We start from the raw sequence: 65,548 nt of genomic DNA on the forward strand, positions 1-65,548 counted from the left end.
GATTAACATGTTTGCAGTTCCCTCAAACAATCTGAATGAAACCTAGTTTACTTACTTTTAAAAATTACAGAGTGCCATCAGTTAGGGAGATCACTAATGAATCAGCTAACCACTACCTACAATGCTTTAGAGCATGTACCTCATGCAATATTAGGATAAATAAACACAAACAAAATTGATAAATACATAAACGAAGAAATCTAGAAGCAGTAGAAAGTATAAGTGGTAAAAGGAGGAAAAAATAAGACGAGGAGGAAGTAGTAGTAGTAGAGGGGGAGGAGGAGAAGGAAGGAGGAGGAGGAGGAGGGGGGAAGGGTAGTAGTAGTAGTAGTAGTAGTAGTAGTAGTAGTGGAAGTAGGATTATTATTATTATTAGTAGTAGTAGTAGTAGTAGTAGTAGTAGTAGTAGTAGTAGTAGTCGTAGTAGGATCGAGTAGTAGAAGCAGGAGTAGTAGGAGTAGTCGTATTAGTATATAGTAACAACAGCAGAAGTAGCAGTAGTAGTAGTAGTAGTAGTAGTAGTAGTAGTAGTAGTAGTAGTAGTTAAGTAGTAGTAGTAGCAGTAGAAGTAGTAGTAGAAGTACTAGTAGCAGCCGTTGTAGTAGTAGAATTATATCAGCAGTGACAGTATTACTACAATAGCTAATAAGAGGAGGTACTGGTTTTCTTTTAGCTTCAGGTAACGTGTTCATTGGTTACAAATCTCATGCACAAACCGTTATTGAAATGGGGGCGCTCTTTCACAAACAAAAATGGTTGAATACTTCAAATACTGAGATTTAAAAATTCATTCAACACATTTTGGTTCGGTCGTTTTGGTATAAGGAACAATGTAGAAAAACACGTTTTAGGAGAAGCTAAATGCTGGATTGTCATTCTTGTGAAGCCCCCCCCCCCCTCCTTATTACGTGTCCTTCTTTGCTATTTTGTGGGTATGCTAATGTGTTCGATTTGGTAGTAATATTTTTGCTAGTGTCCCTATAAAAGGACATCTAATTCTTGCTTCGTTGTAGCGCCCTCATAGACCTGTCATATGCATATAATTTTTGAGTATTTTATAACAAACAAAAAAGAAAGAACTGTTTGTGATTTTTGAGTACTTGTGAGAGAAATATGTGAAAGGAGGGAGGGAGAGAGGGAAGGAGGGAGATAAAGGAAGAGAGAGAAAAGAGAGAGAGAGAGAGAGAGAGAGAGAGAGAGGTGCTCTCTATTAATTTATTGTCCCAAGTGAAAGAGCGCCATCAAAACTGTTCGTGGGGGAAAAAATCACAGAAATTACCCTTTACTCAAGGAAGGATAAATCTGGTTGCATTACTTGTGAAGGAAATTGTTCATAACTTTGTCTCTCTACTTTTGACAAATTATCACCTTCCTTTTCTTTATTCAAATGTCTGTATTTTTATTATGCTTCTCTTTTCGCTGTATCTGTTTTTATTTCCTGATTTCCACACCAATCAAATCATTGTTAAAAATTGCAATAAAATAAAATATAAACAAGTTAGGTATTAAGTTTCCCCATGGGTACTTTATGAGTTGAATTAGATCATTATTACAGTTACTATTACCAAAACAAAATTAAATCAACATCAGTCACAGAAGTGATGTACCATTTATGCTCTCGAAGTAAAAATATAAAATTTCTTTATCGAAATCGAATTCATTTGATGACAATTAGTTCTTTATGTATAGTTCCAAGTTGTATTAAGCGTTTTACCAATATAGTCTGTTACAAACCCTATACAACCTATGCTATCTTGAATCTGAAGACCGGGGTAATAATATATCTGTAAAGCGCTTAGACACATCATAGATTGATGTATTGAGCGCTATATAAAAGCGGAATATTATTATCCTTGTTATAAGACATTATACTTATACTCGTTGAAAATGTCAATTATAGATATTATTACCAACCACCCCCCCCCCCCTCCTTTCGCTTCTCTTAGTCTGGAGTCATCAATAAACTTTCAAAGTGAGTTATTGGTTGAATACATTCCTGACTGTCTCAAGAATAAATTGTTCTAATTTCTTCAAAAAATGTATGACTTTGGACAAAATGCCATAAGAGTATGGAACTGACCTTAAGTCCTGACATTCGGAAAAGATGATGATGACCTTTACTGAAATTCTGCAAAGTCATGTATACAGGCAGTGTTCTTAATTCTCGACGATTATGGAAATTAGGTTTTACAAGACATTATTCAAAGTGGGAAAAACAACAAATTGGTAAGAATGGGTTTAAGACTCCTACTAAGCCTGAAGGGACTGACTCTTCGTCCTATCTTCAGTAAGTCATATCTCTTTCCAACGGCCTTTTCTCTTGGGAGATCTTCCTCAAGTTTTAGGACAACCTCCAAGTTGTTCAACTTGTCATTTAATTAGCGTTCAACACGAGGATGCACTTTCAGAGGTCAAGTTCTGGTCTCCAAAGGGGGGAAGTCTTGAGGTTTTTAATTACATGATTTTCTGTTCCTCGCCGCCAGCCATTATTTTCCTAACGTCTGCGAGCTGATACTGCATAGCTACCCAATTCTGTTTAACTCTCTTTCTTTTAAGCTTGCCTTCTTTCGCCGCCATCCTCGTGATTCATCATAGAACGCGCTGGCTGCTTGGCTACAGTCCAGGGCAGTGCCGAGACACGGAGAAAAATCAAATCAGGAGATAAAAATGAGACGAATATGATATCTGTATCCTAGAAAAGACATGAAATTAAAATAAAGTCTAGGATAAGACTTGTGGATAGTTGCCATTAGTTTATTTGTTTATTTTGAGGTGTAGTTGAGATTTTATTTTGACGCCAAAATTTGACATGATGCCATTATGAGCTTGATACTTTAACTTCCTTGACGGCTAAATTTGGATAGCCCTATATAAGTAAGGCTAGCATTATTATGTCGCAGTGTGTTCAGTGTTTTTTCATGTATGAAGCATACACAGAAATAATAAGGTCTGGACCTAATTTAGAAGATGGCCTATGGAAGATGAGATAGTATAAAGTTCAAACAATAATTTTTTCTTACAATTTCATTTTGCCACGTGATTGTCTTTTTCTTGACTCTTGAAATAATCATATGTCTCATTTCAAATTATTATATTTATTCTTTTCTTTATAATTTGTCTGTCTACTTCACTTTTCTTCATCTAAGCATCTCTCCTCCCCTTCCTCCCAAAATCCCTTCTCTCATTCCCACCCCTCCCCCTCTCTCTCAATCATTATCTCTCTCTCTCTCTTTTTTTCTCTCTCTCTCTCTTCATTTTGGCCTCATTGTCTCATTTTTTTACCCAGAGTTTACTTTTCTTGTCAGAATCTCTCTCATTAAAATTCATGTTGTCCGCATCTTTGTAAATCTAATCATTCTACTTTTATTCATAAAACTTTCTTCCCTTTGCGCTTCCCACTCCTCTTCCTGCCCTCTCTCTCTCTCTCTCTCTCTCTCTCTCTCTCTTTCTTCATCTCTTTCTTTCTCTTTAACTCTCTCCCTCGTTTACAACTTAAATTATTTAAAAGCCTACTACAATTCCTTTCAAGTCTTTCTCGTTCAGCTATGTTAAAAAAAAGAGAAATACAAAATCGATTTGTTAGTATTCAATCGCATATTTAATGCTTCACAAACCGGCAAGTGGTTCTTTTTTCTCATACAAATATTTACAATATTTTCAGCACTTATTCTCATTATGGTTTATAAACTTGCACACAGTACGTTTTTCTAATATTTTATTGTTTGTTTCACATTTTCTTTTATCGGTATGCATCCTTTATCATTATGATGCGAAAACAACGTGTAAAAGCAATATGACAAATATAAAAAGAACTCTTTACGAAAATATATATTCAACTTTCACTCATCAGCCTTGTGTAAACTATATACACCATAATACAATACAAAATAATCACAAATCGAATACATTTTACATTACATAAGACGAATTCGGTATAATAATTCGATAAGTATTTCATCTTTTGGCTTGTCTAACAGTCACTAAATGGGGATTTTTTTTTAATACTGTTAAATGAATTTCATTAAAAAAAAATTGAAAATGACAAATCCACCTCATATCAACAATGGCTTACACGTTTCAAATAAATAAAATGTTATGGTGGAGTAAGTTTGAATTTGACATATATGGGGACGATATGCTATATATATTTAGCCCAGAAAAGTGTGTTTATTTTTCATCACAAGGTGTCTATTTAGTTAATAGGGAAAGGTACACACATTAATATCTTGCAGCATAATTAAAACTGGATCACATGACACATTAATTGATAAACATTGATAAATCTTACCTCTGAAAGCTATAGCATTAATTTCATATCTGACTATCTATATTTTAATGGGCCAGTGCTATTAAGGCTATATTCAAGAATTCTAATAGTCAAAAAGTTGTCGTTTTATATCATTAGTTTAGCATTTCAGATGTGTAATTTGGTACAAAAGACTAGGTGGCTATGTAATGTATGTGACTCCTATGTAGACGCGCATTTAGGCTGGATACCGTTATTAAGGAAACTGAATTAAAAATGTATCTTTATTCATATCGTAACAAAAGAGAGTTATTGTGTTTGAAATCAAATAAGATGCATTCAAATATATATGTAGCCATTATGAATGATTTCAATAATATTAAAAACAGCATATTATGACGCATTCAGATAATCATGATCCAGACAAAATGTCATACAACTTCCTCAGCGTTTCCATTTTCTTTTGATAACACTTCATAATGATTAGAATAACCGGTAGTCACATGTTTTGTACCAACCATTGTATTTGTTGTTAATTATGTATGGACCGTTTCATCTCTGAAATAATTGTATAATATTTGGCAATTCATTTAAATTTCTTTCTAAATAGCTCCATTATCAGCACCAGAAAAGGAAATATTTCTGATTTGGGTTTACAAAATAACAAAGTGATAATACTGCTCTGTATATTCATTAACATTAGCACACATTTCAATGAAAGTTGTAAGAATAAAATACCACGACAAAACGATTCTTACACACCGTGTAAGAAGCTATATAGGATAACATTGGCACCTATATCATTTCTTAAACAAATTTATATAATCTCTCTAAGATGATGAGAGTGTTTGTTGTCACAAAGATGTTGTATACGAAGATATTTCATTCCAAAATTAAAATATATCATCACCACTCAAAGGGAAATATATAACACTATTTACCAACATGGCAAAGTGATAATAAGCACCTACACTATGTATTCATCATGCCGTTACTCGGAACAATCACGGAATAACAGCGTCTCTAAAGACTAATTTTAGTATCATAACCCGAAACAGTTACCATTTTTTCTGATTCTGATTGGAAACGTGATTGAATTGTCAATTAAAATGTATTCGTATTCGTCATACTAAGGATTCTCCCAAGTTTACTCTTTTTATCATTAGTACTGTAGTACCACATAAAATCACGTATACTTGAACCGTTCCCTTTCCACGTTGCTCTGCAGTAATCACTTTATACACATATAAACATAAACAAGGAAGCAATTCAAGTATGCAAACAAATTCATCATAAATAATAACTATCTTAGATACATTGTCATGCAATTATATACTATTAGCTTCATAAGTGAATCCACAGCAGAGAGAGTGATATTGAGAGAGCGATGCGGGTAATAATTATGGCGTCTTCCATTTGTGCATGCTTTTCTTCGATTTGCTTGAACAGAATGTCACGTGACATGGATTTCCAGCCAATCAGCTGTTGATATACGTCTGCGCTCTACGTGCCTTTGCCAAACGACATGAACAGAGTCCAACTCATTGCGTACACGCTGCAAAATGACCATTCATTTAAGTGATCTTAAATAACAAAGTGTAGAAGGTTTCATTCATAATCACGTATTTCAGGCTATTGATGGACAGGAAACATTTATATTGATTATTTGATAATTTATATCAAAACAATAGCCTGCCCATCGAGATTCGAAATATCTTCGAATGTTCACGAGTCCTTTGATGTGAAGTGCCATTTCATGTAGAAGTCAAGATTTCATACTGCACCTCAGTTCAGTCATTACCAAGTTCTTCATCACGCCTGGTACTCCTGCATGGAAACCAGACATGGTTCCCTTGACTACAAGCATCTGTGCACGGTCCGAAACGACGTGCACTCTTCACATTTTACTTTACAGCACCAATGAAACGTGCAACTGCATCTCTCTTTGACCTTGATTTCAGTTGTCGTAGACCCTCTCGAGCAGCACATAAGATCGCACCCATCCACGCCCAGTGACGTGGCGTTGCATTCCCGCCCTCTCGTTCCGGGCGTGCCGAACTTATCATTCCGCTCGCAAAAATCAGGCGAGTTTTCGAAATACACCAGATCTCGTGAGGCTGGCTGCTTGTGAGATGGGTTGTAAGGCACGAAGCTTGATTCGGTTTCGCGGTCGCTCGGACTGCCGTCATTTCTCATGGTGACGCGGGAGGCGCCGTCGAAACGCTCTTTGATGAGCTCACCCACCGTTCTGAAGGTTGGTAGTCTCATCCAACATGTCTCTATGGTACAACTCCCCGACATCCCGTGGCATTTACATTCTCGACGCATCTCACTGGATACAGTCTACGGTTAGGAGAGAAAGGGAAAGGAGAAAGAGAAAATACACTATTAATATGGAGTCTTGAACTTCGAATTTCAAAGAAAATGTATTCATTACAAAGACAAATGTAATCATCTTCATTTATATGTGTACATTCATAATATGAAAAAGCATCTGACTGACTGGCTAATCATTAATGTAATATTTGTCTATACATTAAGTATTAGCGATCTTAATGTCTTCATAATGTTTATAAGTATGCTTAAAGGAGTTTTCATTAAGTATCCATTCCTTCTATTCCCTGAACTACCTACTAACAAACAAGGGTGCAATCGGGGTGCATATTCTCATCCACCTACGAGTATTTGGCAGAGGGTGCTGATATATTAGCAGAATTGCATCCTGATTTCTTAGTGTGATAGTAAATTTCTTTTCCCCCAAATACATTTATTTTACTTCCCATTCTACCCCTTGAGGGTTTTTTCTCTAAAAACCTGCCTTTACTTGTATACACCCCAAATAATTTAGTGTTGGGCAAAGAACGATGAAAAAGAAAACCATTCGAACTTTCTTGAACAAACAGTAATATTAAGTTGTAGAGTTGGTAATGATTGTAAGATTATGACATTTCTTAGAACGACATTTACCAGAAAATCAACTCAATAATGAAGATGGGAAATCTGATAGTGAAGAACTATAAAGAAGCAAATCACAGGATGCGGTTCCAATCATTTCGACTAAAGCGCCATTCAAGAAGCTGAGGCGGCATGCTCACAGACTTCAGAGGGATTTTACGATCTCTTGAAGGAGAAACGGGTGAAAAGAAGCACCGTTTTAAGAGCGTTTTCATTTCAAAAGCGGTCCCATTTGCTTTAGTCACTTCGCCTATTTCTCTTCTCAATAGCCGCTTAGTAAACACCGTCAATTTGGAATACGGGTTCGCTTTTGTGTAAAGTTCCGCGCGGTTTTTTCTCATTTTGCCAAATTGCCTCTTATTTCATGAGAATAGTTTCAAGATCCATTTTAATTTCCTTTTTTCGCTGGTAGACATCCCAGTAAGACGAACGAGGTAGTAAAATAAGAAAAGATGGTAGATGCACTTTGAACATAAATCCAAGAAGGTACATAAGATACGACCTCCCATGTTTTCAAATCATTAAAACTTTACCATGTTGACATAATGATATTTGTCTGAAATTATAGTCATGAAAGTCAAAATTGAACCCATCAGGCTTTTTGTCCTCAGGCAGTCTCGTAAATCTCAATTATTAGCTGCCTCAAATTTCCAAGTTTCATGACAAAAAAACAAAACTTGGCTTCAAAATAGTCAATAATGATCATAAAGCAACAACTTGATATTTTTCTACATTATTGTGTACAATTTTTGTATATTCATCAACCTGCTGTCTTTACTTTTTTAGACACGTATGGTCTTGAAAAGTTTGGGGTTGTATCATAATTTTCTCTTTCAAAATCGTCAAGTTTATTTATACAACAGACTGAAAGTTTTGTTTTAAGTATTCTTACTTTTCTGCCTGCTTCGTTATTATGTAGGTTCATAGCATGTCTGAGATCTCGTCCTTTCTCGCCCGAGTCTACGAACTTCTTGCCGAATCGGTGGCCGAAGTCAGCGTTGTCACTGCAGCCGCCCCACTCCCAATCGTTTCCGCTGTCACCACGGAACTTGTAATCACACGTGCAAGACTCGATCGTTCCTTCGCTACACGACCTCGCTACGGAGTGTGTCACTGCTGCGCTGGTTATTGAGTAGATGAATGATGTTTCTCGACAACCTGATCAGAAAAAGACAGAGAAACAAGGGGAAAGAATGTTAAATTTATTATTATACATTGTGGTTCAGCTCTCTTTGCTATGGTGCTGGTTTGATAAATCCATATCGATCTTCTTTTTTTAAATTCTCAACCTACAACGCAAACTTAGTCAGCGTTTTTAACAGTTTATAAAGGGAAAAAATACAAGAAACTGACGATGCCATTTGACATTTACTTGTATAAATGTGACCAAATTACAGTTGTGTATCCTTTGCGTGATAACAATAAGCAAGATAACAAATTTCGGATAGATTACAGCAGTCGAACATGATTATTCTCATTAGTTCAATACGGTATTTCGAAACAAGAGCTTTGACATTAACATTAAATACTAGGAGCTTAATTCGTAAATTGTTGGCATGTTTCTTTGTTTTTTAGCTAGGTAGATTCAACAAAATGATAATGAAGATCAGAGACATGAGCAACATTAAACCAAACTAAAGGTGTTGTTTGATAATTATCATCATAAATAATATTGAACCTTGGAAATATCGAACAGTAGGCGAATTATTCTATACTAATGACGAGGCATTTTCATGATTGCATTCGTCATAGTGAAAGTAAGGCGTGGTGCAGAATTAAGATGGCACCATCTTGATGAGCAGGGGTGTTTTTCTACTTCGTTCCTCCAAGTTTACAGGAAGATACTGGTTCCGGGTCAAGTTGGGGTGAGTCATTGAAAGACTTGCCTTTCAACATGACAGTTTAACAATCGTTATCCAAGATTATAACCTCTAAAAGCGGGTTAAGAGATTCCCTCTCCGTTAGTCATTCTTGATGACATTGGGCAGACATAGGTTACAGGTATCAATAACAGCTTAACGGAGATTAGGGTTATTAAGCGCTGAATAAGGCATCAAGAGCAATCGAATTCGTTGCGGCTTGCGGGATACTTGGAACACGCGGGCGATAGTAATTCTTTGGCGATCAATTGTGTTAGTTCGTTCTATTCAATCAGTCAATTGTATTTAAAGCGGGTAATATAAATAGTCAAAAGCGATACTGAAGTGTCAAAAATGCGAACGATTATAAAAGAATTTGATCTAATCAATAGACACGTCGGTTCTTTGAACAGTTGGGCCGATTTTCACACGTACGTGTTTTTGAACGTCGATTGTATTATTGTTACAACGCGTCCAGGCATGCGTGGGGCTATATGCATCGGCTGCGGTGTTGTTAGACCGGACAAGAGATCTCAATAAACTCTACCTTTCTCTTAAACAAAGAGATTTAGCCGCCGATCAATGACTTTGATAGGATTTTAAGAAAAAAGAGGGCAACATCTTTTGAGATGCTCGTAAACTTTGAGCAGGTTGACCGTTCTGCATGAGTCAAGGAGGACAAGGTACACCAAAATGGTCAACAACATCAGATGTATAAGACTCTTAAACCGCTCATTCCAATGTCGTGAGCAGGGGCGTAGACAACGGGGGGGATGAGGGGGATGCATCCCCCCCCCACCTCACAAGGTGGGGGGGATGGCATGTACAATCATCCCCCCCAGGTTTTGGGGAATGATATTTGCTTACTTATTAAGTCATAATGATGATTATAATAGTAATAATAATAATGATAACAATTATAATATTAATATTAATAATAATTATGATGATGATAATAATAATCCTCATCATTATTGTGTTTATTGTTATTAGCCGCATTCACACGGTGAAAGCCAATTCAGACGGTAAAAAAAAGAAAATCTTACAAGTATTTTGTGGTTATCTTGTGGTTTGGAAACCACAAGATTAAACTGGCGCGGATCTACGGGGTGGGGGGGGTTTAGGGGGTTTAAACCCCCCCCCCTTGGGCGGCCCAAAAAAACAAATTTAAAAAAAAGGGAAAAAAAAAAAAAAGAAAGAAAAAAGAAAAAAAAAAAGAACGCACGCTGGAGAGAAACCCTTTCAAGTGCAAATATTGTGAGAAGATATTCAACTCATCTGGTAACTTAACCAAACACATGATAACTCTGGATATAACTGGGTATTTAACTGTTACTTGATTTAAAAAGACGTTATCATGCACTGCTTTTTATGGTCTCCATTGTGTTAATAGATGCCAGGAAAACATCACTTACGGGGTTCAAATAAACACCCCAAAAAAAATCGGCTCGCCGCTTCGCGGCTCGTGGACGATGCTCCGCATCGTCATTATTTTGGTCAACCCCCCCCCCCTTAGCAAAAAGCTAGATCCGCCCCTGAGTCATCCCCCCCAGGTGTACGAACCTGTCTACGCCACTGGTCGTGAGACCTACAATTCTGAACATGATTAATCATTAATTACCTATATTTTGTCATAATAGTTATGCTTCGAATACTTCGCTTGGTATCGGTTCATTATCATGATAACTCGTGAAAGTGGCAACTCAAAAGTTAAATGGTTCAATTAAGAAAAAAAATTCTGGTCAGAATTTGTAATGACACAAAAGAATAGCACATTTAGATCGGGGCTATCATTTTGAAGAACATAGATTTGGAATGTGATAAGATAACGGAACACCTCAGGAGAGCTTTTTAGGGGAAACATGAAGTTATTTTGGAAAAAGGGGGAAATAGGGTCGGAAGTTCGAGATTAAGAGTGAGGAGAATAAAGCAGTCAAGAAGGAGGTGAAAGAGTAGAACATATAAGAATATGTGAATTGCTGTTTGTTGGTGATGCATGGGAAGTTAAACTTGAACTTGAACTCGAATACTTGTAAATTTGGCTGCTTTTCTATTAGCACTCTTTTTCAACTTCTCCAATCTATATTTATGACTGTTCCCTCCCTCCCCACTTCACCCTCTTTTACCCATCACCCCTCCCCCTCTCTCTCCCCTCTCTCTCTCTCTCTCTTTCTCTCTCATTCCCTGTTCTACCCCTTCTTACTCTTTTTTCTTCAAGAACACTTCATCTCTCTCGAGACATCAACCCGTCCTTCCGTTTCCCCCTCCTCATCTTTTGACACTGAAGCTCGCCGCCAAATAGTAAACAAACTTTTCGACTGAAGTTTTCTCCCTCTCGCTCCGCTTTGTCTACGGTGTCCTCGAAGACGGATTAAGGGGATACCATGCTCTATTTATTTCCCCAAGCCCTATGCGCGTTGATGTATTCCTTCTAAGCGTTCGTTGCTATGGATGAAAGGAGAAATGAGGTCCATTGAAGGTGTTCCTAGGTTTTTTGAAACGCTTATCTTTGGCATTTCATTTTCATAAATGTATGTGCATTTAACTTTGAGTTATGCATTTTAAAATCAGGCCGATACGGGTAAGTTTATACTAGGAATGAGTTTTAAAAAGTAATCAGTCGTTCACTGATTTTCTAAACTTTCTTAATTACTAATACGTGCATTAATGTCATTAGATCGTCTAATTCATTTGGTTTTGTATACACGTAGCTTAATTTACTCGAATATATATGTAGTTAGATTTCGCACAATGATAATCAGACTCCCATTCTCTTGAAATTTTGCTGATGTTTCGCTATTCCGCCATATTTTATAAAGCAATCTATCTGAATGTCGATTATTAATTGGTGTTGACAGTGACGAAACTACTTCCTATTTCGAATTCTCGCTGTTCCTGTGTTTCACGGTCTTACCTCGATGACTCGTTCAAACGCTCTTCAGCAGCTCAAATTGACCAAATAATTGGGGAAGGGGTGAATTCCCTTTGCCCCGGGGTTCAACAAAAGTTATCCGCACACAAGAGAGAAAACACATGAAAATATTTCAAAATTCAGTATTTGTCAATGTGGATATATCTTTCCGATTTTTAATCGGATATTTTCGACGGTGTTAACTTCAAAGAAGCAAAGCGGGAGGACTGTCGGCACTTAAAAAGGAGACGAGTGGTTTGAGCACTGGACTAGTGATGCCAAGGTCATTGGGTCAAGTCGTTGCGAGACAATTGGTCTTTTTTTTTTTTTTTACTAATTAGTATTAATTGGTCTTATTAGGTTAATAATCGTAATAACGGATAGCTTAGTATTATGCGAGTTGAACCATTATGGAAATTTAAAAAGAGAGAAAAAAGGCAGATACAGCGAACCAAGGGTACCTCACCCTCCGCTACCTCCCTTTCTTCACCCCCCCCCCCCCTCTCTCTCTCTCTATTGCGCTTTCTCTTTTACATACACTCTCTAAGCAGATGTCTAGAATAGAAATTCCAAAACCTAACTTGGGATACGTTTTTCGACAGCTGCGACTGACAGGATACATCATAACACCTTCGCAAGTTTCGTCCATATCAAAACATTTTTGCATGAGTCATGCTCACGAAAACCTATCCTAGCTAAAGTGTCACATTATCTCTTTCCAATTGCGAGATGGTTTCTCAAATGCATCTAGTCTTAACGGGGACCAACGCGTAGTAGGTCTTGAAGATTCGTTCAGATTAAGCTGGATAACACGAAGAATTTCGATATAGTTTTTTGATCGGTGACGGCCAAGGCGTATGTTGCCGATATGTTGACGAAGGGTGACGAAGATAAGTCGGTACTGTTTGGAGACGTTTGACCATGAACTGAACGCACCCTACTCTTTCAGGGTTTTATCATGGACAATCCAGCACTCTCGTCTATGGATGTCAAGTGTAAATTTGAAGCAAAGGAGAGAAGAAGGGAGGGAAACATTGAACCCTCAAAGGCGTGAAAATAATATTTCGTCGAAGCGTTGAGCTAATTGTTTTCCGGTGGTAACTAAGATCACCGAAAATCCTATCAAATATATTCACGACCCCCTATCGATCGGCAGCGACCGTTCCTCTACCAAAGAAGCAAGATTCCCCTAGATTTGTTACCTTCCACCTTTTTATCCTTCTTATTCTTCTATTTCTTCTTGATTTGGAATCCCGGCGGGAGACCATAGCAGACGACAAGGCGCCAGAGCGGACTGCTTTTCCGTTTTATACCGGGTTACGGCGCGAGCACTGTGCTTTTTCATTGGTGATGGCGATGACTGAAGAGTGTAGCTTAGGTGGAGAAGGAATCGAGCCCGACAAGCCATCCTTAAACCCCACTTTATGGAACAAGAGGGTCGAGTGAAGGGTGTCAGAAGGGGTTAAGCGGGCAAGGATTGTTCCTCTAAATTTTCAACCCAAACGTCTTCCACTCAGAGACATATGTGACGCGTTAACGTACTCTATGACATCTTTCGTCATCCTATTATAGTATTCGTATTCCTTCTCTTGAACGAGAAATCTAGACATATGACTCTTCCGTTTTTCCCTACTTTGATATAGATTCTTCCACAGAGAATTATTCATCGTTTTGAGAGGCTGTACTATCTACATTTTGAAGCTTTGAAATATAAAGACATTCCATGATAATGACATGCCTGTAATAAATATACATTTTTCCTTTCAACTCTAGAATTTGTTTCATCTCATGATTATGTAATCAATCAGCGATGAGTTGATGTGAATCATTTGCATCGATTAAAAGTGGCCCATTTCTCATTCAAGTATCATGCGAGAAGTATACGCTGACTTTCTCTTTACGAGATGTATCATATTTCTACATAGCTATTACAATTTCAGTTATTATATAAGAGAGATCTCTAAACTAGTAGTTTTTTCTTCTTCAAGTAATGTGTTATCAATCCGTTTCTTTTTTCTGAAACTAGACATATAAAACACTGCTCAAAAAAGATGATAGGAATAGTAAGTTACAATAACAATACTGTAATCATAATTGTATGGATATTTGCAATATACTCAAATCGGACTGATTTCTCACAAATTGGTAAACATTCATAAAGAGGTGGATTAAAATCATTGTCCAAGAAAAGAAATTTGATAAAACCCCGTTCACATAGGATAGAAATAATAGTGAAATTTGCAGTTTTTAGATGTGAAAGGGTTGCTCCATTGTAATATGAGGTCAAATGATGGATATATTTCAGTCAAAAACCGCCCTTAACCACAGCGTCGATGAGCAAAGGGGTGTAGAGGGGATAAGGTTCTGTGGTTGCCATGTCATAGCATGTAGTGAAAACGCTAGCCTCCCAAAGGATCTCAAGTTTTTGAGAAATACTTCAACATTTCCCTGCGTCATCCTCCCCCAACTCCAAAATATTGACATCGACCGCGCGGGCAACGATAAACTCCTTGGCCGGGATTCATACAACATGAGATCGCAAAGACTTTCGATAAACCAACCTACGGCCATTCCTATAGCATTGTTCTTCACCTATTTGAACGTGTGAACATGACAATGACATGTTACATATGATAAACATAGTTTGATGTTGTAACTGGTAAGGCGCCGTTTGAACAGGTATTAATTAATATTTCTATAGGCAATATATAAAATGGTGTTAGCATTTTCCTTTCTTTGATTTGTAAAAGTTTTTGTGATCGTATTAAAAGCGTCCAACCTTAAGTCTAAGCTTAAGTGTGGAGATTAGGTCTAAATAGACAGACAAAACTCATACCATTATGAATAAATGTATCGTTTCAATTTTATGACAGCATTTATCTCGTTCTTTCATATTTTTTTTCTTCACATAACACATGTAGCAGTAATCAAATGCCAAGAAAAAGGAGATAACACTTGGCGCTCCGTAGTGCACTGTTGAACGACGTTATTCCACTCTCATTAATATGAGCCTTTATAAAACTTGATCTTTAACAGTGATTGAGTGTGAATATTTAGCTTATTTCTTAATTCATACATGTGAAGTCATATTCAGGTATTCCTAAGCCAATGAAAAAACTTACATTTTGAAGAAAAACTTGATTACATTTGCTTTAAAAATATTATGACACGTTTATAAATAAAGTTGAATTAAAAAAATTATCATCTTATGAAATTATCTGTGAAAATAATCATATGGGTGCCGAAAATCAATTCATGGAAATTGTTGATATGGCATGCAGGTCAGCTGAACTTTAAGATTTGATCTTTAAGAGGTGTGAGTAAATGAGAATAGTGTGACATCGCACTTCAGCAATGACATTACCTGAACTACGACTATAGGTGTCCCAAGGTGCGTTATTACTGACACAATGTAAAACGCCCATAATGATGCAGGGCTGTACCCCCGAAACCTCCCCATACCACAAAGGAATTTCAAGTTCCTTCCCCCTTTTCTTTGTTTCAATCATCATAATGAGTCGACTTTAAAGTGACGGTCTCGTAAACAGCCATCCTGCCAAAATCTGCTAGCTCGTAAGAACCGTGTAACGGTCTCTCTCAGCGCTATGCTATGCCTGTCTTCTCTTGCGACTCAATTACCGCAACTCAGGCCGCGGTTCTCCGGGGAAGTTGCCCCGTCACATTCCACCGTCACTAGGGGTGGTCGCCGGCATCTTTCCATCCTTTGCCAACTTTTTTTTCTTCTCCTGCATCCTTTTCTTCAATATTTCCCTCCCCGTTTCCCACACTCTTTCTCTCTCTTTCTTCCATTCTCTTTATATCCTTTCCGCGCACTCACAGAAATACTGAATGATGGAGCGACAAAGGATCGCGTAAAAAATGAAAGGGGTAAAAAACTCGGGGAGGAAAGAGGGTCGGTGATTGAGCGTAACAGGTGAATGAGAGCTTGCTACAGTGTACAAATTGCTTTCCACTTCCTACGATGTCAGAATGAAATTGAAACTTTTTAAAGGGCCAACCATTCTCCGCCCATCTCAAGACGTGAAGAGAGTAATCTGCTTTGAATGTTGGAGCAACTATTTTCGGGTCCGAAGATGACGAAGCAAGAAATTGGCGTGTTTCAAAATTTCTTGCCGAACATGCCAAAGGGCATTGTGACAGGGTAAAAAAAGTAATGGTTTAAATATGGTATCTTAATGGCTTAATGGGATTTAAGACTTCTTTTCTTTGATATGAATGAAAATTTTGATTAAATAAATATGATCTTTCTCTTTTCCTCACCCTCCAACACATAAATGTAAATATTAGGTCGCATTAGAGTGTCTATATTTTCCTCCATGTAACCTCGTATATATTCTGGATGATATTTGATTTGCATTTTTACCCATTCTCCAATACCTGCACAATTACAAGATCCTGATTTCTGTTTTTCAGTTGACTCCTCGCCATTTTAAACATTATGTTACAAATGACGTTAGGACGCTGTTGCAAAGATGTGCGTTGAGCTGGTGGTCTAATGGTAGACAAGAGAAATATCTGACACCTCAAGTCAGGGTGATAATGGAAGAACAAGTTTCTGTTTCATTTAGAAACCGATCAGCTAATCATTCAATAACATCGCAGTTTGTGATGATAAGTGGAACCTCAAAAGGGGGTGATCTTTTCTACTTGTCGATATGGTCGACACTTGTATAGCCATTAATAAAATCACCAGACCATCGTTACTGACCAATTCATACATATATACTTATGCGAATCACTAAACATGTAATGACGGACACTGATTGGTCTACTATATGTATCACGTGATCGCAATAAGTAGATGGGCGCCACGTAATGTTTCAGCACGACAATTAAGCTTAAGAAGAAGCGTAAAGTAAGATACAATTATTGTTGACATTTACAACATTACAAGTCGTTAATTCGTTACTTCTCAGACTATCTGTGACGTGACCCAAAAGTAACGATGCTCGGGTGGACCAAATGATCTGATTTCTCCCGACTATCTTCTGAAATATTCAATCGAGACATCCCGGTGATAAAAGCTAACATCAAACGGGAGCTTCTTTCATCGCTCTATATTAGAACGTTGACATCTGACTGAAACAGACTTATCAAGCCCGTGCAAGTTAGTGTTGACATAACTTGTAACGAAGAGAAGGTGAATATTGAGAGCCCAGTTTCAGATTCAAAAGAGACAAACTTTACTGTCAGGTTTGATAAGAGACCAAAAATGCGTGTCCATCTGTGTAGTCAAGATGAAATACTTCAGACACACTAACAGATGATCGGGTATAGGAGTGGAAGACAGGATGATAGTAGATGCGTTACTACTGAGCATCAGTAATTCAATTCATCATAATAGTTTCAGATGAAAAACATTTTATATTACATAACCAAGAAAACTCAATTTGGGAACATGTCAGATCCAATGAATGAAATGAAATGAACAAAACAATTATCCTTTTTATTTTCATTTTGTTACAAGTAGACTTCCTGAGTGTCGTATTCGGAAGGGAAGTCATCTTATTTGTTTAGGTAGATGCTACGAAGTTTCGAAACATGTCTTGACAATTTCGTCATGATTATGTTGAGATGTTTTCGTCTTTTGCGACGTGGTAGGTCTATTGTTTTCAAGACGAGAACATTCAATGAATAGGGTGACATAATGTGAATAAAGACGATGAAGACGGGATGACAAGGATGCAAAGATATGTTAATAATTCCATTGTATTGCTAGAGCTAATGGTGGTGACGATGGTAGTTGCTAAGATCGTTTCGTCATAAAATAACAACATCCTAAATGGAACAGTAAAAATTCAAAGGAACTGTCATTAAGGAACATCTTTAGTACATTTTGTTCTTTGCTCCTCTCACTGTAAGCTTTAATTCGTTTCAATAAGTAATAACCTTCAAAGAAATGAGAAAGAATTAGTTTTCTGCTTTAAACGCAATCTGGCGCTATAAATTTAAATCAATTTTTTAAGAAAGAGATGATAGGTCTTGACATTTTGGAAAACTGACACACAATAGCTTTCGAGCAGAACAAGGTCAATTTCATCAACTGTTGATTCAACTGTTACATCACAGATATATTGAAGCTGACATAATGATTTTCTCTTCAAGGTTCTACCATGGGGTGTCTGAGTACACCTCAGGGCGTGGCTTTGCCCCCTTCTTGGTTCACCTTATTGGGTCAGGGGTATGATAACTAGGCATTTTACGTGATAAGAGGCACGTAATATATATCATCGACAAACACTGCAATGTGAATTCATAAATTCTTGATGTGTATTATTGAGTTTGAGTTCGAATCACTTGTGTCAGATGTTGTGTGTAGGTTAAAACCCACAGTACGTCACTCATAATCTGGACTGGTGTCGGATGAGCGTTGTACTTTCTAGGTCACGTGACACAGAGAGATCTTCATCGAAATGATCACTGATAAAACAAAAAACATGACAAATAGTTTCTTGCGTTTATACCACATTGATCTCTAGGTACATGAATATTTATTCTTTCTCATTTTCTCAACTTTTTAACTATTTGTTGTTTGATTTCGTTCACATTTTATATATGTATCACAATTCGTTGGAAAAAGTGCCCATTTAATCCCGATTTATTAAGCGTCGCACCCTGCGAATTTCGTTCCTCCTGTTTTACCGCGTCTCTCGATCTTTCCTCTGTCTCAAGTCATAACATACGGAACATGTCTCGCTCTAACTAAACTTGTCTTCCTCGCGACAGAAATCAAAGTCATTGCCGCTGGCTGACTTAATAAATTCACGACATGAACTCTCTCAGAAAATTAGATTTGGGCAGGGGTTTTTAATGTCATTTTCAGCGAAAGGTTCGGCAGATTTCGCCGGGGAGTGCCCGGCGCGAGCTCGCGCTGGGTTGATGGGTTTTTCTCATCAGCCCCGCTGCGGTGGGCTGGTGAGGACAGCAACAGATGAAGTTTGCAGGCAAGGACGAAAAAAAGAAAATGGAAAGGTTGACACAGTAACAAGTTTGGAGGGGAATGTCTTGGTGAGGTTTTTTTCCTTCTTCCCGAGGCTTGTTTGTCTACTCTGGGGCTCGGATGAACGCGTGTTGGTAACATGCCCACGGTGGTATAGTGAAAGTTCAACGTTAATTGGACGACTACTGATTGTTTTGCACTGAAGATTTCCATACATTCTTTGCGGTATTGAATGTTCTCCCCGTCTCATTAGCAATTTTAGGCTCCCTTGGTATGGTGCCACGGGAGGGGTGAAGGCGGGGCAAGGAAGTGGGTATGATGTGGAGAGGCATCCATTTAAAAATAACATTTACACCCGAATAAGATTTTAATAGGAAGGGGATTAAGCTTCATCGTCACTGTTTGACATGTAATGAATATAAAACAAAATAGAAAGTAGAAATAATTTTAAAACCACATGCTGATTAAGATGAAAGAAAAGATGCAACACATCTCCGGTACATTGTTAGGTACAATAAAAATAGGGATGAGCTCATTACCGTATCTGTTTTGGTGCCTTTGTTTTAGCTTTATGAAAGAGTGTGGCATATTTAATTTAATTCAACGGATAACAGATGTAAGGAATTTCACATTCCATTTCCTTTTGAAACACATTATTTTTTGTTGTTTAAGTTTAATGTTGTTTAAGGGACAAGGGCTTAATATTGCATTTTCTTCGTACAACCTGTTATTTGGTAATGAACAAATGTTTTTTCTTCTTCGAATGACCATTTGGAGGCATCTATTTACACGATTATAAATAAAACAGTAATGACTTATCGAAAGAAAACAAATCTTGTGTTAACGACAGACAACTAGCAATATAGGTTCTCTGACGACTGGCTAGATGATAGAGGAGAGTCTACCGACTGATGTCAAGAAACTACTTCTCTCTCAGGACGAAACACGACCCCTGATTCTCTGTTCACATCAAAAAATGAACACATGTCATATATCCTTTTGAAAAACAAGCAGAGAAGTCTAGTTTAGAGTGTCATGAACTCCAAAGGCAGAACCAGAAGAAAAGATTGAAAGGGGTGGAAATGATTCTACATATCCACTATAATACGCGAGAATAACCTTAAAAATCTCAAAGCCCCCCTTCCCTTCCCCATTAGACACATTTTCTTGCTATGCCTATATTGTTTTTGACGACACAGATGGTCTACGCTGGTTTATATTTCCATCACAGCCTAAGAGCCAGGATTGTGAATTCTGAAAATGCAATGAAACATTTCATAAAAGCAAGAAATTGCCATGAATGTTTGATTTTGTTTAAAGTCATCTTGCAAGGAGGTGGAATTCATAGTTTGCATATTATCTTTCTTAATCATTTCGTGAATTTACGTTTTGATTTACAACTTCACAAATTTTGTTTATAAAATCAATTATCTATCATTCCGTTCCAAAATGATTTCGTTATCTTTCTCAAGAGCATCATTGAAATCATATTATTCTCCAATCGCAATCGCGCTATTAAGTGAACAGGCGCCATAAAAAGAAAATGCTTAGAGTATGCGAGAGTGAGATGGTATGGTATGTTAAAATAGAACAGCTGGCGAGCGCCAGTGCTATCTGAGGTTCCGCAAACGACAAGATGTAAAGAAAGGATTAAAAGAAATACCACCTATTTTTATTGTGACTCACAAGACCCCTTCCAATTCTTAAGAAGTAACATTAGGCAAGCGATGTCAGAAAATGCTGCATGTGTCATGTTATGTTGTAATCCTTTCATATCTCTTGCTTAGTATTATTGCATTTCCCGGACGTTGCAAAACAACAACGCTCTGAACCAACATGATGACGACACAATTATTAATTCGTTGAAGTAACTACAGGAGGTATATTCAGGGGTGATAGTGAGCACTAAAAAAAAATAGGTTTTTTGTTTTCCCCTCAACAACATCCCCCCCCCCCTTGAGTAAAAAAAACAAGAAGAGGATTCGCGGGTAAAAAATGGTATTTAACAACATTCCCCCCTTTTGAGTAAGAAAATTGGGAAAAAATAGGGGGAAATAAGGGGCAAAATAGGGAAGAATAGAGAAAATAAGGGAGAAATCGGGAAAATCAGGTTAAAATAGGGAAGAAAACAAAAATCTGGTAAAAAAAAAAAAAATCTGGATTTTTTTTTTTTTTTAAATCGGGAAGAGAAAAAAAAAATCGGGAATAAAAAATAATTTTTCGGGAAACCGATTTAAATCGGGTTTTTATCAGGCCTGTATATTGCATTTTAAACTGCCCTTTTGGTTTAGAAATTTTAGAAATGTTCAGCCTATATGTTTTGATAGTATAAAAAGTCTATACTATAGCATCTTGAAAGTGAAATGCTGGAACATCCTCTTACGCGAGGGGGGGGGGGGCAGTTGCCCTAGTATTTGCGGAGTTCCAATCGAATATTCTACCATGATTAATGAGTTTTCCCGTCACGATCCCAAAGAGCCCTAATGATGAGAGGTTTTTTGTTACTTCAATTTTATAGGCACGGGGGCATCACGATTTAATTTGACTACCCTCCCAGGGATGATTCCACCCTGTGTTAACTGATGTTTGGATACGACATTAAAATGCCCCTGTTTTGAATCTCGAAGCCCCGATATCCCATTCATACATCAGTCACACCACCCAACCAACTCTATAAACCAACAGACCCTTCAACTTATTTTGTTCCGTTGTCGTTCTGGTGTCGGTCTCGTCCTCGTGACAAAATTTAATACTAAGGCATCAAGAAATATTTACTTACCACTATTCAAAATCTTTCCAAACAGACTCTCTGGACCTCTATCTTTGTTAAAGGTTGGACAGTTCCACCTCCTCTCTTTAAACTGGTATCGACACTCTGATACAGCCATCTTGACTGCTCTGTTAATAGCGGCTAAGGTCCCTCGATTCTGTGAGACCAATCTTCTTTGACGTTTGTTTAAAATCTTCAATTTGGGATCTATGATGTTGATGATACCTTGTGTGTCTGTCACACTGTTCGTCATACTTGGTGATAGCACCATGCTCCTATCAAAAGAAAAATATAAAACGAAAGATATTGAAAACATGGAATATTGACTTTAGCCATTGGTTGAGGTTTTTAAACAAAGGTCTTGCATGATATCGATGGATATTGATTAAAGATTGTGATGTTTATATCAGGTGTGACACAATAAACTTTATGATGAATAATTGTGAATTAAAAGTACAGTAGATGATTAAAACGTCAAAGTGAAAATATATCAGAACATCTACATTTAAAATTTCATAGAAAATGCTGAGGGACAATTGACATTTTAATTCCATAGATACATCAACATGATTACATTCTATAACTGTACCTCAGCGTTGTTTTAAAGCATTTGTCTTTCTCAATAAACATTTTGTTCCAACGGTGGACTGTATGCAACTAAAACAAGTTGGAGTTTAAAAAGAAAAGTAAGTAAAAAAGAAAGAAAAAGAAAGAATAAAATAAATAAATAAAATAAAATAAATGAATAAATACATAAGTTCCTCTTCGGTTTACAACTAAACATGAAATAAGCGTTTACAAGTATAACGGATTGTTTAATCGATAAATATCACATGGGGAAAAATACTTCCCAAATCATAAAAAATGACAAAGAATTTGCAAATCGTGGTTATGGATATATCGGACGAGACGAGATTTCTTTTTTTAATAATGTTTTCTATTCTGTGACGGTTGAAGTAGGTCGACCTTCGTACGGTGAAAAGGATACGTGATCGAGCTTTGCCAAGTGAATTCCTCCTACACTTTCAAGGAAACACTGGCTGAGTAATATGGCAGGCAGGTACGAAGAACCAACAGTTAACATTCAAATGACAGCAACAGCAACACATGCAAACCCAGAATGCCAAATACTCCAAACGTCAATAATCTACCTCGATCCTAAGCGTGCCTCTACGATTACAGAGAGATTATTGGTTAATCCCTTAAGCTTAATGGCTGGTAATAAAGAGGGTACTCCAGTGGCTTATTGGAGTGTATGACGGGTGCAACAAGTTTATGAAGTTAAGATAAGGTTTGTCGTTGTCATGGAAGCGAGATGCTTTGGATTTTCAAAAGAGGACCACGTGTATATCACACATAGACAGAAATTCACGATCTTATCATTCTCCCTTTTCAATAACTTTGATCTCATTTCGATAAAGGGATATTTGCACCCTGTGTTATCTTAGGAGCGGATTAAGTCCCCAAGAAAAGGAACACAAAATGCATTTTAAAATAACGTCTACCCTATTTTGTCGTCCCACCTGAAACCTTAATGAAGAGGGTTTATTTTCCTCCATTCTCTTTGTTCCAAACTTACAAAGGTAAAGAAGAGATGTATAAAAATGACCAGTTTTCTTGGTTAATGTTTTGAACAAGTAACTTGGACTTGAAGATATTTTCATTTTTCTTTTTAAATGTTATTGTCTAATTCCCTTAGTACCTCGTGTCTTTCTATGATTCCATACCGCTAACCTTCCTCAAGTTTGTCCTCTATCGCAAAGGTCAAAACCGACATTTTCGAGGATTTTCCAACAAATCTTTCCGGTTTTTACAAATCACCGTTTTGACACAAAACAAACCTCAAACTATTTTGCTCTTTGAAGACAACAAAACAAAGAGGAACCATCGAGATATTTAGAGAAAGAATGAGAGAAAAGGAGGATATTTTAGATAACTTAAATCTTTCGACAAAAATAATCCGTGGGTTTAAGCTGGAAACAAATGGCAGTGTTTAGTAGAAAGTAAGTTGGAGTGTCACATGCAAGGAACCGCGTCATTTTTCTTTCTGATCTCTTTGGATTCAATGGATTTGTGAGGAGAGTGAGACGTTGAGACGGGATCATACAAATGAACTTTACTACGAGGTGATCGACTTGTAAGAAATTTCTTGAGGTCTGAGGGAAATATGGATCCATACACTCTGACTTACAGATATATTTATACATTTTTTATTATTGCAGTTTATTTATTAGACACAATCTTTGTTCATATTTTCCATTTACTTCCATTGCAAATAGTCTTCCCCTTTTTCTATTAAAAAAAGATTTAGATTTCGTTTCTTTGACTAAAAAAATTACATACTTGTATTCCATAATTTTCATATTTCTGTAGCTTATTGTAGGATGGTAAAAACATCAAAATTACAAACAGAATGTAAAAAAGTTCCCATTTCATTCTTTACTATACTATTCATGTATACTCTTTCATTATGTCTATTACATTCTGTACAATGGAAGTACATCGTTGGCATAAAAAAATATCTCTAGATTTCATCTAAATATGATGAATACATTGTCCTTCCATGAGTCGTGTCGTTATAGACTAATTTACGATATGTGAACATTAATTTTACATCACCTCACTTTTCTTCTCATGTTTTGATGCCAATTGAATTTTCTACGAAATACTCAAATGCAGGCGGAAAACAGCAATTGGTAATTTCATTAATAGACGATTATATAAGACAGTAAAAGTCAAAATTGTAAGTAAAATGCATGCATGTAAAATTCTTCAATATCTTTTTAATAATTCATGATTGTGTACCATTATGGGTTGCTATCCAAAGTATTATTTTCATGGTTTTGATTCTTCTGGCCTTGACATGAATAGAGAAGTTCGTTTTCGTGCTGTGTTTTCATGTTTTCAACTATCACAGACTGACTGAGACAATAGTCTTGATTTTGATGGAAGACTTCCATTTCGTCTAGCCCATGGGACCATCATATCGACGAGCAAAAATGTTAGAGGAAGGAAAGATATGACATATCGGAAGTTCTCTAGTTTTACAGAAGGACTTGATACCCAAAAGCTAAAGGAAAAGAGGGGAGGGGAGGGGAGGGGTGGAAGATCACGACAGAAGTTTTCTCTCATTTTCTGGTGGCCCATAGGGAGGACGTCTTAGTAGGCGGTATGCCACTTAGAAACATCACAGATCTATTTACAGGCTAAACTTTTTTGTAGTGGAGGACAAATATGGATATTGAAATATTTAAGAACATTTAGTATCTATAGTGATTTTGCAGTATTTTCCTCCAAATGTTCTATAATCATAGAGCAATGTTAGATTATAAATAGATGTGCATGTTTACAATAATGCAGGAAAATTCTTCTATATGAATATATCTTATTAAACATCTCAATAAAAACAAACTGTCGAGTAGAATTCTGCTTACATAGGCCTATGTTAAAAATAATTAGTTCATTAGATTATAGCAAGCAGTGTTTTACTTATGGTAAAAACTTTTAAAATGTCTACTGTCAGTTAACAGGGGGTGATAGACTTAGCAAGTTGCCTAGCTACGGGGGTTCAAAGGGCACATGCCCCAATCGAAAGTCCCCCCCCCCCCCCAAAAAAAAAAAAAAAAAAAAAAAAAAAATGGTTACTTGGAATAAAAAAAGGGTGAAAAGGGCAATACAGAAGATGACAGACAGGACCTCTCCTAATCGGTAGACTTGTAAATTCACATTTAATTCACCGAGTAAGAACGGTACCCCCCCCCCTCAATGGCTGGACCCGCGCTACACCACTTGACCTATCATTCTAGGTTGCACGTTATGTCAAGGTGTAATCCAGTTGCTCGAACCAAGGGCATGTAAGGTCACGACAGTTCTTTCGTCACCTAACAAGAATCGGGTGTCCATCTCACCGGACACGTGCTGATAAGATAATAGAATAAGTATTTTCTAACACAGGAAGGTTTCACGTGTTCTCTGTCCTAATAACGAGGTCAGCCTCCAAATCGGATGAATGTTGGTTTTGTCAATTTAGCTTAATTAGATCGGTACAAGACAACACCGTCTCAAATTGGCAACGGCGCGTCCGATGCTTATTGGTGATTAAGCTCACGCATTCTTGAGACGATCTTGTAACCTGCGCGCGCGACGATCCGACTGCGTGTTTGAATGGAGACAGTTCAACCTTGAGTTGAACTTCGTGATGAGGACAACGCGTGCGTGCTCAAGAATAAAAGAACGTTTAGATGGAAGTGAGAGTACAGAAAAAGTGCATATTGCATAGGAAGCGCGTCATTATTTACGTTGCCGTCTTGGGATGATCCTCAAGCAGCTGGGCTGCTCGGACCGAGACAAGAACTTAAAAATTGGTCTAATTATTTCACCCAGCCTCGCGGAAATATGCAATGACCGTCCCCCTTCCGCCATAAATTTCTCATCCTTCTTCGCTTCCACCTACACGACATAGCAACGCGCTACTGGTCATGAAAGCCAAGCCTTCTCTTAGCCCTCTAGCAATATTTCACTACCCCATGCCTGTAGCAGGCCTACAGACGTACAGGTCTGATAAGCCTGTATTATAAAGTAGAAACTCTTTGCTGGTCATTGGTATAGACTTTTAGGAGCCTACCGATCAACAGCTAAGTTTCAACAACTCTTTTTTTTTCTTTTCAGAATAACAATATGACTGAAGATAGGGTAATGAGTACAATCCTTTTTGTCCCTCCGTAGGTTTGAATAGCGCAGGTAATAAAACAACGACATGACGCTTCGTGTGCGACGGACAATACGCAATACACACCAGGCGTCATGTTTTAACGTAGGACTGTGTTAGCGACTGGCGCACCCTTTGACTAGACATTATGGCCCGAATTCACAAAGGAGGTATGTCGACAAACCTAGGTTTGTGTGCGTCATATGACGCGTTTTTACAAACGCGTCGAAAACGCGTCGAAACGCGTCATTATGACGCACATAAACCTAGGTTTGTCGACAAACCTCCTTTGTGAATTCGGGCCTATGAGAGTGACATTGTACAAAAAGTGAAAATAAAATAAACGTTGGAAACAGTGCGTTGAATTAATAGCACATGAAATAAAATCCCCCATAGCCTTGATCAGCGGAGGTAATAGCGCAATCGGAATGACGCCTCGTATGCAACGGGTATAACAAGTTATTTTACGTCACACGATGGCGAGGAAAGCGTGATTAATCATTGATAATCACTAATCAATGGCTTCATTCAATAACATGGAAAAGGAAGAATAGCCATGAATACTAGTCGCGCGCTTAAAGCCCATGATGTATAGAACTCACAGATATGGCGGCTAAAATGATTATAGGAGGGCCAATAGGGTTAGATAACAGGTGCCAATTTAAGACAGAGGAAGGACGGGGGTAGTCTGTTTGCCTTAGACGATTATGTCTCCATCCATCACAGTTGCATACGATCGTCTCTACATCACCATTCTGACATTTTCTAGACCTAGAATGAAATTAGGCTTCTCAAGAAGCAGCCATGATTCTATTGTATCTGACAACCCAATTCGTGATTAGAAGTTGAGAAATCTACCCCATTTTGATTGTTAAACTGCACGCACGGTCTTGTGAGTTTTATTCGATTTGTGTTTGGGACTGGTGAGTAGTGCCAAGACGAGTCTTGCCAATCATCCAATCTTTGAAGAGTGGGATGAATTTCGGGCTAAATAGGGAACAATTGAATTTGAATCATATCCCCTCAAAGTATAACATTGTAAGGAATACTCAGAATAAAAGGCGTTTCATGAGATGCAAACAGGTTCACAAATTAATGACGTTACCACGATTCTTCTTATAAACGTACCCGTCCTCCTACAAACAAATCTCTTCTTGAATAATTGGATTGATTAGATTGCACCTTTCTATGCAATTTTCTTATTAAATGTAAACTGGCAACGCCATAGATCTCAATAATTTACCACATCTTTCATCAGAAATGCACTGAAAAGAACATTACAGTGTTTTATAGCATGATGATGAAACAATCATGTTTCAATCAGTAATGTAGATACAATGGCATGCACTGCTGATTCTACAACTTTTATATTTTGAATTTTTGTTTTATACACAATTGTTTATAATCGAAAGCAATAACCAATCAACAAACAAAGCCTCATTTTTAGGGTAATATACAAACGAATTTAAAATAAATGCATTGTTATTTAATTCTAATATCAAAAAAACCTGTTCATAACATTTTCCTCTCTATTAGTGGTGATTTCCTCATTCCATTGGATGTTATTTCATTGCATTTCTAATGTTATAATATGCATGCATGTATACAACAGAATATTAAAATCAGGTTATTATTTACATGCTAGAAAACAAGATAGGCCTAGTTGATATATATCAATTGTTTATTGAATTATCTTTTTACTGAGGAAATATTTAGTGTTCAAATTAAAAAAAAAAAAAATTCGTGTCACACAAAATAGCATATATTTGCTGATCCATTAACATCGGTGAAAACAAAAACAACTTAAACAGAAGAAGTCTATTTGAATGCTGTGGGTTCGGTTGGTTGGTGGATGTAGTCCTGCACGTAGACTATTTTGTATGTAGTCGTGACTTTGTATCCAGACGACCGTGAATGACAGCGAGGCTGAATCAAGCGGGAACAAATTGAAACAATTTCAACTCCAAGAAGTACACGAGAACCCAAGCTCTGTGACAACAATACCTACATCAATATTTAACAGTATCATTTTGTCCCCTTCAAGATAGAATTCTCTTAGGAAAAGACAAGCAAGTATCAATCAGACATGGATAGAATCCCTACTGCGTGTTAAATAGGCAACGCCACAATGGGGTCAGGCTGCCACAAACGTCGCGCTACGGGGCGAGCCCCTCGCGCCGTTCAGATAATAGGCCGACAGCTAGGGGGGCACTTACGCGCTCTCTGCGCTCAAACCCTTGATCGTAGCCGCGTGTTTATCGCCGTGAGCAGCGGGTAAGCGGGCGGTCTCAAGCCCAACTCCGCCGGATCATTTAGGAACAATTTAACCGCTGACAGAAGCCTGCTTAGTACTGGGATAAGAAGAGAAATATTCTGACTGTAATCGAGATAGAGGTGGTGTGGTGAGAGATCAAAGGACGGGGTTCTGAAGGGGAAAAGGAAAGAAAACTCTGTGCAAAAAAACTTAAAGATCAACTGACACAATATTAAATATCTTTGTTAGAATTATGTTGAATTATGTTGAGTTTTTAATCATGGTCCGAGACAATGTTTCAAAAATTCATCTAAGCACTTTGCAACGATGACATTTAATTTTATCAATGGACATTAAATGCCTGACTGTATATAGCAGGACATTTTGCAAGAGTTGTCATAATGTTGTTCCCTAAAGTATTTATGACGAAAATTCAGATTAAAAAAAGTGAATTTTAACAAACTAAACTTCAGTAACATAAGATATAGAGAAAAATTTCATTACATCAAATCTATTAATATCAAGATGAAAGCTGCAATACATTAAATAAAATAATACGAAGTCAATGCTTCAGGCCAATCTGTTTTTTCCATTAGCTATTTTGATGATTGTTTTGTCGGTTTTGCTCAAATAAAACAGAAATTGAATAGGCCTAATTCTTTTTTTCAAACACTCTTTCGCGCTAGAATCTTATTTCTCCAAAACAAAAAGTGTCAATTGATAGGCAACGGGATTGAAGGTTTGATATTTCATGTACATGAATACAAGAAGGAAAATAGACAATGAGCATCAACCACATTCTGTAAGCACAGAATGAATTTATGTATTTGTCAAGACAATGAAGGGAGTATTAAAGGACTCAGAAAAGGCACTATTATTTATAAAGTATTGAGTAAGCAACAAACAATTATAAAAAAGAACCTAGGTAAGAACAAAACACTAAGGACAAACAAATTGACCGGTATTCTCTTAGCCAGGTTGAACTCAACCTAGGTTTTGACCAAATTTAAACATGTTAAACCGGACTTAGTGTAGTTTTGTAACCCTAGATCACTTTTATTATGTGGGTCAGTTAGACTAGCTATATGAATACGGGCAATTATTATCCATATTGACATGGTGCATGCATCTTCGTATCACAGTACGCATGACACGAGAGCGTGATACACTAGCATGATAATGGTTAGGTCTATATCTTCACCTGATACATTGTGTGTATATTCCATAGAGCTTTGATATACCCTAGACTGTGCGTGCATGTATGTGGGTGCGTGTGTGTGTTTCCATAGTAATTACCAGAAAATTCAGAGGCTAATCAAATGTGACTTAACTTAATTATATTCCTGATCCGTTTAATCTTTTTATATTTGCTGCTAAGAAGTGAAAAAGACAGATGCGTTTAGGAGCAGTGTGCGTTAAATTATAGTGTGCGTGAGGGTTCGTGGTGGTGTGTGTGTATGTGTGTGTGCGTTTGTTTAGGAAGTCGATTATTTACAGCGCTTGCCTACCTACAATCTACATAATCTGGTTGAAATAATCGACAAGTGTGACTTTATTGACCAATTACATCACGATGAGTGTACGGTCACCTGTCGATGTGGTTTCAGAATAGGTGCTTACTTCAACTCATTGAAGGAGCGGTGTAGCCAATAATCCGCTCATTCCATTTTACGACTTTTCCAATAATGAAACGCCAGAATTCCGTCGCCATAGTTGTCTATGGCGAGCAGAACCCAAGGACGAAAAGACCTGTCATATCTAGATGTTACACGAATTTGACGGATGGTTGGTAAATTTGTAAGCCAGTGTTTGGCCTGATAATTTACCCAGATTTCCATCTGTGATCTCTTGTAGGCCTATTCTCAGAAAATTCTTTCCCCCGTCCATTCAGTTGCTAACACGTTATCACTTTTGCTTCTATATGGATATTCATGATATCAACGTCATATTTGCACCTCTCATGGTACTATGTAACACTTCACTTTATATATTCTCCTCTTCATGGAGTTTGAAACTACTGTTGATATTACTCATACTACTACATCTGCAACTACGTCTATTTCTAATACTACTATACTACAACAACTTCTTGTACTGCTGCTCTTGCTACTAAATACTACTACTACCACTACTACATCTCTACTGACACTACTGCTGCTACTACTACTACTACTACTACTACTACTACTACTAAATAATGGTAGTACCCTGTTACCCTGTCTTGTTAGGCCTATATTCATTTTTAAATTGAATAGATACTGTCTTTCCCCCTGCTCTTGTAACCTAATAACTTTGTAAATACTATCACAAAAACTGTTACTTGTGTGTAAGACAAGTTGGTGTAAGACGATCAGTTATAGCACTGACCTATTCAATTACCCACAATGCAGTTGTTTCTGACGTACACAAACATGCTTAACATGGTTTAAGAAATTATCACCTTTGCTGATGACATCATACATTGATAACACTATCAATTCAGCCAGACATTATCACCTTTCAGCTAGCCTAACTGTGAACTATCAAAGTTTTTATGATCGACATCTTAAAGGTGCCATTATGACCCCTAATTGGACGGGACATTTGGGGAAAGGTCACCGAGATCAGTACCAACAATTTGTAGCAATTTGCTTTAAGGTCAGAAAGCGTTTTATATATTACCACGTTCCGTTTAGCTTCTCATAATTATGTACAGAGGTTTCTTGGTGTTATATACTAGAGAACTTTTGCTTTCTTCTGGGTGCTCTTTTAAGTCTTATTTACCTTATTTACAGATGGGAGAGTGAGAGAGTGAGGGGTACGAATGGGGTAGCAGCGAAGTGAAAGGGAGGGGGGGGGGTTGATGATGAACATATTGTGGTATCCACACGCTGTATAGTGTCACGTCTTGGATCTGGTGAGCTTTTATGACCCAGTTGTCGTGTGTAGTAAATTATGCGAAAAGAGGACAATTCGATTAAAAATCAATTCTATACATTAAGGCAAAGTGCATGAGTCAACAGTTTTGCGTGGTTTTCCTATCATCGGTAATTGTGCTGCGCACACCTGAGTTTCTAAATACTGCTCTACCACGAAACCTTGCTATAATATTTTATGAAAATAACAAACACCTTTACTCTTGGATGGGACTACGTAGCCGTCCTCGTGTAATTGATCGTGAACCTGTATTATCATAACCCGTCTCATAATTAGGTCATCATCGTACTAAAATTAATCCTGACTTTCATTATAAGTTAATCATACTGACTGTCGATCAAATTTTCACCTTCTTGTCCCGTATAGGAGGTTCTTTTGCCCTACACATGGTCGTGTCTCTATCATATGCCTTATCGGAGATTCTCTAGGATATTAATATCATGTACGGGTGAGTTTAATCCAATTTTGCAAAATGAGATTAGGATCATATTGCGAATGTTGCGTGCACTCTGCTACAATGAATCGTATTAGGACGTGCCTACTCGATCACATCGTCTTGTTTTCCTATTTCCTCTCTTCTACCCATTGGAGAAGAGGATTCGAGACAATGTTTAAATAAAAGAAACAGAGTGAAGAGCGAGAACATGGTAGATAAAAAGTATGGATATAATAAGAATATGATCTCGAATTGATCTTTAAAGTGAAAACAAAATGTAGAGTAACATTAGAAGGATCATGGTGGTGATCTAGTAAAGTTTGGTAGTGATGGGAGTGGCGGTAATTATGGTGATAGTAGACTGGATAATAATTGGAATAATGATGATAACAAAAGAATGACACTGATGAAAAATGTAATCCAAATGATATGAAGTAATTAATAAAACAGAATAAATGGTGGTATTAACATTGATGAGGGATGTATGAACAATAGAAATGAAAAATATTAAATGATAATGTAGAAGTCATTGATGATAAAGATTATGATAACTGCGATGATGGTGGTGACGGGAAGGAACTGAACAGCAATTAAAATTGAAAGAGTATAATGTTATTGATAGTGATGCGATGATTATGATGATAATAGTAAATGATTCTTGAGATAATGATGATCGCGATGATGATGATAATCAGGAAGATATTAAAAGGAAACGACCATACAAATTATGATACCAGTATCATGCAAATTCACTCAAAATTATAAATAGAAATTCATGTCTCAGGCCCTACATGCTACGATATATCGCCGATTCTTGTACTAAGGGGCGTTAAAATGGATTACCATCATTAGAAATTACAATATAATGACATGACTTTCTTAGTCGACGCGTAACGTGTCTTCTCAATGAAGATTATTGAATGAGATGTAGTACATGTGAATAATTTAATTTCGTTTCCTTTTCCCATTAAATTTATGAAAAAATTACGAGGCAGTCCTGGTGGTAATTTGGGATGGAAGAAAGTGATTCCACAGACACGCACCTTACAAACAGGACAAAGGTGAGGGGAGGGAGGGCACATCCTCTATCTCTACCCACTCCTTTTCACTGTGGTTATGATGATAGTATCGTGGATGCATAAGGTAATAATTTTCATAAACCTATGGAGATATATATTCATCTATTCATGTTGACTGCAACTATCTGTCAATATCCGCCTTTAAATGTTCTTTGAAAATATAACTATTTTTTAAAAATAAAGAAACAGTGCTATAAAATATGTTTCAATATACATAAAAGATTAGTCAATCGTACGGGACAAAGAGGAAAATATGCTAGACATTTCTCCTTTTCAATATATTCTATATGTTCGTCCTCAAGTAAATTGCAATCAACCTGAATAATGGACGTCGAGTTTTCCTTGTAAGGTACTCTAATATGAACGGGAAGAATATTATCACTTTATTATGGGGGAAGTTTCGGATAAAGCTGGCAAATAGCATGCTTTATGAACAATGGTCGCATAATGTGCTTGTCGTATCATTTTAGATATCCTAGTTTGACGTAACATGTATGTCACAGGTATACAAGATTGGCATGGATCGGTTTCAAGGTAAATACGTCGCGTTCACATTGCAACTTTATACCATCATAATAGTTTTAAATTATAGTAATTTAATAATCCGTTTTCGAATTGCACATCACACATCCCAGTATAACATCTCTATGCGCTTACAAAGTATTTTGGACATTGTACTTCGGCCTTGGCTCCAGCAACCGTAGCTTTCGGTAGATCCGAGAAATAAATCATGTCGTGTACACTACCAACTACTCCTGTGTGGAGTATGGCAAATATAGATTAATGTATTGCCAAAGGACGTTACCGCTGTAGCAGGGATTCAAACCACATAACACGGTATTAATACTTCGGAGATTTATCCACTAGACTCCTATATGAACACAACCTCGTTCTCAAATTTTTGAATACACACCCGTTGTGGGTGTGTGTTCATACGCACTGTTTTGCGTTTATTTTCCTCTGATGGCAAAATGTGAATAGAAAAATGCGCTTGGATTGAGGTCATGCACTTGCTATACGCGGATAAACTTAATTAGATATTAAACATGATTCATAGATAATGCATTTACCATGGAAATATGCCATGGCTGTACTTGAATGTGTACCATTTAGTGCTTATGAGAGCTACCTGTATACTGCAGCTATCTACTGGACTATTGCATATGATTTGCAGGTATATTATAAAGCAACAATATTTGTATCGATTCGGTTGCACAAGAAATGTCAATTTATCCACATTTGTTTTTATCGTTGAGCACGAGAGAAATTTGAGAATCAACATTGTTCTACTGATGTTTTATAGATAGTTCCAGTATGTATCCTTTCCATTTTATCATTTTCTTCATCGATATCACAAGTCTAAAACCCATTGGATATTAATGAATCCAACTTAAACATTATTGATGTAATCTTTAATTCCATGTTATTACCATTCTTTCATATATTTTATTTAACATCTCGACAGTATTGCTTGAAAGCACATGGCTGTAAATAATCTTATCGTAATATTTATATTTTAACTTGAAAAGTTAAAAGGGAAAATAAGGAACAGTATAGTATTGAAATCAATGTGAGAACAGAAAAAAAAACTATAAGTATGGTTACCAATGCCATGAAAGAGTTAGATGTTAGCTAAAAGAAAATTACAACGCCTATATATTTTTTCTTTGTCATTGACAATGATTCTGGATAGATTCTGCTAAGTCAACCATTACCAAATATACACAGAAAACATCAAAGCGTTGTACTGTTTTTTTTTTAATATCTCTTCAAGCTTTTGTTTCCATAATGTTTCACATTGTTGCCCTTCTTCTTAAAAAAAACAAGTTATCTGCCTTAAATTTGTGTGAGTATGTCGGAGGAAAATAGAGATGGAGATAATATGACAGCCTCAGTATGTCCCCCGAATTAAGCCCAATCTTTCAAATCTTATCGAGATGTTGAACTGTCTGCATCAAGGTAAGGTATCTATTTACAGACCAGCTTATAATAATTCAAGCCTGTGTGTGTCACACCCTGAGTTATTAAGCAATGTGTCGTAACAACCGACTGATTCCTCCGATGTTTATACATCCACCACTTCTTATTCTTCCTACCATACACTGCCAAGGGTCTGTAGCCACTACCAGTGAAAGGCGCGCTTTCAGTGTTGCGCACAACACTAAATTCTCATTTCCAACTTCTGATAACATGAAGCATAATAACAAGAATGGCGCTTTTAGGATTGTACCTGAAAAGTTCCAACAGTGGAAACCTGAACATTTCCACACCGTCTGTCGTCTTTTATGACATCGGGCGTTGCCATAGTAACGTAAACATTTACCTTACTTTTCATCGCACATTTAATATAACCTGTGCCATAGTCTGGGAATAAACTGGACCTATGAAAGTTTTATGAGTGTGAATATGGTAGGAGGGGATATTCAAGAAATTGGGGAACGACAGAGCCTGCAAATTTAAGTGAAAAGTGTCCGAAAATTACGAGTGCTGACTAACTCAATATTTACGCACCGGTCTGAAACCAATGTATAAATTAAAGAAGCAAACACCTCTATTTTCATTTATAATTATCACTGTTTCTTACATGAGTCAAATGGACTATGTTCCACTTTATTAAAAAGGGTTTGACAAAATATATCATCCCATTTTGATGAGTTTGACTTCCTTAGGTCAACCTTTAAGGATCTGAAGACACAAGTACATCATTCATCCTTTTAAAAGTGATGTACTTATCGAACATGGATATATCCTCAATGAATGAATTAATATTGCCATTAACATCAAGCACATGAATATTGTGACGTTGTAGCCCACGAGACATGTCCAACAGCATAAATGGATTTCAGACGGTACTCCTGTCAAATAGAAATCCCAACAGATTGACCGACACTGCGATCATGATATGATGCTCGTACTCTTACATATTAAATGATTCAAAAAGGTGGGATGGGATGATTGTTATAATGTAAGCCATGTTATATTGAATCATTCTTTTGTCTGAAAGGAATCTGGACGGAAAAATGGAAAAGAACTGGAGGACTGGAGGACCGGGGTAAACACGGCCCCGGGGGCTCGAGTTGAACTTTTTGTCGCTTCGAACCACATGTTGCAGTATTTGATTCGAAGTTCCGGAGGGGTAACACGAGAAACCGCCCCATCCGCGAAGGCTTATTGATAGAATGCACCACTAGTGATATTTATATCCTGCTTTGAGCTGAAGTTCAAGTTTACAAGCTCATGTCCAGGCAAGTGAGTTGGAGAAACATCGGATATAGCCCTCGCGATGACGAGATTCAGCGAGGCCCAACGTTGTGCGAGCTATTGATAGCTACGCACCATGCACCACGACATCATGTTTGACGGGTCCGGGCCACTTCACCGGTCGAGTTCAAGTAACGCCTCGATGAAAAACCCGGCAAGGGGCTGACGGACATGAGCAGTGATACGTACAATATCTGCCTCCTGTTTACGACGTGGGGTGTGAGAATAGGGAGGGCTAAAAGGTGAAATGTGCCGCTCATTCCTATAGGGCATCTCTGAACTTTACAAACGTCTGCAAACATCCAGTTATGGATGAATAGCACAAAGAAAAGGCATGGGAGACTCATCAAAACGCTAGGGACTTCACCTCACATTTGGCATTTATCATTAAGGAACGGGTTGAATGTTTTCTCGGGGAGGCGGGTGTTAAGTGAACTTGAAAGCTATTAAAGCTAGATATTAACATATTAACATGATTAACCTATTCAAGGAACAGAATTGCAAGTGATAGGGTTCGAGACTATGACGAATAGTTTATACCATGCATTGCCTTCTAATTGGCGTCAAATTTACATGGTATACAATGTAGGACCTATACATACTCCAGAGCGGGGGGGGGGGGGGGAGGGCTATCGTTTTCCTTTTACAATAATGTTTAAACATGAAGATATCAATTATCTTCAGGTATAAATCGAATTCTATTCCAAATAAAAAAACAAATCAATAATTATTTAAGATGTACATAAAGATCAATAAGTATTGTCCTCGTTTCGTGCATAATATATCGACAAAACAAACTACATTCTACACGGATAATAATCAAAATAATATCTAAGCTCAAATTAATAAATCGAGAACGTTTCGTTCATATACTATGTACATTCATCATCACCATGAAATAACGATTAACATAGCGCAAAGGTCAAGTTTAAAATGTTTTTCTAAACCATGGTGTTCCATGATTATTCACCAAACGAAGCAAAAAAAGAAGAAAACGACGATAATAACCGCTCTGCCATTTTCGTTTTTGTATCCCTCACGTCATGTTACCCCTCTCCCCGGTACACCGGAAAAGAATCTGTTGATTGTACGCAGGCCATGGCGTCAAAATCGCTCTCAATTTTGCTAATTCGATGTGATAAGGAGGACAGACGACCGACCTGCCCAAAGATTATTCTTTCACACTGACTTGAAAGCCAAAAAATGCTTGCCGACTACTCTATGCACGGTGTAAGGGGTAAATTACTTGCTTATTTTGACGACTTCCGTGCGCTCATAAAACAAGGCGTTACAATTTTGTACATCAATAATGTTTTGCACCATGATAACGTGATTATATTCATAGTCTACCAACTGCTTCCACTTTGCTTTTGAGTATAACTAGTACTACTACGTTCATTATATCGTATTATAAATACAAAATAACACGGGAAGGTAATATACATGTACATGCATGTACATGTAACTCCGTCTAGGTTTATTATTTGTTATTTCTATACACACCGGTACTTTGACACATTGTATGTACAATGTAATTATCAACCCTTCTGCATGTACATGTATTATGACAATACTACTTGTGAGTTTGAATCAACAAACATCATACATTTTGCGACTATTTTAAATGAAACCATGCCTGTACTTTATAAGGAGCTAGACTGTACAAATTTATTTCATTCAGGGAAAATAAGAGGGTCAACAAATAGGCCTAATAAAAAAAATGATCAGGAAGGAATGAGAAATGATAATTATTCCAAAAAATACTAAATAATTTGTGTATTTTAAATCAATCCTAACATATAATATGAAGAATTGAAAATCCAAAGGATAGAACAGAGATTCCATCTAAACAGGAGGGGGGGGGCATGAAGAACCCGAGTTATCAAAATGAATGAATAATTTAAATGATTATGCTGTTTAATATGAAAATGACAGTTGCATTGTGTAGTTATGTTATCTAAATTCTTTTTTTGAAAGTAATGTGATTACTTGTTTAATGTTACTGCAAGTCTGAGTCAACTGTATGTGAATCGAAAGTTTATTCAACAGGGGCAGTGACAAATACAGTTATCAATTCTTACGATCTCGGCAATATCTCATTCCTCTCCTCCTTGAATTCATTAGAAACAGGAAAGGGGCAAAACTTGTCAATCGGAAAAGAAAAATTGTCATATTTCCTTTTCTTCAATCATATCTTTATTGTTGTGAATTGATTGGATTCCCGTGGTTAGACTTGTGAGAGAAAGGCCATATGGTTACTATCAGGAACAGACGTATACATTGACAAAAACATATATCATTGGTGTTTGAGGAAGGGACCTTTCAAAAAGGTATGGTTGAAGAATATATTCTACAATATTATTGTTGTTTAATCATACTGATAAAAAGAACTTTACAAAGTAAAAGTATTGTTCTTATACTTTTTTTAGAATGATATCATCATAATTATTCCTTTAATTTGTATTCTCAAATGTCTTAAATGTATTTATTCATTAATTGCTTTACATCATTTCGTATTTAAATGTTGCTGTAAAAAAATATAATTGAAAATCAACTGCTCATCGCTTTATTTCAAATGCCAATGACGAAGTTGGTTATGTCACTTCAAATTGTAACCTTCACAGCAGAAGAACGTGATTTCTTTCATTAGATTTTATTATTGATATTACAGATGTCATTTGCGTACCCTCTCTGAAGAAAAAAGACTTAATAAATTAAAAATAAAAGCCATTGTAATAAGCCATCAGGTATATAGGATAAGAATGAGAAAAAGCTGCTTACATGAACCCAGTATTTCGAATAATTATAATCAAATGATAATTGCATATGATCAAGGGTGAATGAATCACGTGACAGTCATTCAAAGTACAATGACCTTTCTGATTTGGAAAACTTTAAGAATATTCATTCAGAGAAGATTTCTCATTATGTCTCATTCCTTTATTTTCATTTCAGTTAGAACTACGAAAGAAAATGGGTTAATATGAATCCCAATACTTATAAATTTGACAGGGTCATTATACCCATTTGCTATATTTATAAGCGATGTTGATTATTTAAAAAAATACAACGATTGCATTGATTATCACTCCAATACAGGAAGACAAAAGGTGACACTGGAAGGAAACAACGCAATTCCTTTTCAATTAATTATCTTTCTGTTTCATTTAGTATTCGTCACATGTTCTTAGAGACTTAGCGTCGGCCATTAACTGATTAAACGTATAATGATGTTTTAAAATCAACTAGTTTATGTATTGATTCACATTTTTCCTTCATAACTTCCGAGAGAAAAATAGAATGTATTTATTATAGTCTTTAAGACGCAAAGGATTATCTTATCTGTTTTTTTAATTATTATTATATTTCAAAAGAAAATAATTCATCTTTGTTTTATTGCGGTGATTAAGAGAGAATGATCTTCCCCCTGAGTTAAAACTATACACAATAAAATTAGTAAATTAGTCATCACTTGTTCTGCTTTAACATACTTCTGGGGACTTGTTTTAAATTCTGGACGAGCAGATTAGATGAGTCCTTCTTGGAATACTATATTGCTGGCATGGTTCTTAATATCTTAAAAGTCTTGGATAAAATGTTAGGTCCCCTGAAAGTTTAGTATTGCCGGAAAGAACAAGTGTTCAGTGGTAGGACCGTGTTACTCTCAGCTGCTCATAATCATTCGTTGATGTTATGAGGGTTTGACAGGTAGCAGTCAACACGTATTGTAATAAGGTATCTTTTTGCACTCTTTCATGATCTCATCGCCTCAAACACACGTGTTCAGAGACAGTCAGTTTCCGTACACTGTTGGCAAGCAACACTCATTTATCGACAAACGAGGTGCAATGTAAATGCATGTCGTTGGCATATATGGCATAAATATGAACATTGGATACAACAAGTATATTAAACGATATACTGTAGTATCACGATGTAAATGCTACATTGCTAATTAGTACAGCGAACTATCACCAGTTTACAATGCCTATCCCATTTCATTCATTTTACTTTACATTTTTTGACTGCAACGACAAAGTTACGTTTAAACCTAGTCAGAGTTTCATCTTAAACAAATTTTGCTTTCAGTATTTATAATTCACGAAAAAGAAGACGATTTCGGAATAATATTATGACTACGACGATGAAACTGAATTTAAAGTTATAAAAACTTACTAATAGGTAGGCATATTCCAAATTGAGCTTTGGGAAAGAGTAACTATCTATTTTAAGCTATGGCATATTTTCTTGGATAATTAAGCTTGGTCCTTTTTTTAATGAACTTTCCTCATTATAATGATGTATTGAAAGAGTGGAAGCAGATAATGGCGGCCTTCTATGCAGACTTCATTCAAACAGGAAGAAACGGAAAGTATGGCATCGAACAAAAATGTATGTTGACAAAATGGTCAAATATATTTTAGCAAAATAGCATGATATAAGCTAATCATTGGCGCCATGCAAAAGCCTTTGTCATGTAAGAAATGTACTGTTATTAAATATTAAGTATTCAATTAGTCAAATATGTTAGCGAGTAATTATAGCTCATTGGATTTGTTTTCATCCACTCATTCAATATATTGTCGCAGTTCTCTCTTATGATCCGTCAACCGATTTAGTAAAATATAAAACATCATGATTTCTCGGACACTCATAGGGATATTGTTTATGGTGAACTGTTTAATTATATATTAATATTTCAGAGCACGGACAACCCTATGTGATATACATGCTATTTCACCAGTGTCAATATCATTCAATATCACACACACGAATGTAGGATTGAAGGTGAAAATATTTAGTTAGTGTATATGAAGAAGATATGAATCTGAGAGAGAATCGAGTACTTACCACCATTTTGTACTTGATGCCGCTGTAGTCTTCTTAGCGAGTAAGCTGGCAGTAGGAATGAAGAAAAACGCTACAAACCACTCAAGTTTCATCTCAATATCCTCATCAAAACTAACTCCAAGAGAAAAAAAAGTGTAGTGTCTTAAAAGAGTATGAGACTTCGGCAAAAGACCACAAGGATGAATTGAAGCGTATTTCCACTCGTGTCTAGTAAGACCCCTCAGGGGTAACGTCCCGTCAAGTCAGGTTTATGAACTCGGTCCTCCTCTCTATAATCCTCGATCAGATAATAGCGATACTCCAAAGTGAAATTATAAAATATCCTCAGTTTCGGTCTTGAAGGGGTAGAAAGGTTCTTTCAGTATGTTACTTCCAGTAAGATTCTGTCATTTCCCAGTTCGACTTGATATAAATAAGAGACTGCAGTAGATATCCAAGAAGCGAAGATGGTTATTCTTTCCCTCTACATATCCCAAAGTAGTTGACGAGTCGTACCATTGAAGATGCGTCACTGATGAAATGTGCTTCTACAGTTGCCTGGCAATATTGTAGCATTCCTTCTTGCGAGTTATGAAACAAATGCCAACAGATCAAAATGTTGCGTGGAAATAAAGGGCAACCGGTAGATCAAATTCCGTTACCGCGAGTAGTTAGCTTGGCAGAAAAACTGGAAATTGCACCACTCATTCCCACTTTCTTACTCAATCATGTCCTGAACCTGTTTCAATATTCAGCGTGTTGAGGCCAGACGGAACAGCAATCTTTCCTTCTCATGACCATGAAAAGTTATTGATCAAATTATAAATGTTAAGAAGAGAGACAACGGAAAATGCGTCAATAAGACAAACGAAAAACAAAAAGGCAAACTTTCCTGTCTTCGTTCGTAAAACTAAATGAGCAAACAATATTTGACGGACGGATGTAGCAAAAATAAAAAGTGACAGTTTCGATGTTACAAAATCCAGATCGCTGCGAGAGGCGGGAATAGTGAGACTTGTTCTCGGCTATTTGCTGCGGATTAACTAAGCTCTAGGTGAGATTAATGACCTAGTATTTAGTGGCTATCGAGAAGAATTAGAGTATGATGCTTGCTTGATACACCCGGTCACTTTGCCTTCGTCGCTTATAGCTTTTGGGGGCTATTGATACTGTTTTAACGGTGCGAAACAATAGCTTACAAACCGCGCGCCGTATATATGTCGTCTGCAGCGCTGTCATTGGTCGGTTCCTCGCCCAATCAAAAGCTCCCTTTCTGTAGAGCCTTCTCAAAAGCCGGGTCGCTTTTTACATCGGCACTTGTTTTATCGTCTTCTTTTGAGATATCCCGTGGGAAACCGCGCATCTTCTTTGCAAAGTTTTGTCTCTCTTTCTTTTCTTTTCTTGTGTCTCTTCTGTCTATTTTGTCTTCAATGTTCTAATCACTTAAGACTTGTAAGAAACTCAGCCTCGACCTTATAATCAAATAAATGGAGTAGAGTGTTAAGTTTTGACGGAAGATCGCGCAAGTTCACACGATCACACAATAGCATGGCTTTGTTTGTGATGAAACTGTAAACGATTCTTAATCAACCTCTGGATTTTTCTTTCCAACTTTTAAGTACACCATCTTTAAATACTCCCTTGTATTTTGGCCGTCACCTTTATCATAATGCACCGAATAAGTAGGGTATTTGTCAAAGTAAATTTTGTTCCTTGTTCATAACGATGAAATGTTTGGGCATTAAGTCATTCTGAGTTATACAATTCAAGTGAAATATGCTATGTCAGACGCTCAGGATGAAATGTGATTTGACAATATGAAATGCAATCCCCCACGACGACAAGAACATGATATATCACAATTTTTGTTTAATCTTGTAAAATATGTTCCAATAGTATACCTTGGTAATTGAGAAGGGCTTCGCGAGGAATGGATACATAATGTAAGGCTATACCTTTCTTAACAGTACGGCGAAATTAATTGAAAAGATAAGCGGTCCATTACAAAACAAAATCTACAAAGGACATGAGAAGATATTCAAAATTTAACCTCAAGTTCGTGATATCAAAATTCATGCAGTATTCATTTGAGATATTTATCAAGAATAATCTATGAATCAGTATAAGATCATTAAAGACAACATTTATTAAATGAATTGATACTGATTCACATAGGCCTATTACATTCAGATTATAAGTGATACGTAAAGTTTTATATGGCATACCATTATTACATGAATTTTGGATGATATTTTACTAAAATATATCAACGAATAAAAATGATAACATGATTTAAGAACTCACTGAGTTGATTTTAAACGCTGATAACTTCAAAAATCTATACATACTGCATTTCGAATGTTTCCATCTCCCCCATGTTAAATTCATTATATACAAATCCTATACACCTCAATATGTTTTATCTGATCACTTTTCTTCAAAATTGGTGCTACATTATTTAAATTTGCATAATACAGATGATTAATGTTACATTCAAGTGGCAACAAAAAACTTGTCTTTAGTCTATTCCGCGTTTCTTAAACACAAGCTTTTTTAATCTATATCTGCCTCCATATTGACTGACTTCGTTTCTTATCAATGTCTGATTTTACCTTTGCGTCAGAAGGAAATGAACTGTAAAACTATATAAAAGAGGAAACAGTTCTTGGAAAAGTCGGATTTCCTATATCTTGAATGTATGTATTGGAGAGTTCATTGTTCTGCTTGGTTATTGCCTTCTCATCGCGGTGAGTTTTATGAGAGTGATATTTCATGTTTCCTTTAATAGATCACGTGGGAGAGAACTGACATTGACTCAAACACCTGAACAAAATATGAGAACAAAAATGACAAAAAATATGTCCAGCAGGTAGACGCATTAACAGGTAATGTGAAAGACAATTCCGTAGACTTCTTTACATGTTTGAGGGAAAATGTATTATTTGTCATTTTAACATGAAAAAATAAAATGTCTATGAAAGTTAAATTATCACAAAGTGACATCAAATCTGTTTTAACAGCTCTTCGCGTTGACAAAATACTAAAAGAAATCCCCGAGTAAAATTGTAGATATCACGGTAAGGGCTATAATTTGACACTTCTTGTTCTGTATGAGGAACTTTGATAACGGTAATTTAGCATTGCAATTTGTACACACTATAAATGCTGTAAGCTCATTATGTGGCTTGATCCTTTGCACATATAGATAGACTTCGTCCTTGGTATATGAGAATAGATTGAAGTATAGGAAGGAGAAGGCCTGGTGAAAATTAAAAGTGCTGTATCATCTTCATTCTCGTTTCATCGACGTTCTATTTTTTATATTTTTCCTGCACGATTTCTTCAAATTTGTGCGAGGTCGTAAAATAGCATCCACTAGACAATTGAGCTCTTCCTGATGAAAATAAGACATGACACCGATTATAAATCTCGTCTGTGATATAATGATGTCACATTATCTAGGCACTGGCCTCATTAAACTCGGATGTTAATACCTCTCTGCGACTTCGTTAGTATCTTATTACAGTATGTGAAAGTATGATCGCATCTTAAATAAATCGCATAGCTTTTGGCGATTTTATGAATAATAATGAATAATAATAATAATGAAGTATACAATTTTTGTTGTTCAAGCGATTAATTCATGATGACTGACAATCAAACAAACAACATTTCATCACATAAGATGTTCTACATTACAAGAGCAAATTACATTAAGAAAAACAAATACGCATTTCTAACGTTGTTTATCACTTCACTTTTAATACATAATTTTCCCAAACAGAAAAATGAATGAAATCATAATAAAAATGCACTTTTTTATTTGGCAATGGTTTGATTCATTCCTCTAGTCTTTAATTTGGTAATTCCTTCATGGTTTGACATCATATAAATATATAAGCATTCATTAATCTATTTTTCATTTTGTCTATTTACGCCTGTTCGGCATGTTTGGGGTTAGTAAACCGTCATCGCTTACAATTCTGTGAATTGTACAATATCTACTTATATCTCCTCAGTGTAAGTACAAATTTCCTCGAAGTTCACCTAATTTATAATCATCACCTAAAACAATTATTTAATTTACATTTAACATAATCATAGTTGCTCACAAAGCTTCTGAACACTTTTAATATGGGGCACGCGACATGACGAGAAAGCGAGTTTCAGTTAATGTAAAGACGGAATACAACGTGGACAAAAGTCGATAGCAAAGACAATGACTGGAACACCAACCACTCCCAGCCTATCGATTCTTTATCGGTTATTTAAACCTTACTTTTGATATCAAGAGGAAGTTAGGATTACTTATCAAAAGAAAGGGACAACGTCCTAATTGGCTACTAACAATTAAGAGTACTTTGAGGGAACATTTCTATGTAAAAACGTTCTTTTATTCCATGGCGCATTTCCGTTTCCAATCGACCGGGATAGTCAGTGGTTCGTTGTTGGTATTTCAAATGTTTCATGTTGGTATTTCAAATGTTTGTACAATATTTCAAAGTCATCAATTTCAAAAAACTTCTCGTACATTATTCTTTTTATATTTAGTATACTCCATTTTCTTTGTGAAAAACTAAAATCTGTCAGTTGTTTATCTGCAATGAAAAACCAGTTAAAAATTATGACCAATAAGTGCTGTAAATTCTAAAGATTCTCTCAAGAGAGTCGTATAGTTTTAGCAAGAGATAAATTTCGAAAGAACATGCAAAAAGTAATTTTGCGATAAAATACATCAATTTGTTTTCAATTGTATAGGTACGCCTTTCGGAAATATTATCTATGGGGGATACGTCCCCCCCCCCCAAAAAAAAAAGAAAAAAAAAAGGAAAAAAAAGCTGAGTCCCGCGTATACAGTCCAAAATAAAATGCTATAGATATTGCATAACCGTGCATAAGATTTTATGCATACGAAGGAACAACATTTTAAAGAAGAAGAGCGACAGTAACAAAAAGTAAGAACTTAAATTAGAGACGAAGAATTGAGTAATAGTAGAAGTAATAGCGAGCAAGCTGTCAAACCATCTGCAATAAGCGATTCAACAATCATTCTAAACATATTTTTGTCAGACAGCGTAAAAGAATCGAGGTTATTTGGGCAATGACAACGGCATTAACCAACGGAAACTATCTTTTATTTAAAAGATATTAGTATCCTCAACTATTCTAATTGGTCTGAAGTAATACAACCTTTTTTCATTATTTTCCCTGACCACAATTACACCAGCCGGGAGGTTCTCCACACACAAATTACCGTATTACACTATTAAGCAATTATGGCCTATATGTGACCACAATCAGACTCGGATATTGAGGGTGTTTCCTTGTCAGCCCAGCCGTGGAGCACCTTCAAACTTCATGATCGAGAGAAAGTAAAGGGAAATCTCTGATTCAGGCAATGATGGAACTATTAAAGAAGTTCAAATTATTTGTTTATTCTGGGTATTCAGCAGCAATGAATAAATATGGAAAAGCTGAAGTTTTATTACGATCGAGTAAGGGGTCCCCAGTCCCAGAGGGACGGATGCGATACCCCTCCATTTCAATTCTTTTCTACATTTTCTTTAAATTATCGGCAAATTTGACAGTTTTGAAAAGAAAAGAAAAAAACAATATTTCTATGTTATTTTTTTTCTTCAAATTATGGCAGACAAATGTTGTTTTTTTTTCTTCAAATTATGGCAGACTATCATCATTAAAGGGGACTTTGCTCCATGTGTACTACATAAGCGCAAACTTGTCGATTTTTTTTCTCCCGACGGTTCTTAATTGTTATAGAGACGTCACTTAATATCATTGCCTATGATATAGATGTGCTATAAATAAGTCAACCCATAATCGTTCGATTTCGTACATTTCGAATGAAGGACAAAACAAAATGGTATAATTTCTTTTAAAAAATTGTGGTTGTTGTTTTCATCTTTCAACGTAGCTTAAACTTGTCCTTGTCCGCACAATATTCTAGCTTTTATTCGTTATACATACTTTCCTCCCCTTTTCTCGGTGCCAGTATCTTTCCTCTTGCCTTTCTGCTTCTATCTACCCCCACCTCTTCCCCTCCCACACGCCCACATCCATCTTTAATACATACAGACCCATATTTCCCGCATATCCCCATTCCTGTTCTTATATCTCTCATTGCTTTCCCTTCTTACCCACCCTGTCAACTTACAAGATATCCCAATCAAAATCAAATAAAGGATAATTTAACAATGTAAGAAAGAACCACGCACGAGCCTTAAATCTCCCTAACCACTTAATTAACCTTTTTAAATTAAACTTTGCTATTTCCCAGCCCACACAAAAGCTATTGTAGGCCTTTACTTAACTTTATCCGGATAAAGACCTGGCAACAAAAGCCATATCAAAACGGCGACCCACGCAAAGAGCCGACCGACACAAAACATCCCCCACTTTAACGCGCGCGTCTTTGAACAACGGACCAGCGGCGGAAGAACTAGCCCATTACGAAGAGTGTCTTTTTGTCCGCTCCAGGAGTAGAAGAACCTTTAGGTATTGTCTCTATCCTCTTTGATTTTTTCGTGAATCGTCATCATGACGTTATTATCAAAGAAATACTTCGATTCTTATGTTTAAATTTCCAACAAAATGAAGGAGACTTCAGATATGCAATAATTGAAGACCCGATGTTAATTCATTGACAGTGTGTGCTTCTGGTTAACTCTTCACTCTCCAATTTTAAATAGCCTAGGCCTATTCAAACCCAAATATCTTTATAGAACTTTTTTAAAAAGCACCTTGTTTGACCTTTCCCTGTCTAGTCTAGTATTGTTTTTCTTTTCTTTAAATAATTTAACAATTCAATAGAGTTATTATGGTTTGTATGAGCCATGTACGTACTGATATACCTACATTTGTGTTTGTATGAGTGGTCTTGAATTTTTTCAACCGAATGCAACATGATTATCATTCACATAATATAATTTACGCATATGCCTTTATGAAACGCCTCGATATGAATGATTTCTTTCAACTGTTACGAATAAATGTGTCTCAATAGTCAGAATTATTTGTTGCTAGGTAGGACTAACATAATTGCTTGTCCTATATCTAACAACACGTAATATATGCAATTTGCATTCTGATTATTGAAATACAATTATTCTTAACAGGTGAATGAAATAATTAGTAATCGAGGTAGTTAATTATGAATCCAGTTACATTACGATAATGGCCTATTGATTAAGGCAACTTCTTGACTTAATTGAGTATAACGATGTAACGAGATTTAAAAAACAGGATCTGTTGTTTCAGGAATTAATTACATGTAAATATTTGCGTGATGTGTAGGCTTGTCATTGATTTGTATGCGTGTGTAAATAAGTTGATCCATCTATAGAGCAAGAAGAGAGGGAGGGGAGGGGAGGGGGGGGGCGTAATTACTCGCATAGGCAAATACAGAACTATGAAAATATGTGGGGGGCTGCACCATCTCCCGGTGTCTTCGCTCCTGCGTATGTGTTTGTTTTGCCAACATCTTAATTGGTAGATAACGTCCATATACGCCCCTTCTCCATCTAATCAGGGAATTTCCCTGATCTGGGTTCTTCTTGAAACCATGGAAATGTTACAACGGTAATATTTCCCAGCAATATGCTGGCCCTGGCAACTTCAATCCTGTATCGATCTACACAAGGAGTTTTAAAACTCCTTGAACTACACGCAACAGCATGCGACCATTGCGGTGAAGATATCAGTTACAAACACGACTGACACACGGTGGTCCTAATAATGGATTATACGGATTAGTCAAAGTAGTTGATTTTACTTCTTTATTGCCGCTTTCAGTAGCATTGTCCGGCGATCTAGCTACTCTTTTCTTTCTGTTTTCTTTCACTCTGTCAAATGATCCGAGGGTGAGAGGGAAGGATAAATGAACGATGAGCTGGCCTAAAGACACCCCAATACCCGATCATCAAGTGTGTGATACCGACGGTTTATTGATCTGGGAGGGCGAGAAAGATTGATCTTGAATGGGGGTATTTTCTTGGGAATTTTTTTAAAAGAAGTATTGGAGAACCTGAGCCGCTATGTTAATCCATTGATGACTCATAATGTGTCCAACATGTTAGTACATGACACGGGACTTCTTCTTTTGTCATGTTGTAGGCGGGCTATATAATGTACCTATGCTTTAATGTTGAAGACCGGAATTCACGAAAGCTTTAATGGCTTCTGAATCATTGGTTGGCCTGAGTATAGACTGAAAATCAGAAGAAAAAACTTATAAGTGAATGTTTGAAAGGTTGGAATATATCACACGGTATTAGTGATATTGTGTTTCAAATATAATATACAGTTTTACTGTCGGTTTCTCTCAAGCTATCACTGATTGGTTTCGCTAATTCGCAGGCACGTAGCCACGGGGGGGGGGGGGGGGGCACATGCCCCCCCCCAACAAATTCCAAGATCGGTTGAACTGTTTTAGACCCCTCCCCAGGACGTCGATCGATTACATGTATGTGCCCCTCCAAACATCAATCTCTGGCTACGGCCCTGCTTATTGGTTGCTTCCGCTCAGATTTAATTTTTTTTTTTTTTTTTTTTAATTAATTAATTAATTTATTTATTTATTTATTTTTTATTTTTTTAATGAAAGAATAATTCATTTTTCAGCAAATAAAAAAAAATACAATTTCATAAAAGTTGAGAGCTTCTGATTATGAATAAGTCGAAAACTACCAAATAGAAACAATAATGAAAATAACCTTTTTATTATTCGTTCATTTTATATATCTATTGGAATATTATGTTGAAGCCGGAACGGGGAATCATAGAAATAGGAAACTAAAATGCAAGTATTAGCGAGAGCTGGCAGCAGACATGAAACGAAAGCCCGTCCTGTGGAGAAGATGACCCGAGGAATCTCGTGAAATATTTGTTTGTACTTTATCAATTACCCATGCGAAACTTGTCAACTATATGTATCTTTGCTTAACTTAGAAAAGTGGTGATGTGCAAGGAAATAAGAAAAAGAACAAATGTAAAAAAAAATTGCTAAAAAATGTGTATAAATTTAACCATTTTAAATATAGAGTCCTTCCATTTAAGATTTTTCGATAGTTCCTCGCAAGATTCAAGAATCGATAATGTCAGTATTAAAAAAATTAATTCGTCACATTTTGTACTTTTTCCTTTCGCAAAACAGAATGTTGATATATGTGTCATGGTTGTTTGAATGAACCCGCAATCTTGTATCACTACTATAAATTTGTACTAAACTACTGTCAAAAGGTCATCGAATCTCAACACGTGTAATAGCCTTGCAGATTCTCAACAAACAGCTTCTACGCAACATAAATCTCGCGGTATTTATAGTCACATCTAAACCTACCTCACCCCATTTACTTTTCCTTCTTCAATAAGAACAACAATAAAGGCTAATCCATCTTTAAATTGTAAGTTATTTAAGCAGTTTTTTTGTCAAGTGAGCTATCGCTTCCAAAACATCGAAACTCTGCCAACTTCTCTTGGTCCTCCATGTCATGCAACCTCTGATTAATTCTTAACCGTGATGATTACATGGGGGTGTCAACGAACTGCACATCCAACCTGGGGAATTCTCCTCTTCTGTCACCTTTGTTGATAATCTAATTTATTAATTCTAAACCAGCTAAAGCTCCTTAAATAGGTACAGTGGGTTATTGTCCAGACACATAATGCAATAATTTTGACCAGAACATCGAATGATAGGGAAGTTTTTTTGTATAAAACGTCGTAAAAAGCGCGCTACTTACCAACTGTCCTTTTACCTCCCTTTGCTTTAGAATTGATCCTTTTAAGGGGAATTTTACCCACTTTGATTTGAGTTTTGTTTGTATTGTAGATTGGATAGTGATGTCTTCATCAAGTATTTATCGAGGGAGGGATGAATCGGTTGTTTTTTCCAAGAGATCATGAAGAAGAGCACTGATAAACAAGTTGATTCGTTCTGAGGGAGCGGAAAATGAAAAGGTAAGATTGAGAAAAAGGAGGAGACAGAATCAGAGGTAGTGGATAAAACCCTGCATACAAGTAGGAGTAGAGGGTATTAAGAAGTATCTCTAAATGGCTAAGAGAAACTGCAGAAACAGAAGAAGAAAAAGAAGAAAAAGAAGGAGAAGGAGAATAAAAGGAAGAAGAAGTATTATTATCATTAGTAGTAGTAGTAGTAGCAGTGGTAGTGGAAGTAGTGGTAGAAGTAGTAGAAGGAGTAGTAGTAGTAGTAGTAATAGTAGTAGTAGTAGTAGTGGTATAAGTAGTAGTAGTAGTAGTAGTATTAGTATTAGTATTAGTAGTAGTAGTAGTAGTAGTAGTAGTAGTAGTAGTAGTAGTAGTAGTAGTAGTAGTAAAAAATAATAATGATAATAATACTTATAACAATAATAATAACTTTATATCACGTAAACATTCGAAACTTTCAATCGAAGAAAAAAATACAAACGACGCAACGGAAGCCATTGGTCCCTCCGCTCCCGGAGGCTGGGGGGGGGGGGGGGGATACATGATTACGGATGCAAAGCTCAATGCCAAATGAAGGATATAAAGTAGGCCTTCAATTCATTCAATAACAACATCATCAACACCAATTCTATCCACTGCACTAAACCGCGACTATGCTCTTACTGTGATTCATATATTGATTGGTCGATTGACAGAGGTTTAAAAACTAATTTCTCGCTTCGGTCTGCTTTCAAGTGGTGACGATCGATTGCTCAAACGTTTGAGAAAGAAAAAGAAAAGAATAAGTTAAATTCCGTTAAATCGCGGATTAGTGAATGCAATGGGACCACACAATATGGTAAAAGCCTAGTAGCGGTCTGTTCTAGCCCCGTGTTTCATTTCATTCCATTTTGATTTTTTTTCATTTTCAACAAAATACAATACATAGTAACGAATACAATGTAAAATGTATACAAAACATTGTCACATTTATTTATAATTAACAAATCTTAACAATAATTTATAAATTTGAGGAAGACGAAAAGTACATATTTAACTGCATTTATATTTTGAGGAAATGGAGAGGTCCCGGGAGAGCAGAGCTTGTAAATTGTGGACTCCTCAGATAATAATGATTAGGAATAGAGTATGAATACATAAACAATCAAAGAAGAATAGCGGCCAATAGAGAAAACATTTATTAAAACACGTAATGACTAGACACAAGAAGACGTAAACAATTACATGACGACGAAAGAACATTTAACTGATTAAACTAATTCAAGAGGGCGTATAGTCAGCAAAAGGCAAATATTTGTAAAAGTATTTGTTAAAGTTAGAGAAATGGGACCGCTGAATATTTCAATCCCTGTTATCGAAGTCATAGGCCTAGCGTGAACCAAATTTTTAAGCCATGCAATCAATTTTAGTCTCAACTCTCGAGATCTCTTAAAAGCTATTCATTACAATAATTTTGTTGGTATTTGAGAATTACATGAACTTTGAGTAACATTTAATTTCTGAGTATCAGTTTCTTACTTAAAAATAATTGTAATTTCTTTGTTCAATGAAATTACTAATGACACATTTATTGTCTGGTATACCCAGTGGCGGATCCAGGGGGGGGGCCCGGGGCCCCCCCCCTTGAGAAAAAAATCATGTAAAATCACGTGATTTTTACGATTTTTGGGGGTTGGGCCCCCCCCCCCTGGCGCTCAAGGGGGGGGGGTGCAAATTGAAAAAATTTTGAGGATCAAATAAAAAAAAAAATGTGCTCACTACCCCCCCCCCCCCCCCCCCCCCCCCCCCCCCCCCCCCCCCACTGAGCGAATTTTTGGCCGGCGCGTTTTTCAAATTTTCGGGAGCAAAAAAAAAAAAAAAAAAATTGTGCTCTGTACCCCCCCCCCCCCCCCCCCCCCCCCCCCCCCACTGAGCGACTTTTCGGCCGGCGCGATTTTCAAATTTTCGGGAGCAAAAAAAAAAAAAGTTGGGCCCCCTCCCCTAAGAAATCCTGGATCCGCGCCTGGGTATACCCTACGGCCGATGGCTCACGAGAACAACAGCCCAAGAGGAATAAAATAAGGTTTATGAGCGTGAGAGCATGGACCTACTTCGTAGTAAGTCCACCAAGTAGGTCCATGGTGAAGGAGACCGACTGCCAACGAGATCTATATTTTCACGGGCATTCTGACAGCTCCTTTGAGTATTCGTCAGACCGACAATGAGTCGTTCTACTGGCATGTCGGTCTCGCTGTCCACCGGTCTCGTAGGCTGTCGGTCCATGGGAGGTCCCGTTACTGTTTCGTCTTTACCATTCCAATTCATGAACAAATACTTTTCGGAAAAGTTGGTCACCTCCTACACGTACTTATCTCATTCTCAGCTCGTCTCTATCTACAGCTACAGAGCAAAACATTGTCTGGGTTTCCGGCTCCGGTCGTCCTTAAATTTTCCACAAGAATCGCCTAGAATGGAGTCGTTCTCAGCCAAAGTTTTAATTCGTCATTTGTCGTTTAACGAGCAGGGAGTCACCGGAGAAGGGTTCGATTTACGCGGATATACCTTGTCACGTGACAAGGCGATGAAAGATCAAACATAGATCTAGAGTCATTATGCCAGTAGATTCCAATAAAATCTCATGCAATTTGTACTTTTTGTTCAGAGATTGTAATATTGGTATCAACTCTCTAGTTGATACCATATTAGGTGAGCACATCAAAGCCAAGCAACCCTAACACTAACCCCAAAGATGGATGATTTTTGGTTCGGGAGGGGGGGGGGGGGTCTGTGTCTGTATGGTAGGAAGCAGTTGTCCTATTACATGGATGAAATGGGAGGAAGTGGAGGGACCGAGCGGGCGGACATCGGATTTTTTTGGGGTGGGATTAATGTTCCATAATATATTTCTTTTTCAATTTTTTATAGTTTAAATTTGTTGATTAATTTATCTTTGCATGGTAACACCAAAGAAACATAGTCTAACGTTATATCACCATCAGAACGAGTTTCTCCCATTTTGCAATTGTTGTGATGGACCACTGAGTTGGTGCAGTTAAATTTTGGTGGAATATATTTCTCGATAAAACGCCTGGCTCCGCGGCTTGCACAACATTTAATGGAGTTATGATAGACGGGTTCGGAGTACATGGATTACGTAATCGGGGGAAGTCCCAGTCCATTGACCTTTCAGTAATTACGGGGATAGAGCAAAAAGATACACGACTACACAATGACTTGTTTCTGATGACAAATCAATGACGTTTGAGGGATGTGTTTCATGTTGTAAGACAAAATTATACTATGATCATTCCTTGTCTTGTTTGTCCAAACTGAATTGAATGGCGTCGGAGAGGAGGGGCGGGGGCGGGGGGGGGGGGGGGTGGGGATCTCAAGCCCTTCGCGCACTATCCAAGTTATGAATATTTTCACAATTATTGTCAATGAATTCATATACATGATATAAGATAGAACTTGTATACCAATAAAGCTGAATATGAATGAAATTCGTATATCAAATCAAATATATGAATTCCTATACAAACTATATGTTACGATTTTTCCCTGATTGAGGTTCAGAAAAGTTTCGTGAAAAGAAAACAAAAGGGGTGAGAAGTATACAAAAAGTGTAAGGTAACAAAAAGGAGCGTTATTAGAGCACTTTTTTTTTAGCTTCTCAGAAAGTAATTATATGGAAGAGGGAGAAAGATCGCGAGGCAAACAGAAGACTAAAGACATTTCGAGTTAGAACAAAGCAAAAACATCTTCAGCAGAATCTGCTGAAGAAAAGTAAAAATGACCTGAGATGAACATGACGACCAAGACAAGAAATATGTAGAATAAAAAGGAAATAGACGAAAGAAAAAACATTTCTTCCCACCTGCTAGCTGTTGCCCAAATCTTGCCACACACGATTTTATTTAGAACGACAATATCTTTTTCCTTCTCGAACTTCGCACTCAGGTATTTCCTAATCTCATTTGCAACAATTACATTTGATAAAAGGATTCTCAAATTTCTACAAAAACAAGATCAATTTAGCGAATTCACAAGGTGCCACTTATGTATTAAAAGGCAGAATATGTTTTGAAATAACTAAAACCCAAACTTCGAAATAATTTTCCTTTTTAGTAAAGAATTATCCTATAACCATTAATAAAGTTTGGAAAGACTTAATGACACCTTTAAATGATTTGGGAAGTCTAGGTTTATAAATAAAATTATTACGGAATCAAGAGTTTGTGAAATTGTTTAATTTACCTTCGTTAAAAATCAAAATAATACAAGTATAAAACCATTTTAATTTTTTTACATCCAATTTCAATATAGGTAACGTCGTAAAACCATTCATTTTCTTGAATTCCGCATGAAGATGCAGATGGTTTGCATAATTTATTTGAACAAGATCTTGTTTTTAAAAAAAAAATAAAAAGATGTTTACCTCTTTGACCCAAATTTGAACAAAAAAATTACTAAAACTACGTGCCCATATAACTCTTATCAAAAACAATAACAAAATTACTATACAGATTTGTTACTCTATACTGCTGATATGCTCACTTGACGTTCGTTCTCATAGCACATTAGTGATAAAGGAATATACAAAAAATGCTCTCTTCTTTTTGGTTAGTACGAAGATAAATTGGGTTTGAATGTCGGACCCATGTTTGGATGGTCAGACAAATTGCTTTATATAATAACTTAAAGTGTTTTGTATGTGCCTTATGTTTAGCGGTATCAAAGGGGCATCATATCGTAATGTGATATACCTACTAAACTGCGATCAGTATGAAAACCATCAACATTTATATACAAAAATATAGATACTGCATAAGGTAATCAAGGTAAAATTGTGATAGCAAACTTTTGGAGATTGTGCCTAACCTTTAAAGATAATGGATGTTACAAGTTATGTGTGTGTGGTCTGCGCAATAAATGAAATCTGCCCGACTTCACCGTCTACATTAATGCTAGTAGAGGAGCCATGCACTTTTAGAGAGGCCCTGTGGTTAGGTAGGTCATCAGAGGTGGAAGGTCGGAGGTTCAAGCAGCATGGTGTCGCACACTTGCACCGGGTGTGTCCTGCGTGTGATAGAGGCACACCTGTCGTTTCTCTGTCCTCCGGTAGAGCAGATGGCAGGTACACCTTTGAAATTAAGAAAAAAAGAGTGATAACAGAAAATACAACTACTTCTAGCACCAAATAGTCAATTGCATCACGTACAACCAAAGTTGAGAGACTTTTGGCAATCTCGAATCTTTTTGTTGTTATTTTGTTTTGCTTTGTTTATAGAATTATTGTTGATTGTGTTGTGTTAGCAGTTGTGTAACCCCCAACAACTCTATCAATATTTTTTTCTCTTATCCTCAAGCGAGGTTTTTATTTCCATAATAGTCATACATTTGTACATTAATAACTCAATGATTGAGTGAAACATAACATAGGCTAAAGATTAAAGTACATTCAACGATTCTTCCAGCTTAGTATTATTTTCTTTGCTAACACATTCATATCTTAAAAATAATCTTAGCAACGACTTGCATTCAAAAAACAAAGTATGTGGGTAGTAAACAGAACTATTAACAATCTTCTTAACGTAACAATTATAAATTGCATATTGCGCATATTTTAAAATAATATTCAGAAGTGAATATCTTGTTTCCAATATCCAAACCTACAACTATTATCTTCTGGTCTATCAATATGGTAAAGATTTATTACTAGATGCTTTTACATTATGTTTCTTTAATCTGCAGGCGTTGTGAATTGTTTCATTAATTGCATTAATAGAAATTAACTAGGGCATTCGATTTGTATTTTCATTTGTTGTTAGGTTTCGTGATGGCTACGAAATGAATTTATTATGTGTAAGACTAAGAGCTTCTAACAAGCTTTTTGACAGCCAAAATGTGCAATATTATGAATCTTGAAACTGACATGGTCTCCCTGTAAGCTTTGCAGTATATTGCATCCGAAGTTTCCTCAATTCATATCAGAGTCTAGCCTTAATGATGTTGTTGTCTACATTACAGGGTTTTACGCGGGAAAATACCTTGGAGAAAAGGATTGTTGTGTCGCCTGCATTGAGGCGCTGTGATAGTGACTCTATTTGGACAACGAGTCTCGAGCGGGTCTCGTCTTCCGTTGTGTGAATGCTGATTGATACAAAAATCTCCTGTCTTCTCTACCTCTCTCTTTATGTCTCTCTCTGTCTCATTCTTCATCTCTTTCTCCTTCTTTCATTCTCCCTCCCTCAATCTCTCTCTCTCTCTTTCTATCTTTCCCATCTCTTTCGAGCTTTTCATTTACTTTCTCTCTCCTTCTCTATCCCTCACCCTTCCCTCTCTCCCGCTCTGATAGCCCCCTCCCATCTACACCTCCGCCAAACGCCCCTCTCTCTTTCTCTGCCTATCTCTCTCTCTCTCTCTCTCTTCTCTCTTCTCTTCCCTTCTCTTCTTCCACACACCCTGTCTCTCTATTCATATCTCCCTTTTCATAATCTGACCCTCTTCCATGCTTTCTAGACCTAACTCTCTAGCTCTCTCAATTTGTTTTTTTGTTCTCACCTAGGTCTTACAAGTTCTGTACAGTCCTTCAGACAATGCATATCATCTTGGGAATTTCCAAGGTCTGTGAAAGGGCACATAACAACACACTAGACTCATCAGCCTTACTATAGAGCGTGACTGTATCATTTAGTTATTGCAAATCAAGAATTAAGAGATATTAGGTACAATATGAAACTTATTTTGATAGATACTGTTCAAGAAGGGTATTTTACGTTTAACGTTATTCTATCAGTCACAATAAACATGGATTATCGCATTAACTTTCAACAAACCTGTAAACAAGGGAGGGGTCATAAGATATTCTTTTTAAAATAAATCAAATCAAAATCATTTGCAAATCAGTATTGTCTTGAATGTAATCTAATTTACTAGAAGAAGAAAAAAAATTGCTAATTGTTTTCAAATATTTTAACAAAAGGATTTCTTGGCTTTATATTTTGGTTTCCGATCTCAGAACCATTCTTACAAATAAATTTCACCCATAGCAGAACAATGTACTCGTGTTAATGGCACATTTCATTTGTATAGGGTATTAGGCAGGTCCTATTAACTGATAATAAGCAGATCATATTCGATAACGTGTTGTATATGCCATGAGCTATTTAAAACGCTTCAGAACAAAGGTGATGTGGAATCCGCCCAATGAAAGAATGAAAGAATTATTTATCTTTTAAACCAGTAGGGTTGTAAGAGCGTTTAAGTATGATTCGTTCATTTAAATTGATACACATGTCTGGCATTATTATTACCAACTACCTACTGCTCTTGTTCAGTTAGGGGAACCCCAGACCACAGCCCACTTGACCGACGGTCCTCGAGACCGAAGGCTTACGAGAGGCCTGAAGAATTTCGGTCCACGAGGCCGAAAACATGGTCATACACATTATGGTTTGTGGACCTCTGGTCAATTGTGATGTTCCGCGAAAGATACTAGAGTCCCACGACACCCTTTTTTGTTATGGGGAGAGGGGGAGGGGTCTATTGGAAGCTTCCCTCATTTGCGCGACCCCTCCTTCTTATTAAAAAAAAAATGATCTGGATGGAAAGCTGGAAGTTGAGTAAGTCAGGGTCAAGATCAGATCTAAAGATATCGAGAGAGGTTGGTCGGATTTGAAGAACAGAAGCCTTGTAGAGAAAACATGACGGATTAAACGACAAGTCGCCTGAGGCTAGTAAAACCCCTTTCTTTCTTTCCTGTTCTAAATCCTAAATCTTGCTTAGACGCTCCCTTCCAGACGTTTAGAGTTATTATGATGAATTTTTACCAAGAGATGAATACAAAAATGCAATCCATATTATTCAAAATAATGATTATAAATTGAGACTGAGTAAATTTGGTTTTACAGAAGAAATGCATGAGTAACGTCAAATTTTTTAAAGGATTTTTGATTTCGATTTTTAATAACAGGAAATATTAAACATTACGTAACGGTTTTAAGTCATTTATTTCGAATATGAAATTAATTGGAAGCTACAGCAATCTTGACAAGGACTTATTTTCAATGTAAGAATAATTTCTGAAAGTCTGATCAAAAGGAGTTAAAAATCGAAAGAAGCCCGCCAATGCAGCTCTGAGTTTTAGAGGGCATTCTGTCTACCGCAATTAGTGGGACTTAGTAGGACACCCATATCGTTTGTTATTCAAAACTTTGAGTATTATTATACCAATTGTGCTGCTTTAAAAATGGACCGCAATAACATTGATACTGTTCTTTATTTGTTCAAGTAGTTTAATCGAATACCATTTCTTCTCTATTTTCTATGTTACAAATATTCCCAAAGTGCAAACATTTTTTGGGGTGTTAGGCTGTTTTTTTATTATATTTTCTTTCTTTCTGTTTTTTTTTTTTTTGCGACGCGGTCGTTATTCGAGATTTTTATGATAGTGATACCCGTTCTTCTCCCTGTAGACATCCCCCTTTCCCTTTCACATATGGAATACATTTCAAGTAGCCAAATGGGTCTATTATGACCGATTAATTTCGTGTATTTGACACAAAATTGTTCCTTGCTGGCTCGTATTAGCGTCAGATATGAGGTTTTAGGACGCGTGTGCGGCATTTACGGCATGACGTGAAAAATGAAGAGAACAAATTGAAAATCATATGAAAATATAATTGTTGAACCGGACGGTCGTCGTGGTCGTGGGAAAATTTATTGTAGACTAAAGCTCTCTACTTTTGTGTCCTACATCTTCACCTTTCTTTCCTGCTCTTTTTCTTCACACTCCTCTCTTTCTCTGTTATTCTTTCTTCTCCTTCTATGTTATTCTTTCTTCGTTTCTTTGTTTCTTTCTTTGTTTCTTCCTTTTGTTTCTTTCTTTTTTCGTTCTTTTTCCTTTCTGTTTTCTCTGTTTTGCTTTCTTCTTTTCTTCTTCTTTTTCCTCTTTTTCTTCTCCTCCTTTTCTTCTTCTTCCTTTTTTCCTTCTTCTTCTTCTTCTTCTTCTTCTTCTTCTTCTTCTTCTTTCTCTTCTTCTTCTTTCTCCATTTTCTTTCTTTTCTCCCCCGTATCCTTTTTTCTCCCCGTTTTCTTAATTTCCCTTCTCCATGTTCTTATTCTCTTATTTGTTCCTTATATATATATATATATATATATTCTCTATTGAATACTCTTACTCTTATGTAGAATGTTAAATACATACATATATATTTCTTCTAGATATTCACATGTTCTTTCGCCCCCCCCCCCCCCCCCTCTTTGTCAGCCTTCCCCTGAACTTGCCGAAGAAAAGATAAATGTGCTCTAAACTCTCCTTGTTGAACTTTCACCCCTATTTCACGCTTTTAAATCGCTATTTTCTCAGAGTTCATCCAACACATCTTCCACCATGCACCTCTCGGCCCAATCCACCCTCTCCAAACTACAATGACCTACCACCTCTCATAAAACCTTCCCTCAACTACTCATTTCTCTAGAAGTCCACTAGAAATTCGACTACCCATGAAAGTTGATTAAACGAGCCGTAAAATCGCGATGGAATTGACTCCAGAAACATCCCTAAACAAAGAGAATTTTATTAATCCGAGATTTTTTCCACTCTTCTCCCATATAGTTCAAGTTCGTAGACTTGTCTGACGGTTCGGCTAACGTTTTATTTTTGCAATGGCGCCATCACTGCCCAAGTAAGAAAACAATCTGGATGTTTCGTTGTCACATAATTATTTCACTTTTTTACACTCTTTAAAGGAATATGCAGGGGGTTCATTGGATTTTAACGAACATATTGAAGAAGAAAAAATCTATCGGACCAAATAACGAAAGTAATGTCTGTAGTTAATCTCTACTCCTATTGGACAACTAGATTTTATGCTATTGTTTCTTCATTCGCTCAAGTTCTGGGTGGTTAACACATAAATGTCTGTAACTTTGATGCTCCCAACATGTGTTGAGACCCATATAAATCAACAGGATTTTTTTTCATCGCCCCTTCCCTACATAAACTGTAAAGCATCCGCGCATAGTGCAAGAAGATCATACTGTGACATATTTTGTATGTCTGCTTACACCTCATTAGTTGTAACATTATAAACACATATGATTATTTGATGCAAATTAGATTTATTGCCGTGGACAAATCGACAGGATAACGGTGCTGAAGCAGCTGGAGACCCATTCCCCTTGATCACCAACATGTTAAAAATCTTTTTCTAAAATCTTAATTATGAATAATTATCGCTCCACATATTTCAGATAAACCGTTTGCAGTCCTTTTCTATGGCTATGGTTTAAAATTATTCATATAAATACACATCGTTTTGCCGCTGAGTGCTGCTGATTGATCATTGGACTTTTAACCATCAATCTTCCCCGCTATCTCACCATATATTCTTCTCCTCGTGTTCTAATATAGCAAGGGGGGGGGGCGGGGTCTGAAAGACATATCTAAAAGGCAGAATAATCAGGATTCTCACATTTTTCTGAAACGATACAGCATGTCAAGAAAAGGTTGCAAGCGGGATTTCGGGTTGACTATTATTATTATTTTTTTGGGGGGGGGGGGGGGGGGAGGTGGGGTGGGTGGGTGGGGCGGGATATGAGACACATATATGCCAATTTGTGGACCTGCTACCCCTTCACATAGCCAGATATCAGCAGACCATCTATACCTGATAGTATTCATATACTTACCGCAGTCTAATGGATAGTGAGTGTGACGAAAAACATCGGAATTGAGCTAATTGACGAGCGAGAGAGAGTGGGAAACCTTTTTAGTTATATGGCGGGCCAACAGTGCCAAACGCAGCAGTCTAAACAATCGCAAGGGCGTCTGATATCATGAAACAAACAAAAAAAGTCAAAAACTATTTTGTAGCAAAGAATACACAATAATTTATTTTGATGAAATCACGCATGTCGTAATGTATTATATGCATTTTATTAAGTTCAATTATTTTGATAAAACTAATAAAATATCATCACCACTACAGATGTTTGCGTCTGAAAGTGCGCTTTAAGAATGTATAGATAGGATTATGGAGTAAATTTAACTGAAATGACAGAGAGCTAAAATCATTTGAAATGAATTAACAGAGACAATCGAATTAGCCATAATTATGCGATCTGATGCTAAGATTTGTTTAATTTTAAAAAAAAATGTAAACGTCTTTTTGAAAAGGTTGAAGAAGTTCATTTTGCTGGTTATTTAAATCAAGTTTGGCGAAGGAGGCTTTCCATAGCCATTCAATCTGGGTAGCCACTATATGGCAGATCGCCTACGACTTGAAATCTGATTTTGGAATGAGATAAAACGATCAAAAGAAATTCTGAAATGCAAATCGATCGCCTTACAAATTATTTTATTGAATCCATCCAAAATCTGGAACGAGTCTTTTTGAATGCCTCTATATGACTTTGAAAGGAACAGCCGGAGAAATAGTTGCAGAGCTAGCTGGGATATAATGCGGGATAGAAGTAGTAGTATAGAAGTAGAAGTAGTAGTAGTAGTAGTAGTAGTATAGGAGTATGAGTAGGAGTATGAGTAGTAGTATAGTAGTAGTAGTAGTAGTAGTAGTAGTAGTAGTAGTAGTAGTAGTAGTAGTAGTAGTAGTAGTAGTAGTAGTAGTAGTAGTACTAGTAGTAGTAGTAGTAGTAGTAGAAGAAATAGGACTAGTAGAAGTAGTATTTGTTGTTGTTGGTGGTGGTGTTGTCGCTGTTATAGAAGTGGTTACGGTAGTAGTAGAAGAAGAGGTTGTAGTATTAGGAGCAAGCAATTATTACAAAAAACACAAAATATAAAGAAAAGCACAAAATGACAGTACACACAGGACATTATAGCAAGGAAATGACAGAAAATGGAAATTAGAACGTGAGCATGATTCCAAAACACAATTTGATATTGCTTGTAAGAAGGGCATGATTATAACATAAAATGATGTAAATAGATTAGGTGACTCGTGTGACGGTTTCGTGTGTTCTATTTCAGGGCTGAATGAAGCCAAGATGACAATTTCATTTTTCGGATCACAACAATAGGCATTGTTGCCAATGTTGCGGTCTCTTTGCACTTTCATGCTTTTCGAAACCACTTGCTAGACAGTATTTGCGCCATATGTTATTATTATAGTCCTTCCAGTAAATAAGATCGCGCAAACGCAGCATAGATGGATCGGATATTAGTTTGCCTTTATATCACTCTCCCCCAACGCCCTCTCCCTCCCCCCCTCAATCGACGCCCTCTCACCCTCCCCCTTAATCGACGCTTATAATATGTCTTATTTGTATTCATCTCCAAACTGCATCAATTTCACTTAAATTTCTATCTATTAATCTATTAATGGCATCGAAGGAGATTCTTTTGTTGTTTCAGGTAAGTTTTCCTCATTTTAGATTTTAAAAATTTTCTTAAATTTTCAGTCTTGTCTTGTAAGTGTTGCGATTGACTCGATCTCAATTGACCACAATTCTTCTAGTCAATCACAATATTACAATTGTTTTATACGGAACTACAATTGAAAACAAACTTAAGTTAATGGTAGATTAATGAAAACCAATCACAGCTGTTTATAAGACACAGAGTCCTTGCAACACAAGTTTATAAAAGGAAGTTGATATTACTTTGCTTCTAGATTATTTGTATAAACACGAACGTTAACAGAAGGGACTCTGGAATGAATTTTAGGCTTACATCGGCTTTTCTTTAAAATTGTTTTTAAAAAGATCAAAATTTCATGATCATTGTTTATCAAAGAATAGAAAAAAACTTATATAATTTTTTTTTTGAAGTTATAGCTTCCATTACCTACCAATGCTTTATAATAATATCCACAGGTGATAATCAGTTCAAGTCTGACAACTATTCGGAATGCTCTTTCCGGATTATTATTATCATTGTCTAACTCGTCATTGGCTTCAGTGAGCATGGTCTCACTATACACAGCGCTAATTAGTGATGGCTACTGCTTAATGGTCTAATAGTCGCCCATCTTCTTTTTACTCATGTCCTTAGTTGCACTTTTCTCAACCCACGAGATGGTCAGGTAACTGACTAAAGACGATTAACACTCACTAGCATGTGTTGTAACATTTCAATTGGCGCATGTCAGGTTCCTAGCGCCGATGTAGAGCTTAGGGCTACATGCCCAAGGACATAACCCATTGTTGAATGAATGACCCGTAACCGTAAGAGATTTATTTTGTAATATTGCCCGATAAAGACAAATAAAATACAAAAATCGGCTTCTTTTGTTGCATTATACATAATTATGTACATATATTTGTTCTCGAATTGTATTAGATGCATCATAATACAAAAGAAAAATATAATTAGAGAGAGAGAGAGCTGTGAAGGAGGGACCGAGGAGGGAGGGAGGGTTGAGGGAGGGAGGGAGGGAGGGAGATGAGGAGGAGGAGGAGGAGAGTGAGAGGGGGGGGGGGGGGGGGGCGGGGGTGCGTGGAATTTGAGAAGTGACCCAGATCAATACCACTGTCAACTGTTGTTCCAGATTATTTTCAATATCTTGTACATTATTATAAAATTTGACTCGTTGGACCTCCCCAAAATGACTGGGCAAAGTTAAAAATAACGGACGATGATCGGACATGACTTACAACATAACGTAAACTCTAACGCCTTGGGCGCAGACTATGAGCTAGTGATCAAGTCTCCCCTCAGTATCCGCTTTATTCCTTAGGGACCGTGTGTCATAACGTGGTCACGTGGTGTCATTCATACGGCTGTCCCGACATGTCCCCAGAAAACTATTCTAGTCAGAATTCCAGTTATTATGCCTTCACGCCATTATTTATATAAATCTGCTACCGTTAACATGTCTGGAAAAGAGACTTGCCATTATTCAACTTCAATTCAGCATGTTCACTGGCCCTCCAAAACGCCCCCCCCCCCGTTTCAAATTGCGCCCCATTAGGGCCCCATTCAGCCAATCATAGACCTGACCGTCCCTCGGTTTGATTGCTTTTATTTCTGCGTTCTAATAACAATTACAAAGTTATACATTTTTACAAAAGGATTTCATAAATAGCAAATCATGTCTACAATACAAAGCATACAAGAAAGAATAACGGATTATGTATATATTTTTTCATTGAACTAAAGAGATAAATGTTAGAACGCAGGAAATGGCTGGAAATGGATGGCGGCCATCTGTCTTAAAGCAAACAAAAATTCGGGCAATCACCAATTTGGGCAGTCAGGTGTTATCCTTGTTAATGTTATCCTCTGCACTTATATAATGACTTGAAAACGCTATAAATGGAATTTAAAATAAGCACAATTGGTACATGTCGCCATAAAATTTTGCTTGCTCACTTCACTCGCTCGCACGGAAACGGAAACGTTGATGGACGGGCACGAGAGGGTAGTCGCTTGGTGAAAATTTATCCGGACGTTTGAATAT

General features: G+C 36.8%; 1 protein-coding gene and 1 long non-coding RNA gene across 2 annotated transcripts; one reads left to right on the top strand and one right to left on the bottom strand.

The window, feature by feature from the left end:
• Nucleotides 1-5,415: 5,415 nt before the first annotated feature.
• On the bottom strand, nt 5,416-41,788 carry wnt1 (Wnt-1 protein). The gene is given in 4 exon segments (NM_001123500.1): nt 5,416-6,589; nt 8,094-8,359; nt 21,712-21,977; nt 41,208-41,788. Coding segments are annotated over 4 exon segments (1,110 nt in total). The 5' UTR covers nt 41,300-41,788; the 3' UTR covers nt 5,416-6,103.
• A 5,825-nt stretch (nt 41,789-47,613) lies between these two features.
• LOC115920009 lies at nt 47,614-51,304 on the top strand. Its single transcript, XR_004062120.1, has 2 exons — nt 47,614-47,699; nt 51,034-51,304. It is a non-coding gene; the product is annotated as an uncharacterized LOC115920009 (long non-coding RNA).
• The last annotated feature ends 14,244 nt before the right edge of the window (nt 51,305-65,548 follow it).

This window comes from Strongylocentrotus purpuratus, unplaced genomic scaffold, assembly GCF_000002235.5.
Source record: "Strongylocentrotus purpuratus isolate Spur 01 unplaced genomic scaffold, Spur_5.0 spur5_scaffold_7, whole genome shotgun sequence".
Taxonomy (NCBI): domain Eukaryota; kingdom Metazoa; phylum Echinodermata; class Echinoidea; order Camarodonta; family Strongylocentrotidae; genus Strongylocentrotus; species Strongylocentrotus purpuratus.